This window comes from Equus caballus, chromosome 9 (genome assembly GCF_041296265.1).
Source record: "Equus caballus isolate H_3958 breed thoroughbred chromosome 9, TB-T2T, whole genome shotgun sequence".
NCBI lineage: Eukaryota > Metazoa > Chordata > Mammalia > Perissodactyla > Equidae > Equus > Equus caballus.
In genome coordinates, this window is record NC_091692.1 from 56799358 (window position 1) to 56871446 (window position 72089).

At 41.6% G+C, this 72089-nt stretch overlaps 1 protein-coding gene across 4 annotated transcripts; it reads left to right on the top strand.

The window, feature by feature from the left end:
- Nucleotides 1–2584: 2584 nt before the first annotated feature.
- Nucleotides 2585–25581, top strand: PLEKHF2 (pleckstrin homology and FYVE domain containing 2). Of its 4 annotated transcripts, none has more exons than XM_070222373.1 (2): nucleotides 2585–2653; nucleotides 23009–25581. In XM_070222373.1, the coding sequence occupies exon 2, from the start codon at nucleotides 23023–23025 to the stop codon at nucleotides 23770–23772; it is 750 nt and encodes a 249-aa protein (XP_070078474.1). In that variant the 5' UTR covers nucleotides 2585–2653; nucleotides 23009–23022; the 3' UTR covers nucleotides 23773–25581. The 4 variants fall into 4 exon arrangements, with proteins under 4 accessions (XP_070078474.1, XP_005613273.1, XP_070078472.1 ...); XM_005613216.4 differs by lacking the exon at nucleotides 2585–2653 and adding an exon at nucleotides 2701–3055; XM_070222371.1 differs by lacking the exon at nucleotides 2585–2653 and adding an exon at nucleotides 3096–3328.
- The last annotated feature ends 46508 nt before the right edge of the window (nucleotides 25582–72089 follow it).

Here is a 72089-nt window from a genome sequence, read left to right on the forward strand (position 1 = left end):
TTCCCATCTTCCCTTGAATGCTCTGTTTTCAACTAAAAGTTAACCAAACTCTTGTCTTTCCCAAAATAGATATCCTTGATAAACTTACCCATTAGAGTAAAGGACAATAACAAGACCTTTACCTTTCAGTCTTAAGAAATTGGATTAAACTCAAATTTTAACTAACATTCTCAAGTTCCTCTATGTTTTGGGCACTCTGCCATAGACTTTACACATGTTATCTTATTTCCTCCGCTCAGCAGTCCATGAGGTATTTCCTATTTTTATCTTCATTTTACTGAGCAGACATGAGTCTCAGAGAGCGATCTTATCACTTGATTTGAACAGGGTACCACAGTCACAGGTCCAAGTCAGGAGTTGATCATATTGCCTGAGTCCCTTGTTTTTTTCAGTTTTGTCAGTGCTATCCAATAGAACTTTCTGCAATGAGGGAAATATTTATCTGCTTTGTCCATGTGGCTATTAAGCACTTGAAATGTGGCTGGTGTGACTGAGGAACTGAATTTTTAATTTAAATAACTACACGTGGCTAGTGGCTATCGTATTTGTCAGTGCAGCTGTAGATCAATTATCTCCAAATCAGGGTGCACAGAGCCCAGGAAGGGTACAGAATATGCAGATTGTAGAAAGAAAATACACAAACACACGTTTTAAATCATCATTTCTGATTTTTTGTGTTTTGTAATGTACCTAATCTATTACGTATAATAGATATGTGTGTGTGTGTGTGTATATATATATATATATATATACACTATATATAAATTATATAGGGGCCATCCTTGTGGCATAGAGGTTAAGTTTGGCATGCTCCGCTTCAGTGGCCCAGGTTTGTGGGTTCAGATCCCAGGTGCAGACCTATACCACTTGTCAGCCATGCTGTGGCAGCAACCCACATATAAAGTGGAGGAAGACTGGCATACATGTTAACTCAGGGCTAATCTTCCTCAAGTAAAAAAAAAAAAACAGAAAAAGGAGGAAGATTGGCAACAGATGTTAGCTCAGGGTTAATCTTCCTCAGAAAAAGAAAATTATATACATGTACTGCATATATAAATTATATATAAAATACAATATATATAATATATAATTTTTACTTAACACTTATATGGCACTTACTAAGTGCCAGGTACTATGCTTTACAAATATTAACTCATTTAATCTTCACAGTGACTGTGGGGTAGATAATTTTATTAGTCTCATTTTACAAATGAAGAAACTAAGGCAATATTTGGATGTGTCTAAGGACACAGGCAGTTGGTGGTAAAGCCAAGATTTGAGTACAGTCACTTTGGCTTCTAACTCCAAGTGCTATAGGGTAAGCTAAACAAGTACACTAGGAGGAGAGAGAAGGCAAACATTTTCACTAATGGGTGAGTGGCCAAAAAATATTTGGTGATTAATAGTCTAGACTTTAACAACCAATAAGACATAGCAATTTCTAATCTCAAAATTTCAAGGGATTTTGGAGAATGATCAAGTCCATCCTTTTTCGCACTGAGATGATGCTCTGCATGTAGAGCAGGATGAGGCTGAATGAAGGTGGAGTAGGGCGATGGTTGAGACGAGTCCTGGGGACATTCGTACTCGTCTACAAAGACAACTATAGCCAACATATGTAAAGATTTGTGTGATTGTGATCCTGTAACTTTCCCCATTAAAAAAAAGTTCATCCTCGACAGTTTTGTTCTAGCTACTAATTTAAAGAAAAGATTTGTTTCTCAGACATTAAAATAGGGGAGGATGGGAGGCCGAAGACGTGGAGCGGGTAGAATCTCATACTGAAGAGCAGGTGGAAAGAAAGCAGGTCGGAACCAAGACTTGCTCATGGTCCCTGGGTGGATGCTAATTTACGTGCAGCTTGGTTGCTGGGGGCTCTAATTCAAGAGCAACCAAACAAAGGTAAAATATCCGTGAAATAATAGATCAACGGAGAAGGTAAAATTTACCCAAATCTAATTTCTATCTACATATTTTTTGTTTGATGCGAGTATGCCGTTCCCTCCCTACCTCATTCCTTGTCTTATCCTAGGCATCTTTGCTTTCTCTCCAGGTACCCACAGCACGCTTAGCAACCAGTTGCTGTGGTATAAACGAAAAAGGCAGATGTAATCTTACATATTATCTTACATTTTCCAGGTATGTGAAGTAGGTAGATGACGTTTTCTGTCGTCAGAGACAAGTTTTGGAAAGACCGGAGTTCTAAGGCCACTCACTTAGAAGAAATGGCTGTGCAGAGTACCTAGGGGTACGTATGTGTATTGCAGTCTCAGCACCCTCGGTTTCAAGAGGTAGAGGTTTTAGGGAAGCAAACTGAAGATGTGACGGGGAGGATCGCCATGGTAATCGGAAGCAGCAAACAAATGTCTGCCCAGACGCCTTTGGATACCTAAAGCCAAAGCCTTTCTTTCCTGGTTGCAGAAAGTTCTTGAGTGCCCTAGGGAGGCCCGTTCGGTGGTGGAGGAGAGGGTGCCCAGCCTTCCTTCCATTCTTCCAGTCTCCTGAAGAACTACGTAGAGAGATAAACAACCCTTTCCAAGAGCCTGTCCGCACCACACCGGTCAGGCAAGGCGTCCCACCTGCACCCACAGGGCTCCGAGACGCGCGCGCCCACACTGCGCGGAGGAACCAACCCCAGGCCCCGGCTGCCCAGGTGGGTGTGGCTCCACGGTGGCCCCGCCCCCTCGAGCGCGTCGCGCAGGGCGGCACGGGCGGGGCGAGGGAACCGGCAAGAAAGGGCGGGGCGCGAGCGGTGTGGGTGTGCTCGTGCCCGCGCGCTCGCGCCTGGCGTGTGGGCGGCGGCGCGCCCGTGCGCGCGCAGGGGAAAGGCCAGCCCAGGCGGCCGTTGCGGGGTTCGGCTGGAGGGGCGGGGGAGTCACCTGCGAGCGGCTGCGCCGGCCGGCCGCCCGTCCTTCGCGACCAGATCTGGCCGGCTGCGCGGTACCGCGCCGCACACACCCTGGGAGGCCGGGGCGGGGGAGCCGGCAGAGTCCGCGCCCGGCGCCCGGGACGAGGAGGAGTCGGACTTTCGTCGCCGCCGCCCGCGCCTGGCCGGGTAGGTGAAGCCCGGGTTGGTCGTCCGCCGGCCCCTGGCGGGCCGGGAGAGGAGAAGCGAAACTTTCCGGGCGCCTCCCCGCGCGGTCCCTGGGCCGTCGGCGCCGCGGGGGGGTGTCGTCGTCGCGGGCGGCGGCGGCCGACGCCATGTTGGGGTCTTTGAGAAACGGGGCGCTCTCGGGCCGCTCCCCTCGCGCTGGGCCGGCCCGCGGACGCCGGGAGCGAGCCGCGCCCGCCGCAGGACGCCGCCGCCGGCAGGCTCGGGGCCCCGAGGGTCCGTCCGCGCCGGCGCGTGGCGGGTCCGCGGGTCCGCGGGGCGGGTCCGCGGGGCGGGGCCGGGCGGGCGAGCGAGAAGTTGCGGGGCTTGAGGCCAGGGTTCCCGTCCCGGCCGGTGGCGTCTTAGGGCCTCAACACGTTTCTGTCAGGAAAGTTTGCGGAGTCAGGGCGTCAGGGACGTTGTAACTTGAATAGAATATTTTTGTGTAACTTGCGGCAAAAAAATGGCACCGTAGAATTTGCTCTGATAGGCGATGGCTCTTACACATTATTTATTTGCAGTCTTTTAAAGTTTCAGGGTCTTTTGCCGAATTCTCTCTTCCTTTTTAAAATCTTATGGAAGGCCGAGAGCTTGCTGCTCCTGGTCCTTGAACACCCTTGTGTGCTCTTAGTACATTTGACCAGTCGCTTGTGTGTGCGCGCGATGGAAATGAGCAGCAGTAAGGTTACGGAGAACTAAGCCTTCCTGTGTAATCATAGACTCACAAAGTGTGGAAGCTGATAAATGCCTTCTTTGTTGTGTTTTAGTACGTTACTGAAGAGACTCATTAAAGAAAGAGTTAGACACGGACGTTCAGTGAGAGCCTGAAAGGCATGTGTTGTTTTCTTAGGAATAAGGTGAAGTGATCTTGACATTGCGAAGTTTTTTTCCCCTCCCTTTGCTTCCTTAAAGGTGCATGCCTACCGTGTTTTGAGCTTTTACCTTTTTCTGTACTTTGGTAGCTCATGGGGTCCTCAGGTTAATTCAGTATTAACGAAGGCTTCTATTTTTAATCTCTTCGGGTCCTGACAGCACTGGAGAGGTGAATGGTATTAAGTTACTTATTTGGAAAGCACATAATCACCTCAAAAAGTAAAACTGCTGTACTGACCAAGGCATCAAAAAAAGGTTCATTCAGCTTGAATTACCCCAGTAAATGAATATATATTTCTATTTTTTGATAAAGACATCGAAGCTTTAAAATTCTGTTAAGTGAACTGGAAGGACTCTTAACCACAAATAAGGTAAACCCTAAAACGTGTTTTGGAGAATTTCTCTTCTTAATGTATAGGTAAAAATAGAGCTTATGCTCAGATTTGATTGCTAATTTCCTTAATTCTTAAAAAAATTCTTTGTGTTTTCTTCATTGTCAAGTAAACGCCATTATATGTATTTTGTTTTTCTGGGTGAAGAGTTATGGAGAAATGAGGATGACAACTAATTTCACAAATCTAGCAGCCAAGCTGGTGTTTCACTGAGGTCGTATGACTGAAGCCTTCTCGTTTTTCCTGTAGCATAACTTTCTAGGATACGTAACTCGTTTCTGTGGAGCAGTCTCTGCCATCTTGTTTCCTCTGCCTTTGCTGCTCTTTCCTTTAATTTAGTTCCTCAGTATACTTATTTCTTAGCTGCTTTTCAAAGGTTCTTGTACTGAAATTTTTCCCCTTAAAAATACTAACTTAAGCTAACTGGACTCTTTGAAGCCTTTTCTGCCCTGTTCTCCTTCCCTACCCTCTTTTTCTCCCCAAGAATGAATGAATTCACTTCTCCCATGGCATCTCCATAAATATTACATTAATCTGCCATGGCACCTCCTTGACAGCAGGCATTGCATTGGGTCTGATTTGCCTCTCCCTCCCCAGTGTGGATGAATACACATATGTTCCTTGTAAATATACTTAACGAATATCTTACTAAATTGCAATTTCCATGGGCATAGTAGTTAAATCTTCTCTAATCTTTTTTTTTTTTTCTTTTTGAGATTTTACCCAGGTAACTCAATAAATTTTGGCCTGGGGATACAGAACTTGGATGTTTATGAAATTTACAAGTAGTTAATGGACTGAAGTATAATAAACCAAGAAGCTGCAGCTGTGGTTCAACAAAAGGATAATAATCATAATTTTAAAGTGCAATTGAATTTATTTTCACTGGGTGGAAAAGGAGTTAATGCCTGAAAATTTTGAAGGTCATGTTTATACATTTAAGCTCTTTGATAGAGCAAATCTCATTTCTTTATCAATTATTGTTTTGTCAGGATTGTCTTAGAATTTTGTTTTAGAATGTCTTGCTTAATGGAAAGCATGTAAAAATTGTAGTTTATCTTTGAGAACCAGCTTTGTACACCAGCTGCAGGTTTCATAGCAATGTGCATGTTGGCTTAATCAAATAAAATATATTTCATAGACATGCTTTCAGAGTGCTATTTTGAGTTGCAAGACCTCTAGGTGAAGGTGTTCTGTCATTCTCTAATGAAGTTATTGTAGAATTTGTGGTTAATTCTCTGCCCAAGATGACTTTCTTGTCAGTCACTCCATAAGCTACAAACTGCTTGTCCTGAGAAGATAGTAGAAGGCATTCAAGTAGTTGCTGTGAGTGCTACAGAAAGCAAGTTGCATGTAGGGTGGACTGGAACAAAAAAGAACCATCCCGAATCCTAGCTCTGCTCCTTACTAGCATGTGACTGTTGAACAAGTTGCTTCACTCCTCTGAGCTTCACTGGACTTATTTGTGAAATGAACACAGAAATATTTGCCTTATAGTGTTGTGAGGATTTACTAACATGTTTGTGGAAGTGCCTGGTGCATGCTATTCAGTATATTACATTAACCAATGAAGAGAGTGTCAGTGAATTACATAGAATCATAGAATTTTAAAAGGGAGGCAGCCTTTAGAAATACCTACTTCAGTTGTCAACCTTGGCTACTCGTTATTCCCTGAGGAGCTTTTTAAAAATACTGATGCCTGAACCCCACCCTAGAACAAATAAGTCGGAATTACCGGGTTTGGGGTCAAGGCATAGGTTGTTTTGCCTGTTTTATGTTTTTTTTTAAGCACCGATGATTTTAATTTGCAGTCAGGGTTGAGAACCATTAGTTGAATCACCCATTTCCTTATTCTCTTCATTTTGTGGTTGAATAAAGTGCAGAGAGAGGTTAAGTGCCAGCTGAATTCCTGTCAGTCAGGCTAGAAAGGATGTGTTTGCAGTGCAGGAAAGTGAAGAGGTTAAAGTTACATTTGTTTCAGACCACAAAGGCGGCATTTCAAACTCTCTGACCTTCATCTCCATTCTCCATCAAAAGCTACGTGGATGACCATGTTCTTTAACCTCATTGTCATTCAGAACTACCTCAAATCTTAACTCTGTGGCCAGAGATGGTGATTCAAGGGCCTATTTTCCCTTTTCCCTGATGAACCAACTTTTTGTCCTCGTTGCCACCTCCAGTCCCTCCCAGGCTGTTAGTTTTCTTTCTTCTTTCCAATCCTGAACTCTATAGTTCATATGCTAACTATGAACTCACTAACACTACATAGTCCTCCTCTCCGTAACCTTTGCTGTATATAACTGGTTAATTTTCAACTTGTAAATATGACCATTTACTTTTTCTGCTTCTGTCCCTGCCTAGCACCCCTGAAAAGAGTCACAGCTGTGGTGACTGTTAAATATTTGTTTTCCAGCTGCCTGTGTACGAGTTGCTTCTAATCCTTTTCTCATCCCAAAGTTGACTTGTTTTCCCCTTTGCTTTTTTTTTTTTTTCTTCTTAAATGTATGCTCCCAAGAGGCCTGGGGATGCATTTTTTTTTTAAGATTTTATTTTTCCCTTTTCTCCCCAAACCTGCCTGGTACATAGTTATGTATTTTAGTTGTGGGTCCTTCTAGTTGTAGCATGTGGAATGCCGCCTCAGCGTGGCCTGGTGAGCAGTGCCGTGTCCGCGCCCAGGATCCGAACTGGTGAAACCCTGGGCTGCCGAAGTGGAGCATGTAAACTCAACCACTTGGCCAGGGGGCCAGCCCCAGAATTTTCTGTTTTCTTCTTTCAATTTTTTCATCTTTTTTTCCTTTCCATTTTCATAAGTGAAGCTGTCCTTAATTCTTTATATTTGTTTCATTTAAGCAATAGTTGGGGAAAAATCAGAAAGATTTTTATATTCTTATTTCTGTTGTATCTATAACTTTGTATTTACTTGTTACACATATTTTTCTAAACATTCTTTTTTGCATTTTATCACTGAATTAAAAAGCTTTTTTCTTTGTCTATGAGAGAATGTGTTTATTATAAAATAATAGTTTAATAGGCAGTATTAAACTATTTCACCTTAGTACTTAGAGACAACCAGTACTGAATTTTTAGTGTATATCTTTCCAGACTTAAAAAAAAAGGCTTATATTGTATGTGCTGTTTAGAAAGCTTATTTTAATAGACTACCTTAACAATTTTCCACATTAAATATTAATCTTTGTTCTCTCAAAAACTGTATAAAAAGCCATGATTTGTTTATGTCATAATTTATTGAATCAGTCTCCTATTATTGAACATTTAAGTTGTTTCTGGCTTTTCAACATTATAGACAAAGCTATAGTGAACTCCTCTATGTGAACAACTTTGTACACTGGTCTAATTATTTTTTGCGTATGTACTTGGACATAGAATTGTTGTGCAAACTTTCTGAAGCACTTGTATTGCCAAATGGCATTTAGAAAAGTTGTTCTTTTCCCTCAAGGATATTAGTGCCCATTTTCCCCACATCTTGGAGAGGTGAATGATGCATTATTTTAATTTTAATTTGTTTGATTAGCACTGAGAGCCAACATTTTTCTATTTACTGGTCATTTTCATTTGTTCTTTTGGAAATTGCCATTTGTATTTTACCAGTTTTTCTTTTAGCATATTTTCTTTTTTTCTTATTGATTTATAGGAGCCCTTATAACGTTAAAAATGTTGACCTTTTGTCATATGTTGTGTCTTTTTTAACTTTAATGCTTTTTCCCTCAGTGTTGAAGTTTAAAACTTTTATTTAGTAAAATGTTTTCTTTTACGACATTTGGCTTTTTCATTTTATATTTAGTGATTCCTCTCTATGGCTAGAAATTTAGATGCTTTTTTTCACTATTACAGTTAATGCCAGAGAGAAAACTTTTGTACAGCAGCTCCCCCACCCCCTAATAGTTTTTATTTCTCAGGATAAATTTCTGTGGTTAAAAATTCCAGAGTCAAAGGTCAATGCTTTCTGAAATATTTTATTATTTTTATATTACCATTAGTCCTCAGTTTTTCCACGTGTTTCACTGCTTATTGTGACCATTTGGCACCATAAGGTTATTGAGTCTCTGAGACCGGTGAAACATGTGAAAGCACGTTGAAAATGTGCTTTGTGCTCTCGTCTCCGTTTCTCTCTTCTCTTGCTTCTCCTTCTGCTTTCTAAACTAGGTGTTCCCTAAAGTTAAGGCCTCTGCCTTCCTCTCTCTTCACAGCATCAACCAGCACCTCTATGTGGATGACTACTCAGTCTCTTTCTATCCTGGGGCACCCTGCTCATCTTGGCATTTCTATTTGTCTAACACATGTTTGTCTTGTGGATACCCTGAAGGTACTTCACGATAAATATGTCCCAAACTGATTTCTTCTCCCTCCTGAAACAAAACTAGCATCTGCCCAGTGGCTTATGGGTAAACCTGTGAAGTCATCTTACACTCACTTTTCATCCATATATTCAGTTTGTTCCTTAGTCCTATCTGCTGTAACTCAGTAATCTCTCTGACTTCCATATTCCCCTTTTTGTTTCTGCCGTCAATTATTGTGGCTCAGGCTTTTGTTACCTTTCACTTAGAGACTGTTGTAATACCCTTCTGACTTTTTGTTTTTGCCTTCAATCTTACTTCTTCAATAGTCTTTCCAGTCCATCCTGTATACTGCTTCTCTGTACTGATTAATATTTCCTCTTTAAAAACCTTTGTTTTTCATTGCCTATACAATTAAATTCCAGACTCTTCAGTCTGATGCTTACGTCGCTTTGCAGATTTCTAGTCTACCCCCATACTTTCTCCTGGACCTACCTCCTCCAGCCTGGGCTCAGCTACTTCCTCTCTCGGGAGTATGTTTATACACCATCGTCCTCCTTCTCTCTCCCTCTTCCCCCCAAAAGTTTGACCTACTACTTTTGCTTTAAGGCCCAGCTTGAATTTCTAGTCATTTAAGGGTTGTTCCTAGATGTTCCCCTGGTAAAAATTATCTCCCAACTAAACTTTTTGGCTCTAGCCTTCATCACTCTTTTTATTTTTTTAAGTAACAAAAAAATTTGTGTTTTGTTTTTTTTTCTCCTTTGTTCCTTTAGACCTTGAGTCTACACATTTCAGTTAATCATATTCCTTAGTCCATAGCATACTACATGGGTACCAACCTTTTTGTTTTTTGCTTCCTTATCAGTTACTCCCATTGTCCTCTTTCCTGTAGAAACACTCCCTAATATATTATACATGAATTATATATACTTGTGTATATAGACTTGGGAATATAGCTGTCTTTCTCTTTCACAGAGATTGTTAGTTTTGAGTACTTCTACCTTTTAATACTACTTTGTACAGAGTAAGTGGTCAATAAATGTTTTCTACTTGAAATTCATCGGAAATTATTATTGGTTTTGCTAGCGTCCATATTGCTTAGACTGAAAACCTGGGGATTTAATTTCAGCTTTCCTCTGCTACATCTAGTTAGAGAGTCATGACAGTTCTGAATCTTTCATTTCCTGTTGCAAACTTTAAACTCTCATCAACTTTCACCCCTACTTTGCAATAATTTTTCAACAAAGTCCTGCTTTCACTCTCTCCCTTCTCCGTTTATCTTTCATTGTTTCCACAGTTATCTTAGAAAAATCTAGATCAAATCAGGCCACTTCTTCCAAAAGCTGTAGAAAGAACTTTCAGGAACCAGAAAGATCTCTTGTCTTATTTTTTCCCCTGTTTTTCTACTAAATAACTCCCTCTAGCCTCTGGTACAGCTGTACATGTCCTTTTTTCTTTTTTTTAACACATTTTTGCTTTTAGAGCTTTGTGCCTTTACTTAGCATTTTTTGCCTTTTGAAGTTCCACTTACCGTTCAGAACCTGTTTCAGGTGTTCAAATGGTGCATTCTCCAGGCTGTGCCTTCACTCTTTCCTTTTTTGCTTCCTACCACTTTGTTAGTATTTTTATTATAGTGTTTATTCCATTGTGCTTTGTATTAAAACTTTGTGGTACAGGTCTTAATTCCTAGTGTCTGGTTATTCTTTTTTCTAATAAAGCATAAAGACTTGAATGTAGTGAGCATATTTTAACTGCTTTGAAAAATACTAAAGAAAGTTTGTTAAGGATGTGATGGGATAACCAATTCCAGAGAGTATTTTAGTTGAGCTTTATCAGCTTTATTTTTCAAATATTATACAATGGTTTCTTTACAGCTGTCAGCACTGTACAGCTGCCTCTGTACAAACACTTTTTGAAATGATGCAGTTTTTTATCTGAATTTTGTTGGTGATAAATATGCACACATCATCATTTTTTAATTGCTAACTAAACAGCTGTGTTTTTTGGCAAGAGAAGAAGAAATCATTTTTGTGTATTATCATGAGATTGAAATTTTTTTAAAAGCGTGAGCTGCCATACTCAATACTTAGAATTCATAATTAGATACTATAGTTAAGTGGACCAGAATATTTGCTTGTAAATTTAAAATCTGTGGGTCTAGTGAAGCAGTTGATGTGTGGGGTGTGGTTCCTGTTTTCTGTAAAAATTAGTATAGACCTCAAAAGTGAAGTCTTTGATTTTTGTCAAACTCCAGGTCAAGAAGCTGTTGCCACTTTTAACTGCTGGTCATATTCAACTTAGTGAACATTGGTGGCGTGTATGTGCAAGCATTTTTGTAGGTGCTGTTGGTAATACAAAATTGTAGGAAATAATCTTGTTTTCAGGAACCTCCAGATCTGTTGGGAATAAGCAGGTACACAAATCTTTATAAAACATAATAGAGGGGCTGGCCTTGTGGCCAAGTGGTTAAGTTTGGTGTTCTTCTTCGGTAGCCCAGGCTTCACCGGTTCTTATCCTGGGTGTGGAGATGGCACTGCTAGTCAAACCATGCTGAGGTGGTGTCCCACATAGCAGAACCAGGACCTACAACTAGAATATGCAACAGTGTACTTACTGGGGGGCTTTGGGGAGGAGGAGAAGAAGAAGAAGAAAAGATTGGCAAGAGGTGTTAGCTCAGGTGCCAATCTTTAAAAAAACCAGAATGTAAGTACATCAAAGTGGTACAGATGAAATGGTATGAGGGTTTAAAGATGAAACACTGTCTGGCTGTGAGGCTACTGAACTGACTGCATCTTGAAGAACTGGTAAGATTTCAGAATAGCAAGGAAGGGGAGGACATATTGAGCTCAGAGATAGAGGAGGCAGCCTAGAGCTTATTCTGAGAATAGTTAGCAGTCTTACCTGACTATAACAAAGAGAACATATGGAAAGAGGTAAAACTGGAAAGATAGATGGGAACAGGCTGGGGCATGACTGTGAAGGTCTTTGAATACTAGGTTAAGGATTTTGGATTTAATTCGATTGGCCAGGGAACCTTTGGTTTTTACCACTACGCCACTGGGCTCGCACCTGGTTTTTAAATAGAGAATTATATGATCATAGCTGTAGTTAAAGAATATGGTCATGTGTTCCTTAACGATGGGGATACCTTCTGAGAAGTGCATTGTTAGGCGATTTTGTTATTGTGCGAACGTCATAGAGTGTACTTACACAAACCTAGGTAGTATAGCCTACTGTAACACGTAGGCTATATGATACTAATCTCATGGAACTACTGTCGTATGTGCGGTTCGTTGTTGAATGTATTGATCCTGTGGTTTAGTTTGAAGGCTAAAGACTGGAGAGAGGACTTGTTTAAAACTTGAGGTCCACATTCTTCCCCTTTCTCCTACCTTTCTAAAGACCTTTTCTAACTTCCTATGTGGCTGTTCCGGTTTTCCAAATTAACTTTCTAACTATGGCTTAGTTCTTATGTACCATAGTGAGTTTATCTGTCAAGCCTGACCTGTTTGAAACTGCCTGTACTGAACCCTAAATTAGTCACAGCTTTACTTTTCACTTCCTTTTAGTGTTTGAAGAATCATTTTGAGCATATTTTATACTTGCTACCATATGTTTAAAAAATTTTTTTCTTAATTTTATCAGTGGCTTTCCCTAAATACATAATAAGATCTACATGAGTGAAACATTTCTAGAATATTTATTTCTGAAGGTAGCCAAGTATAATGGAAAGAACATTTTTACAAAAACTGGCTGTGAGACCATGGGAAAATTGCTTAACTCATTCTATGACTTAATTTACTTTTTTGTAAAATGGATGTAATTATTACTTAACAAAATTGGGATTGTTAAACAAAATAGTAAAATGTGGACGTGCCTAGCACATGTGTAGGTATTGAGTAAATGTTAGTTTTTTTCTTTTTCCTTTCTTGGCTAAGACTGTAGAATAATGCATTTGAGTCTACTTGTTAGTAACAGGCATATTTGGTGCCTAGGAGAGAGTTTTTTAAAAATTACTGTGGCTTCTCTCTAAATGTGATTCAAAATTTTGAAGTTTCAATTCTTCTCAATCCAGCTTTACATGAGTTTAAAATTAAAACATAAAGGCTTCTTCGTTTTTTTTCTCCCTAAGAAATAAACCTGTTTCTTTTATCATTACTAATTTCCACAGTACAGATTGTGTAGTTGTTTTGCCGCAGTGGCAGAAATCCTGCTGGAAAGGGGAGGAAAAGACTTTGTCTCTTCTGTTGATGTTATTCCAGAGAACTTCAAATTTAATTTGCTGAATTTCCGAGTAGTTTCTCTTTGCTTTTATCATCCTAATGTTTTATTGAAAGTCTTACCTATGAATGAAATGAAGAACTGTCTTGTCCTTTGCATATGGTGGGCACTCAGAATAATTGCTCGGTGACTTAGATGCATTAGGAGAGGGGGAGGTTTCCTCTAATACTTGAGACACTTGCCCAGGGAGGATGTGCCTCTGAGAGCTTGTTGCTGTTTGCTTTTACCTCTTCTTTGCCTGCATTCCGGTTTGTCTCTGCCTTTCTTTTTATATTTTGTAAAATCTCGATTCAGCAGTAACACAGATTTTAAAATCTTGATTGATATCAACGCAGTCAAAAGTTTGATTAAAAATTAATTTATAGGCAAGTAAGGCTTGGAGTAAATCAGAAATATGGCCCATCTACTGTCAGAGTTCATTATTTTAAAGACAAAAAGGGCTTTACAGATTATTTTATACAAGGTGGTGGCTGCTGCTCCTACTTCACTTTTTTAGAGCAGATAAGTACTGTGTGTGAAATTTCTTATTCGGGGCCTGAGCTGAGATTACAATCCAGGTCTTTTGGTTCATAGTTCATCAGTTTTTCCATTTTTAAATGGAAAATACTGTTAAATACTGAAACTCACTGATATCAGATGTCATGGGTATGTGTAAGAAATTAATTAGATGATTTTTCGTTTTAAACTCACCTGCAAGGATGAGATAAGAAGTATTGATTTTCAGAAAGAAGAACTGGGCCATAGTATTCTGTGACAGTTGGGCTTTCTTCTCAATTGTAGATAGTATTATGTCTCTTTTTTAAAAGAGTTTTTCCTCTTCTAATATTACATTTTTAACAGGTGGTAGACACTCCACTGAAGAGCGTGTTGCTTTACAAACGAGATATTACCAAAAGACTGGGGTGGAGCTTGGACAGTTCAATGCACTTCTTGTCTACAGTTGTGAAGGAGATAACTTGAAACTTTTGGATTGTTTAATTTTTTTTAAATTGGTATATAATGCTGGCTTCATGAAAGTTGAGATTTTTCTTTTTTTTTTTTTTAAAGATTGGCACCTGGGCTAACGACTGTTGCCAACTTTTTTTCTTTTTTTTAAGGATTGGCACCTGGTCTAACAACTGATGCCAATCTTTTTTTTTTTCCTGCTTTATCTCCCCAAATCCCCCCTGTACACAGTTGTATATCTTAGTTGCAGGTCCTTCTAGTTGTGGGATGTGGGACGCCGCCTCAACGTAGCCTGACAAGCCGTGCCATGTCCGCGCCCAGGATCCGAACCCTGGGCCGCTGCAGCAGAGTGCGCGAACTTAACCACTCGGCCATAGAGCCGGCCCAGAGATTTTTCTTTTTGTGTGTTTCTGCTATAGTTCTTACATTTTTAACTAGGAATTAGGGCTGCCAGACACTATTTGCTGGACAAGAAGACAAAGGAAGTCAGTTGGAAACCTGTTGGGATTTATAGAGTCTTTGAAGTGGCTGGATGTGGGAGGGAAAAACAAAATATAGAAATATCAGTAGTGGTTATGAGTTAGAAAATATAATGTGGAAAAGAGACTAGATCCAAAATAGCAACAAAAAGTGTAAAATACTTTGGAACCTACTTAAGAAATATAATAATCTTGTGAGAAGAAAGCTACAAAATAACTGGGCCACTAAAGAAAATTTGAGACCTTGGAAAGAAATTCTGTCAGCCTGGCTAGGAATACTCAAAACTATAAAGATGTTAATTTATTCCAAATTTTAATTTATGGATGTAATATGAGTTTCATCAGAATTTCAGTGGATTTATCTGTTTATTCTTTCACTTATTTATTGTAATTGAAAAATGATTTTAAACCTTAGTTGCACATTGGGATTACCTGAGGAGCTTTAAAATATTTCCAGTGCACAGGCCATACCCCACATTCCCCAGGCCAGTAGAATCAGAATATCTGGGGAAGGGATCTAGGTATCGGTATTTCTTAACCCTTTATATTTATCTTCAGAGTCCATTGATCTCAATTTTGGTTTTTGAGTTTCTATTTTAAGCAGTTCTAATTATTTGTAGTGGTTGATATTTTGTAACTATTATTATTGCTCATAGAGATCTTCAAAACAAAGGAAATTATTAAAAAATAGAATAAAACTCATTCTTGTTTGCAATTACCATATGGGTTTGTTGGACGTGTATAAATCAGGGATATATTGTGAGATTTTTTTTTTTTTTTTTGAGGAAGATTAGCCCTGAGCTAACTACTGCCAATCCTCCTCTTTTTGCTGAGGAAGACTGGCCCCGAGCTAACATCCATGCTCATCTTCCTCCACTTTGTACATGGGACACCTACCACAGCATGGCTTTTGCCAAGCAGTGCCATGTCCGCACCCAGGATCCCAACTGGCGAAACCCTGGGCCGCCAAAGCAGAGTGCATGAACTTAACCACTTGGCTATGGGGCCGGCTCCTGAGATCTTAATTATCTTGCTTTTCCTATATCTTGAAGCATTTTGCTGTTTATACTAGGAATGATTTAACCAAAAAGAAGAAAATGGAAGAGTGAGATAATTGCCTAGAAGGATGATACAATGATGAAATAAATCATCACTATTGGATGATGTTTCAGTTTTATTATTGTATTGCCCAAAGTATTACATCATTTTTTGAGAATATATGAAAGCAGTTTGGAGATGGAGTAGTCCCCCGTTTTCCATGAGGAATACGTTCCAAGACCCCCAGTGGATACCTGAAACCATGGATAGTACCAAACCCTATATATACTATGTTTTTCCTATACGTACATATATATATATTTAATTTATAAATTAGGCACAATAAGAAATTAACAATAATAAAATAGAACAATTATAGCAATATACTGTAATAAAAGTTACCGTAGATCTTAGCAACCTCAGCATAGGATTTTTTTTTCTTGTTGAGAACTTTCACCTGTTCACTTAAAGTAAGCACTTTACAGCTTCTCTTTGGCATATCTGAATTGCCAGCTTAACTACTCTTGTGCTCTGAGGCCATTATTAAGTAAAATAAGGGTTACTTGGGGGCTGGCCCGGTGGCATAGTGGTTAAGTTCATGAGCTCTGCTTTGGCGGTCCAGGGTTCACAGGTTCCACTCCTGGGCGTGGACATACACACTGCTCATCATGCCATCCTGTGGTGGCATCCCACGTACAAAATAGAGGAAAATTGGCATAGATGTTAGCCCAGGGGCAGTCTTTCTTAAGCAGAAAGAGGAGGATTGACAGCAGATGTTAACTCAAGGCCAATCTTCCTCACCAAAAAAAAAGAAAAAGGAAAAGGAAAGAAAAAGAAGGGTTACTTGAAAACAAGCACTGTGATACCAGGACAGTCAGTCTGATAACTAAGATGGCTACTAAGTGACTAACAAGCCAATAGCATCTACAGCAGGGATATGCTGGACAAAGGGATGAGTCACGTCCCAGGTGGGAGGGAGTGGGACAACGCGAGATTTCATCATGCTACTCAGAACTTGTAAAATTTAAAACTTACGAATTGTTTATTTCTGGAGTTTTCCACTTAATATTTTCAGACCTCAGTTGACCAAGGGTAACTGAAACTGCAAGGGGGACTACTGCATCCTTTTTAGTCTGTTTGCTTTAAGCTTTCATTTAACATATTTGAGAATTCAGACTTTTTCATTTTCCATCTTTAATGGCAAAGGAAAAAATTGGCAAAGGTAGACATTTCAGAACTATTAGACAAGTCAGAAGATACAGGGAAAGAAACAGCAACAGTTAAACTAATAATGATGGTGAATCATTATAAGTACAGTGAAATCTCAGACTATGAGTCTTCAGATGATGGTTTTTAGATGCTTTTTCGAATTCAGAATTAATGAGTAAACAATATTCCTAAAGCCAAAAATGGAAATATTACAGACTCATGCATGATAACTTATGAGCAGTTCATTGCATTCAAAGGATGTTGCTGTTTTGGATATATACACTTTCAATAACAGAGAAATATCAGAATATGAAATTTGCTATGTTTAAATTTTTATAAAGATTCTTCTTCTTCTTTTTTTTTTGGTGAGGAAGATTGGCCCTGAGCTAACACCTCTTGCCAGTCTTCCTCTTTCTGCTTGAGGAGGCGTGGCCCTGCGCTAAAATCTGTGCCAATCTTCCTCTATTTTGTATGTGGGACACCTCCACAGCATGGCTTGATGAGCAGTGTGTAGGTCCACAAACGGGATCTGAACCCATGAACCCTAAACTGTTGCAGCAGAGAACACGAACTTAACCACTATGCCACCAGGCTGGCCCCTAAAAATTCTTTGTAAAGTTATTTTATTTTTACTATCCCCTTATTCTTACTTCTGTAAATTAGTCATAAAATGGCTTAAAATGTTAAAAACAAAAAGGTATTTTGGACCCAGATGGTAAATTGAGATGACTTTTTTTCTGGTATACTGAAGGTTAAAGCTCCCGTGTGATTCCAGTGTGCAGCTAAGGTTGAGAACCACTGTTCTAAGTAGACTCCATCTGGACAAATAAACAGGAGATTTAGGTAAAATGTTTTTGAAAGGTTAAGTAATGGGGGATAGTCTAGACTAGTTCTACCAGATCCTTGGTATTGACACAAGAATTATAAAACAGGTTAATGGATTAGATCAGACAGCCCAGAAGCAGATCTTAGAATATATAAAAATTTAATATGATAAAGAGTATTATAAATCAGTAAATTAGATAATTAATACCATTAATAAGAGCTACCACTTGCTGACTACTTGCTAAACGTTTTATATGCATTGTCTCATTTGATCCTCCCCCTGACGTAGCTGCTGTTATCATTCTCATTTACAAGTGAAGAAACCTGAGGCCACACTGTAGTTGGTGATTCTGGAGCAGATGGAATGCAAATATTTGAAAAGAAAAAAGGAATTTGTACCTATGCCAGAATAATTTCACGTGGATAGGAGAATTAAATATAAAATGCATCTCATAAAACATATATAATAGATATGTGTATCTGATATCTGGTTAAGGGAAGCTTAGGAGTAATGGAAGAAAATCTGAAAGGAAAAGATTTGTAAGTAAGATTTAAGTCTTTAAGAAATAAAAACTGCTTCTTGTCAAACACCATAAACAAAATTATAGATTAATATGCTAGGAACAGCTAAGAAATAAATGGGTTAATAGCCGTTATGTGTACAACACTCATACAGATTAATAATCCCTAAATATATGAGCTTAGAAATACAAGTGGTTAATAAACACGTTAGAAAGTGGTTGGTGTCACTAGGTAGCCATGAAATAAAACATTCAATTAAATTAAAAGTACTGCTTTTTCTGCCTTAGGGCGTTCGTCCATAGTATTAGTTCCTTTCTTGACTGCTTATCCTTTAAGACAGTGTGTAGCACCTCTTCAGTGAGGTCATTTTGAACTACTCAGTGAATGAGTTTTTCCCTGTATTTTGGCACCCTACCCATTTTCTTCTTTGTACTTCACCTTTCGGAATCACCTGATTGTTTACTTGTTGTCTTTCTCTTACACTAGATTCTAAGCTGTGAGAGGAAAAAAAATAATGTCTGGTATCCAGAAAGTGTTCAGTAAATCATTGCTGAATGAATAGAAGTGGTGAATGAAATGAATAAAATGAGATACCGTTTTTGAAATCCATCCTGTTTGTTGAAATTTTTAAAGAAAAATACTCTTTAAGACAAGGTAGGATGGGTACAGTCATTGTGCTGCTGGGTAAATTGGTGTTACCTCTCAGAATGGAAATTTTGTAAAAGGTAGCAAGAGCCTTAAACATTCATGCCTTTTGACCCAGTAATTTTACTTGTTGGAATCTGTCCTAAAGAAGTCATCTCTACCAGAGGATGGGGAAGTTTTCCTCCTAGCTCTTCCTGTATTCACTGGTATTCCTTCCTAAGAAAAGCAGACGGCAATCCACTTGGGCCACGTTTTATAGCTGTCTTCTGCTTCCTCTTTCCGTGCCCCTCAATGACTAAGATGTGCAAAGGACTCAATTCTTGGCTAGGCCTGGTAATCTTGTATTCTAATACTCTCACAAAAGTCTTCTGAGAGTTCTTACTGCTTCAGAAACCTCAGTGTGCTGCTGGTAAATTTGGCTTTGGGCTTTGGGAGAAGGCAGAGGCCTTGTTTAGGCTCTGAGCCAAAGGGTGGTGCGCTAATCCAGTTTACCCAAGAGCCTTGCTTTGGGGTATCTAGCAGTAATCCAGCTAACAGTGGTACTTTGATTTCCCTTTTCATTCTCCTCATCCCTCCTTGTCCTCTCCCCCCTACCCCCGCCACCCCACCCCAACCGTCCTTTTCTTGTGTGTGTAGGGCATTTGTGTATTCCTGGGTTCTTTAGCTCAATGCTTTCCTTCTTTTTCATGTCAGACACATACAGAAAATATTTCAGGACCAACAGGGATAATGGAAGGGGCTGCTTAAGGCCCAAGGTTTAAGTTCTTTGTACTCATTGTTTCTCAAATATTGGTCACAATCCATTAGTGAAATCAATCAAGTGGGCTGCAATTATCATTAAAATAAGTGAAGATAGTAGAATACATCATTCATAGTTGAAAGAATTATGTGTTCGTGTTTGTAACCTTGCAGTATGAGATGTATTTCTTATGTGCGTCACTGTCAAACTTTGAAAGCTATTTGTTCTAGCCAAATACCAATTAACAATGCTCCAGACTTCTGTTAGGTTGCATCATTCTTAAAACAGGGGGAAACATTTATGAACAGAGATTCAGCCTTAATATATTACAAAATTTGAACAATGAGACATTATCAAGAGACTGGCTAAATAAACCATGATGACCTATCCTGTCAGGTTATTTGCTCATGTTAGTATTCTCTTACCTTTCTTCAGAATTTTTAGGGTTTGCAGTGACGGTCCAGAGGTTAGAAATAGCTTTCTTAGTTCTTGTAGAGTCAGTGGAGCCTTCAGGAATAATTAATGTACCATAATATCCTGCTAACAGCACAGAGGAGTCGGAGTTGAGCCCCCGTTCTCTGACAGCCTTGGGCAGGGTGCTTAACTCCTTTATGTCTGTTTATTCATGTAGAAAACGGAGCTAATAATGCGGATCTGTTGTAAGTTTGCCCTAAGTAGGAAATGCAGTAATGTGTGCAAAGTGCTCAGCTCCTTGCTTGGACTTCCAGTGAGTTAATTCCAGGCTCTTTTGCCTCTTACATTATTGAATCTCTCTCTTTGTGCCTTAATTTCTCCTTCAGCTTACATTTCAGCTATATTATTAGGTGCTTCTTTGGGAGATAATAAAAACTTCTCTAGTTACTTCACAAGACTTTGAGACAGTTAAAATCGGAAGATAATAAATGTGGAAAACACTGCCCAGATTTGTGGTGGTGGTAATTCCAGTGGTAGCAGTAAGAGGAAACCTGTTTGCATTGCATATGAGCTGATTAATAACTGTGGATGTCCAAATGAGTAGAATTGGCAGTTGATTCAGATAGAATAAATAGATACTTTCACTTCTCTAAAAGTGCCAACCTCTTTCCTGCCTCAGGACCTTTGCAGTTATTCCTTTTGCCTAGAATATGCTCCCTTATCCCCACTCCTCATATCTGCATATCTAGTTCCTCCTTATCAGATGAAACAATACCACTTTAGAAAGGCCTTCTCTGACCATCCAGTCTGAGGAGCTCTGTTTGCTGTTTTCCCCCTCCCCATCTGGGATTTAAGCCTTGAAGAGCAGGGACCTTCCCTGTGATGTTTATTATTTTTTTCCTTCACCTAGATCAGTGCCTAACAAAATAAATACTTGTTGACTGTTTGAATATAATGTAGAGTATAAAAATTATCTGTAATTCTATTTCCCAGAGATAACCCTTGTTGATATTATGGTATATGGTTTTCTGGTTTTATTTTCTGTGTATGTGCTTACATATTTACAAATGTCTATGATTATGTATTTACACCATATTTCATTGGGTCTAAAGATGAACATGTTTTACCATATTTTCTGTCTCTGAAATTGGGATATCATATAACCAAGGGTATGCCATGTTAATTGGCAGCATTTTTCTTTCTCAGTGACATCTAAAATGAGTATGTGTCTTAAAATTACAGTATCTTAGATTTGATGAAATACAATATATGTTTAAAACAAAAATGAGATCATGATGTTCAACTCTTTCCTCACCTAAATATTTTGAGCATTTTCACATATAACTATATTTAGATCTATCTCATTCTTAACAGATATCTAGCATATTATTAGGGGTGTTTCGTAAATTGTTCAACCAGTTCCTTGTGATGGACATTTGGAACTTTTCCAGTTTTTGTCTATTACCAACAGTGCTGTGTTGAATATCCTTGTACACATCTTTATGCACTTGAGTCAAATCTCTTTTGATCAAATACCTAGATTAGTGGATACTTATATTTTCTGTAGTATACGAGAGTGCCTGTTTTCCTATATCCTTCGTAGTACTGCATCTTAGGAAATGTTTTAAATATTTGTTAATCTTGTAAGTGAAAACTATCCTAATTTTTTAATCATTTTTTTAAAATTATGAATGAGATTGAGCCTCTTTTCATGTTTATTGGCTGTTTTTATTTCCTCTTCTGTGATGCACTTGTGCATAGGACTGTAGACCTTTAATTGGCTGGCACATTTGCCCTAATTAGAAAGAGAAGCCATCACAGTTTGGAGCCGTGCATTATCGTATTAATTCTTAGGAATAACTTTCAGGGCACAGCCTGCCCTTTTGGAGGGCAAGAGGGCTTTAGAGGACCCAAGATCGAGGGAGAGACAGAATTCAGGAATTATCAGAATTCTATTCTTTGTAATGGAGACGAAGAAAGGTTATAGTATTATCAATTTGTGGGCTGAATACTGAAACTTAGACTATGCTGTTAGTCTTTGAATTTTAAATGCTCCTCTTCTCTTTACTATGATTTGGTTGTAGTGTAGTAATATTAGGTTAGTAGGTCTGAATTAGGGCACGACTCTGGGACTTGAGTGAAATCAATATTCAGATTTAGAGATTAAATCTATGATCATTTAAGGTTAGATTATTATGGGTTTTTTTTACATTGCCAAAATGTTCTTGTCAACGTTTTTGAGCAGCTTTGCTGTGCCACATGGTGTCAATTTAAAGATAGATATCAGGTGGTCTCTGCCTTTTAGGTTGCACTGCAGCCTATGAAGGAGACAGATTTCATCCTTTGGTAAGAGTGAAGCTAGAAGGTACGTGGAATGTGAAGAGCGCAGAGGGAGATACTTAGTCTAATAGAGTTTAAAGAAATCTTCCTGGAGTAGATATGGTAACCTAAACTGAGTCTTGAAGGATGAGTAAGGGTTAGCTGAGGGTAGTAAGTAGTAAAGGACACAACAGCATGAGAGAAGATACAGGTGGATGAAACAGACTACAAGTGGTAGGGTATTCTTAGAATATAAAGTTTGAGATGAAGAATGACTCAGGATGAGTCTAGGGAGAAAACAAGAACCAGATAATGAAGGGCCTTAAATGATACGCTAAAGGTTTTACAGATTAAGAGGAGTCATTTTGAATAATGGCATGCTCAAATTTGCATTTGAGAGATCATTCCCTGAAGACTGGTTTAGGGGGCAAGACCAATGGCAAGGAGACATGTTGGGAAACAGTTCTGGTAATCCAAGTGAGAGAATTAAGGCCATTAGCTTAGTGGTAATAGCTTACTGGAAAAATCATAGTCATTTCCCTTAGTTTATATAATATTTGATCCTCTTGTTCAGAATCCCTCTGGGATTAAATTTCATGGAAGTGGGTTTATTATTTTGCAGAGGTGACTTATATTCATTGTCGAATTGTTTATTGTTCATTGCTGTCTGTAACAAGTTTATACTTTTATAAATTACTGCTTAACTAGTATGGTGCTATATGGAGATGGTTAATAAGTGTTTTTGATGATTATAAGAATTAGGAGATGTTAGCCCTTTTGGTATGCTTAGTGATTATCTTAGAGGTAAACAGTTTTGGAGCATTTTGCCTTTGGGTAAAAGTAATGATTTATTAGGTTAAATTTAGGTTATATAATTTCTTAATTTATGTGAATTTATAATTTCTATGTGCTAATTAATTTTTCTTTTTTTTTTTTTTAAGGCTATCAGCAAACGATGGTGGATCGCTTGGCAAACAGTGAAGCAAATACCAGACGTATAAATATAGTAGAACACTGTTTTGGAGCAGCTGGTCAACCTTTAACTATACCTGGACGGGTTCTTATTGGAGAAGGAGTATTGACTAAGTTATGCAGAAAAAAGCCCAAAGCAAGGCAGTTTTTCTTATTTAATGATATTCTTGTATATGGCAATATTGTCATCCAGAAGAAAAAATATAACAAACAACATATTATTCCCCTGGAAAATGTCACTATTGATTCCATCAAAGATGAGGGAGACTTGAGGAATGGATGGCTTATCAAGACGCCAACTAAATCATTTGCAGTTTATGCTGCCACTGCCACTGAGAAATCAGAATGGATGAATCACATAAATAAATGTGTTACTGATTTACTCTCCAAAAGTGGGAAGACACCCAGTAATGAACATGCTGCTGTCTGGGTTCCTGACTCTGAGGCAACTGTATGTATGCGTTGTCAGAAAGCAAAATTCACACCTGTTAATCGTCGTCACCATTGCCGCAAATGTGGTTTTGTTGTCTGTGGGCCCTGCTCTGAAAAGAGATTTCTTCTTCCCAGCCAGTCCTCTAAGCCTGTGCGGATTTGTGACTTCTGCTATGACCTGCTTTCTACTGGGGACATGGCCGCATGCCAGCCTCCTAGATCAGACACTTACAGTCAATCATTGAAGTCTCCTTTAAATGATGTATCTGATGATGATGATGACGATGATAGCAGTGACTAAGGACATGTTTGAAATATTTAATCGGGTGTGACTATCTGAGAAATCAGCTTTGGGGGGAATGTAAAATTCTGAGCTCTCTCAGTTTTGCTCTAGCCATGAATTTGCCTGAGAAACTTTTAACCTATGTGCCTCAGTATATTCTATAGAAAATAGGTCCTGTCGTTGTCCCCTTCCCACCAGCTCCCCACTCTTCTACAGGGACAGGCTATTGAAAATATATCAGGTAAATTTTTGGTTTCTTATTCTTGTTTAATTCTAGATTATTTTCTTGGAATGTTGGGGAAAAGGTTTATTTAACAGATCATGTACTGCATTTTTGTTTATTATATGTTCTGTTATATGGAAAAACTAAAAGCAAAGAATGATGGAAAAAGGAGTATAATGTGGTTAGTTGATGATTATGTTAGCTTTTTTTAAACCTTCCTATCTAATGTTTAAGACACCAGTAACAAAAATACATGATTTGGAAATCTTTTGTTTGGCTTTTTCAATACCAAGTGGTGCCTTATCGTAATAGCACTGTTACATGAAATAGGCCCCTACCTTCTCACTTTTTAGTTTATTTTAAAAATACACTGGTGCTGTTTAAGATGACAAAATGAGTGTTTTTGAATGGATGTAATTAAAAAATACTTCTCATCCAACAGATACAAATAACTACATTTAGAGATTCTTTATTGTATATGAGTAAATATTTTCCATAAAATAGTTGTGATATTTTTATGTTTTATAGTTACCAAATTATAATTGTCAAATATGTATTTTAAATTAATAGGTTGTCATTACTAGGAATTTGGCTTGAAATTTATCAAATATAGAATGGTCATACTGCATTAGTTTGTACTTTTAGTAAGACATTAGTAGGTACAAATTCATCTGCTTTAATTTTATTTCTAAAATGAAAACTCTTATAAAACCCTTGAAATTAAATAATCTCTTTTAAAAAAATACCATGATAGAGTACAGATCTACTTAGGCTGAATTTTTGAAAGAAAGACTGTCTAAGAATGGTCAAGACAGACCAGTTAAGTTTGACTAGACTTCATATTGGTGGAAGTATTGTCTATTTGAGTGTGAAACTATCTTGAATTTACAAATATAGTGTTATATTTTATAAAATTTTGTAAAGTCCCAAACAATATTTCTATTTTTGTAAAACAGTTATATGTTTAATCTGTTTCTGAAATCATTTTACAGTCTATGGAAATAGAGTAGCAATTGATCTTTCTAAATTGTGAGGCAGTGTAGATTGCTTATGAGAAGTGGTAATTTTTCAGTCTTTGCTTTTGAGGCAGCCATTAGGTTGAAGGTATATTTATCATATAAAACTTGATGCATTTTGCACTACTCTCCATTTGTATGCTGCAAATAACTAAAGTCTTTCAAATATGAAAAATCAGTCTAAAGTTTGTTTTAAATATTCTTTTGTTTTCAAATCTTTAAATCTGGATATATTGCAAATGTCATAAGAGGTTTGACTCAGTAACTTGTGATGGAGGATTCTTTGGTTTGCTTAAGGCATTAACTTTCCTGTTGAATTGTGAAAGCACCTGAGATATATAGATCTCCCTGTAGGAAAGATGTAAGAAAGGCACAACAGGTTTTTTTATTTGTTTGTTTAATATCGGACTTTTGTTTCTAAGCAATATATACATGTAATCATTCAACATACCTGAAAAGGGCCATGAAACCTGAGAAGTGCTAATAGCAACTTTCTGGTGCATAGGAACCACGGGGGATGTTCTGAGATATTGTGTTGTCAACCTCTATTGACTCGTGTTTTTACAATAAAAAATATTTTACAATTTACCTTCTGTTTTGTGCATCGTGTGACTTGAAGATTCTTTTCCCCACTTGCCAGGGTAATGGAGATATTACACGTATTTTGCCTCATTCAACAGCTGTGAGTGCCTTCTCTGTGCTGGGCATTGTTCTGGGCACTGGGGGTGGAGCAGTGAACAAAATTCCCTCCTTTTCGTGGAGTTCACATACAAATAGAATCCAATCTTCCAGAATTTTTTTGGTAATTTTTAAAATTTTTATAAATCATCATTATATATATCCCTACGGTGATTTTGGTGCTGATTTCTCATGCCATTCCTATTGAATGAAATTTACTTGGACTGTACTGGAACACCAATATACTAACCAAATTGGTAACTATTGGTGTAAAGGAAGCAAGATTTTGTAGACGCCAAGGAAAAATAATAAATTGAATATACCTTAATAGAGGAATTCATGCCTTTGGGTCAAGTGCGTAAAATGGCCATAGTTAATATAAAGCATTTGTTTATGTCTTTATCACCTTTATGCTGAAGTTCTTATAAATAGGTAGTATAAAATTATATACCTTAAGAGAAAGGTCCCACTACTTGAACTGCAGTCTCTTTTCTCTCGGATATGCCAATTTAGTTCTCAAATACATGTTGTAGCTTTAAAAATAGAGTAGCACTTACCTACATATCCACGTGTACTATATTGCTATACATTTTACAAGACACATTTTTTTCTTTTTGGTGAGGAAGATTGGCCCTGAGCTAACATCTATGCCAGTCTTTCTCCACTTTGTATGTGGGACGCCGCCACAGCATGGCTTGATCAACCATGTGTAGGTCCACGTCCAGGATCTGAACCTGCAAACTCTGGGCTGCCGAAGCAGAGTGCACGAGCTTAACTACTATGCCATCGAGCCAGCCCCAATGAATAAAGTTTAATAGTGAAGTCTAGGATGAAAATACATGAAATTGTATTTAGTTTATGTTAAAGTCTTTCTTTAAAAGCTGAATTATTTTAGAGTCATTCAACCTTTATTAAGGATTTGTTATGTCAGGCTCCGTAGTATTGTTGTTGGATGTTTTAAACTTTTTAAAGGTACATTTCTGTAAGGGTTATTATCAATGGCATTCCCTTAAATATCAAATCAAAATAGGTTTCTTAAAAATTACTTTGTACTTGGCATCTGCAGTAATCCAACTTTTTTACAAGAATGTACTTTATGTACCAAATTTCAGTACTAGAATGCAGAATTCTAAACCCTGAAACGATCAATACTTCTCTGCATCCACTCTAAATGCAGTAGTTGGCAAACAGAAATTGGCAACAGTTGAATTGCTTGGCTTGATAATCTTGTCGTTCTAATTTATCAGGCATAGAAAAGTAGAGGAATTTGGTTGATAATATTGCTAGCATTATCTTGTCTTCACCATCCAAACCGTTGTCATATTTAATTATTCACACTAGTTAAAATGATTGCTGTAAAGCTTTGTATTATCTAACAATTTATCAAGAAAAAAGAAGTAGTATCATTTTAATCAGATTTTGTGCCTGCATGCTGCTCTCAGCTTAATGATTAGAGGCAATATATGCTTTTCTACTTTTTATTTTTTTAACAGCTCTTAAAACATTTTCATCACCCCAAAAAGAAACCCTGCACCCAATAGCAGTCATTCCCTGTTCTCTCCTCAATCCCCCAGCCCTCGGCAACCACAAATCCACTTTGTGTCTCTGTAGATTTGCCTTATCTGAACATTTTACAAATGAAATCATACATTATGGCTTCCTTCACTTTTTTTTTTCTTTAAAGATCTTATTTTTCCTTTTTCTCTCAAAGCCCCCCGGTACATAGTTGTGTATTTTTTTAGTTGTGGGTCCTTCTAGTTGTGGCATGTGGGATGCTACCTCAACGTGGCCTGATGAGTGGTGCCATGTCCTCACCCAGGATTCGAACCAGCGAAACCCTGGGCTGCCGAAGCAGAGCGTGCAAACTTAACCACTCGGACATGGGGCCAGCCCCCACTTTGTTTGTTTTTAAGGTTCATTCATGTTGTGGCATGCATGAGTACTTACTCCTTTTTATTGCCAAATAATATTCTATTTTTATGGACATCCTACACTTTATTTATTCATCAGGGCACATTTGGGTTGTTTCCACTTTTAGGCTATTATGAATAATGTTTCTATAAACATTTGCATACAAGTTTTTGTGTGGACGTGTTGTCATTTCTCTTGGGTACATACCTAGAAGTGGAAGTTGCCAAGTTAAATGTTACCTCTTTGTTTACCATTTTGAGGAACTGCCAAAGGGTTTTCCAAAGTGGCTGCACCATTTTGATTTCCCACCAGCCATGCAGAAGGGTTCCAATTTCTCCACATCTTCCCCAACACTTACTGTCTTTGATTATAACATGTGAAGTATCTCGTGGTTTTGATTTGCATTTTCCTAATGGCCAGTAATGTTGAGGATCTTTTCGTGAGCTTATCGGCCATTTGCATATCTTCTAAGAATTGTTTATTATGATCCTTCACCTACTATTAAATTAGGTTGTCTTTTTTTATCATTGAGTTATAGAAGTTTTTTATTTTTTTAATTGAGTTATTGATAGGTTACAATCTTGTGAAATTTCAGTTGTATATTAATGTTTGTCAGTCATGTTGTAGGTGCACCACTTCACCCTTTGTGCCCAACCCCCACCCCACCTTCCCCCTGGTATCCACTAAACTGCTCTTAGTCCATAATTTTAAATTCCTCATATGAGTGGAGTCATACACAGATTGTCCTTCTCTCGCTGGCTTATTTCACTTAACATAATTTCCTCAAGGTCCATCCATGTTATTGCAAATGGAATGATTTTGTTCTGTTTTGCAGCTGAGTAGTATTCCATTGTATATATGTACCACATCTTCTTTATCCATTCGTCTGTTGCTGGACACTTAGGTTGCTTCCACGTCTTGGCTATTGTAAACAGTGCTGCAATAAACATTGGGGTGCATAAGACTTTTGGGACTGCTGACTTCAAGCTCTTTGGATAAATACCCAGTAGTGGGATGGCTGGATCGTATGGTAGTTCTATTTTTAATTTTTTGAGGAATCTCCATACTGTTTTCCATAGTGGCTGCACCAGTTTGCATTCCCACCAGCAGTGTATGAAGGTTCCTTTTTCTCTGCAACCTCTCCAACATTTGTTGCTGTTAGTTTTAGATATTTTTGTCATTCTAATGGGTGTAAGGTGATATCTTAGTGTAGTTTTGATTTGCATTTCCCTGATGATCAGCGATGATGAGCATCTTTTCATGTGTCTATTGGCCATCAGTATATCTTCTTTGAAGAAATGCCTGTTCATGTCTCCAGCCCATTTTTTGATTGGGTTGTTTGATGTTTTGTTGTTGAGTTGCGAGAGTTCTTTGTATATTATGGATATTAAGCCTTTGTCAGATATATGATTTGCAAATATTTTTTCCCAGTTAGTGGGTTGTTTTTTTGTTTCAATCCTGTTTTCATTTGCCTTTGAAGAAGCTCTTTAATCTGATGAAGTCCCATTTATTTATTCTTTCTATTGTTTCCCTTCTCTGAGAAGGCATGGTGTCCGAAAAGATCCTTTTAATACTGATGTCAAAGAGAGTACTGCCTACGTTTTCTTCCAGAAGGCTTATGGTTTCAGGTCTCACCTTTAGGTCTTTGATCCATTTTGAGTTTATTTTGGTGAATGGTGAAAAAGAATGGTCAATTTTCATTCTTTTACATGTGGCTTTCCAGTTTTCCCAGCACCATTTGTTGAAAAGACTTTCTTTTCTCCATTGTATGCCCTCAGCTCTGTAGGAGTTTTTTAATATAATCTGAATACAAGATCCTCATCAGATATATGATGTGCAGATATTTTCTCCCATTCTGTGAATTGTCCTTTGACTTTCTTGATGGTATTGTTTGAGGCACAAAAGTTTAATTCTGATGAAGTCTAATTTACCAGTTTTTTCTTTTGTTGCTTGTGCTTTGGCATCCTATCTAAGAAAACCGTTGCCTAACTCAAGATCACCAAGATTTACTCCTATGTTTTCTTCTAACTCTGAGCCTGATTAGGGCTCTCAGTTATTGATAAACAGACATGTCCTTAATATTACCTCCAGAATTAGAATTGGAAACTATTTCCTAATGAATTAGATAAATTGATTAGCGAGTTTCCAGTCAAGGAAAACAATGTGTTCACATCAACCTTTTCTTTCTGGATGTCCTGCAGCCAGGCTCAGAAAACAGAAACATTCTTCCATATGCTGAAGACATGGTTTATTATTATTGGGAGCTGCATTAATATAATTTGGATTTGTAGTCCAATTTCTGTCAGGAAGAATGACTCAGATTATTCTGACATAAATTATTACAGAAGTTTTAGGGGTAAAATTTGAAGTTTAGATTTTTTGTATGGATCATGCTCTCTTACAGGAATATTCTAATAACTTTAAGAAACCAAAATCCCAGAGCTATTGAAGGCAAACTTTTTACTCCATAAACATTTATTGAGGACTTTTAATGTGTCTACCTCTGTTGGAAAGAATGACTTGGAACAGCTCCAAGGAACTCATTCTTTCCTTGATTTTCATGACCTTGATATTTTTAAAGATAATGCACCAGTGATTTTGTAGAATGATCCTCAATAGGAGTTTGTCTGAGGTATTCTCATTAAATTTGGATTATACATCTGTGTAGCAGGAATATCACAGAAGTTATGATGTTTTCTAATCACATCAAACTTTCGTTTTATTCATTTCTTTTAATATTAGTATGGACTCATGTTTTCTTAGTTCTATGGTTCTCAGATTTGAGTATTCATGAGAATCCCTTGGAAGACTTGTTAAAACAGACTGCTGGGCCCCGCCTCCAGAGTTCCTGATTCTGTAGGTCTGGAGTGGAACCCGAGACTGCATTTGTAACAAGTTTTCAGTAGCTGTTGCTACTGGTCCAGGGACTATACTTTTACTTGTTTTATCATAATTCATTTTGATGCTCAAATTGTCCCTAATTTGGCCCGGGGCAAGCTGGCTTTTCTGGTCTATTGACAAATCCCCTTCATTATTTGAGCCCTTCTTTACTTTTTTGCTACAAGATGTTCTTGATAATCATGAACTTTCCCTGCCCCAGCCCTAGAATTGACCATTTTTGCAAGGAGCCCTAGTTTCTTTTAGTGCCGAGTTGTCCTTAGAAGCCAAGATCTGGGCACAAGGTGTGCTTATTGCTTTGGGGAAAGTACCACTCCCAGGCCCTTTCCGGGACAAATCTAAAAAACGTGTATGTACGTACATACATACACGCATTTGTATCTAAACTTCTATTTCTGTCTTGAAACTCATGACTTCATAGTGATACCTCCAATTCTATATAGGAGTAGCCTTGTATAAAGCATCAGAGTCTGAGTCAGGTGAGGTGGTACCCATGTGGGATAGAGGCAGCAGTGGTGATGAGAGATAACTTACATACATTGACACTGATTAAATAATTTAAGTATATTAAAGCTAATAAGACCCACTCTTTCACTGTCAGAGAGGAACCCTACAGTTAATTTAAAAGAGATTACATTTTTTGAATACCTGTTTTTTTTTGAAAACCAGTTTACTTTTAAATTGGTATAACAAAGCCTATTTTGGAGTGTAATGACTCCCAATTTCATAGACTTCTATCTTTTTAAAGCATTTCTTGGGGATATTTTGTCTAAATCTCTGAGTGCAGAAGCTGAAACCTGTGCTAATAAAGGTTTTTTTCCTTGTTGCTTTGCATGAATGAGTGAAAAGCATATTTGATATATAAATATAAATAAATGAATTATAAAGTTTTTACTGATTTCCTGAAATTTATATTCCATTATAGGGAAGCATCAATGGTAATATCCTTAATAATTCGACTTTTTATACCTAGTGGTTTAGAAATAGCTTGTGTGACTTAGAATATTTAGTAGTAGCTTTGAAGGTCTTAAAAGCAGAAAGAATCAGTGACAAAATGTTAAAAGTAGCTTTCACATGGCCAGTTGCTAAGATGCCAAATTATCTTGATTTCAACCAAAGCAAGTTGTAGAGTCTAGGCTGAATGGTATAAATTAATATAATTCCTCATTTTCCTTGGGAGTTTCCCTTCTATGTAACGTCAGTGACTACTATCTAAGCTCATGGTGTGTATGTGTGAATAATTCAACTCGATTTCCCTTTACATTAGAAGCTGTGTTGTGTGTGTTAGGGTCAAGATTTGCCTGGACTGTTAAAATTGGCTTTCTGTCTGGTGTGGGCCCTCATTTGGAGGCCCAGTTATCTCACCACTTAGGGTAGAAATTAGAACTGGCTTTAAATCATAATTGGTAATTTGTTTTATCCTTAGGCATACTATTCTGTTCATAACAACAACAATAATAGTTATTCCATTAATAACAATAACAAAAGTAATAACAACTAACACTTCATGTCACTCTGTGTGACAGGCCCTGTTCTAAGTACTTTTACGAAGTCAATTAATTCTCACGTCAGTCCTGTGAGGTTAGGTATAATATTATTACTCTTAGCTTATAGGGGTAGCAGGGTAGGTCGTACATCTAGTAAGTGGCAGTCCCAGGATGTGAACCCAGGCAGTCTGGCTCAGAGGTCCTGCTCTGAAGTCTAACCTAAAGAGGCTATACAAAGCTAGGGCAGTCTCAATGTGTGTTTGAGGGAACTTCTGGAGTTTTTTTCAAATCAAATGGGAAATACGCAAATTCCTGCTCTTACAGTAAGCCTCAGCTCAAATGTCCTTATCTGTCTTCCTCATTTAGTTCATCTTCTGGGGCTTCCTTAACACTTTATTTATGTAAATTTGCATCCACCATGTTTATCGTAATGTGTCTGGTTATCCTGTTAAACGTGACTTCCTGACGGAAAGGATCCTGTATTGTTAGTGGCAGGAATTTAGCTGCTCTCCCGTACTCTCCATTATGCTCCCTGCCACTCACCCCAGATCAACACATAATCTAAGTAGAAGCAATGTGCTTGCTGTGCAAACCGGATTTAAGGCACATCCCCTCCTTCCAACCCTATCTGAGACCCGGCTACTCCTTTCATATGGAAATGATGTAGCTGCCCTATCTGTAATTTGATATCCACAACAGCACACACTGCCTGGCTCAGTCACTCACCTGAGTGAACAAGCAACTGTCTGATTGAGCAAGGGCTTTCCACCAGGCACTGTTTTAGGCTCTGGGATTATAGCAGTGACCAAAGCAGTCTGAAGTCCCTGCCCTCATGAAGCTTATGTTCTAGTGTATCATATAATACAACGTCAGGTAGTGTAAGTGCTGTGATGAAAACAAGGTAAGTGAGGCGAATGGAAAGTGGTGGAGGGAGCTCCGTTTTAAATCCCTACTATGTACAGAGCTGGTGCTTCGTAAATGCTGGAATGAATAAAAATTAAGCTCAAGATAGAAATTTTGTCTACTGTCCTAAACTCAAATAAACTATTATGTTATAGTTCCATTTTGACAGGTGGACATTTGTTTAACCTGTGCTTACAAACAAAATCATCCTCTAGTCCTCGATGAAGCTAGACCCTGCTCAGAAATATTTGACTTGGATCCAAGAACTTGCTCACTGACTGAATTCAAACAGAATGATAGTTTTCAGGGTCAAGTTTACATGTATCTTTTAAAAAAATTTTTTTGTTTCTTTTAAAGATTTTATTTTTTCCTTTTTCTCCCCAAAGCACCCCGGTACATAGTTGTATATTTTTAGTTGTGGGTCCTTCTAGTTGTGGCATGGGGGATGCCGCCACAGCATGGCTTGATGAGTGGTGCCATGTCTGCGCCCAGGATTTGAACTGGCAAAGCCCTCGGCTGCCGATGCGGAGCGTGGAAACTTAACCACTTGGCCTTGGGGCCAGCCCTACATGTATCTTTCAATTAATGAATTTGTTAATATTTCCCTTTCAGGACTATTGAAGAAAGATTTATTTTGCTTTGGGATGGCAAGGAGAAAAAGACATTTTTACGAGTGAATAAATTAGGCATGCCAGCAATGGTGATAATTGGGATGCTAGAAAATGTAGCTCAGCCAGGTCTTATTCTCATTTAAAGTCATTCTGTGTCCTAGTTTGTCATCAGATAAGTGGCTTTGAAGTCTGCTTGGTTTCGGAGGACAGCCACTAATTAGCACGTTGTGTATTTAAAGAGTGTAGCTCTTTTTAAGCCTTTGCCAGTTCTTAGAAGATGAACTTTGAAAGACTGAGATTTGCTTCCTGGCTTTGGAAGTTTGGAGAAAACCCAGCTCACATGTGACCACTTCTGAGCAGCTTTCCCAGCACTCTCCTCATCTTTGCCCCTTGCCTTCTCCACCCCACCACCCAAAAGAACTGTTTTCCTCCGCCCATCTAATCTGCTCCTGTAATCTTAGCGTTGCTTTATCCTGCATGTTTCTAAGGCTAGTTTGGGACCCATTAGGAGCAGGGGGCTGCCTCGTTCATCCGTTTATCCCCAGGGTCTCACAGTGCCTGACATATGGTAGGTACTCAATAATTGCTTGTTGGATTGAATGTGTTCAAAGTGTCCACTTGAGCCTACTCTCTTAGGAGAAAGAAACGTCTCTGAGTCTGCACACGTAAGTTATGTTCTTTAAGCAAGTGTCGGAAGCTTTAAATGAAGTGCTGCTGCTTACTGACAATTTCATGCATCCAGTGCAGCGTGCCAGGGAATGCCAGGCGGGCTGTCCCCGCGTCACAGGTGCCTCTGCGGGCGTGACAGCAGGGGCAGCAAGGCCGGCCTCGTGTTCCAAGTGCCAGAAGGACAAACCCACTGTGGGGATTTCCTTGTGAAAAGGCATCTGTGCCTCTTTGCTGTTCTGTGCTCTGCCTTTGCTGAGCAAGGGCCTTTTCTTGATTTTCAGGTATGTGCAAAAGAAGCTGCGGCAGATTTTTCCTTTTCAAAGTGAGCTTTGGAGATGACAGACAGAATCTGCTCCAGCAAAGGTGAAGAATGTCTCTTCTATTCATCCTCCCCTCTTGACCTACTCTCTCACTTTAGTTACTCAAATCCTTCCTCAAACCAGTCTATGAAGACTAAGCTTTAGGCAGACTTCTAATTGGATTCCACTGCCTCTCAGGAGGAAAAGCTTTTCTACTGCTTTTCTTTGGGAATAATTTGAATCTGTTTGTTTAACTTTCGAGGACTCACTACTATGTTTCCTATGAAGTGAGAAACACAAAGCTGCCTCGTTATTGAAGTTTATGGCTGGTTTTTAGGTCAGCAGAGGCCGAGACCATGATCAATCGGTGACTTCAAAAAATACGGCACGTTATAGGGATGTGTATGGAGAGAAATACAGTTTTTAATCTTTTTTCAGTGACTGCTAAAATTTAGTCAGCATTCCATTGTAGGCTTTATGGCTGAAGAAAAACTCAAGATCTTTTAGAAGTTTTTCACAGAACATTATGGTGATCAGAGTTTGAAAAATAGTAGCTTTAAAACTTGGTCTCACTATTGTTTCCAATGGCACAAAAGAAAATTGAGAACCGACTTTTTTAATAAGATTCCCTTACAGTAAAGCTTTATAAACAAAATCTGGATATAGTATATTTCAATAAAGGAAATTTCATAATATTAAAAAAATATATGGCACAGGCGTGAAGTAATCTCTTTGAGGGATGTCATCCGTAAAGTCAGTTCTGGGGAAAACCTCTCGTGCTTTAGTTGCCGATTATAACGTTGCATATTGTTTACACGTCATAAGTATTCTCAGTTAGTGTTCTTAAAAAGCCCATATCATTGAACTGGACAGGTACAGAAATTCCCACGTTGGAGAAGCAATATAGGTGGAAAGGAGACAGGCTTTAGTTTCATCAGCACCAGGATTACACTCCAGCCCTGTTATTGGCCAGCATCATGACCTTGTCAGTTACATAGGTCATATAATCTCTCTGAGTCTCAGTTTCTTCATTTGAAAGTTGGGGTCAATAATACTTATCTTGAAGAATCGTTGAGTAGGTTCAATAAGAGTTCACAAAACTCTTACACTGGTGCTTGACACACAGTAACTGGTCAAAACTATCATGAATTTTGTGGCTATCATGAATTTGAAATGATCTCCTTGTGAAAATGCTATACACGTGCATCAAGAGCAAATTTCATTTTGTTCTTTTGGCAGTATTTTAAGCCTATATTTGTGTCAAGTTAATTCTCTGGTTCCAAAAGTTAAATACAGAGATTATATAGTCTCCTTGGGAAAAGAAATTGCAAAGCAAATAACTTGGCATCTTATGTAGAGAAATAAATTAAATGCCAGAAATATCCAAGCAGAGTACATCAGATTATCAAGGGAGAGTGGGAAGAATCCAACAGAGGCACTCAAGAGCACTGATGCTTAAGGGAAAGGCAAAAGACATCTCTGAAAGGAGATTTTGAGGAGGGAAATTCAAGCGTTCCCGAAGCCAAAGGAGGAGAGCATTTGTGGACAGGAGAGTGAGCAGTCAAGAGGGGCAATGTTAGAAGTGTCTGTTGGAGTAAAGAAGGGGGTTGTGGATCACTTGGCTCAGAGCTCCTTATAGAGTGTTTGGGTCTAAAGTTTGAGGCAGCATGGAAGGAGGGGAGAGGACGGGGAGAGGGCATGGAGAGTGCAGATGTGAATAATCCTTGCATCAGGTTTGGTTAGGAAGAAAAAGTACTAGCCAGAGAGGGGCTTGGAGGTGAGAGTTCTGTTTTTGCTATAACATGGGAGCTAATCAAACCAGTTTAAGAGCTGATGGGAAGGAGCCAATGGAGAGAGAAGGGTTGAGATTGGGGATAACTGATGGATCTTTGAGCCAAGAAAGCAGGAAAGGTGGGAACATTGGAGGAGGACCGTGCTTCCATTGTGCCTGGAGGGAGGAGGCAAGCCACAGTGTAGATGCAGATGAGTTTGTAGGTGGCCTGGCCAGCTCCCTTCCAGTGGCTTTTCTTTTCTTGTGGAGTTAGGGGTGAGATATTCTTCTGAAGGGGTAGAGTGTGGGGAGAAGCAGTGGGGTAGGAGGCTTGAGAAATGGAAAAAACTTGAATTGGCTGTTGTGGAGACTGGCAGAGAACCTAGAAGGATTTCTGGACTGCCTGGAGGTCCAGTTGCAGTTGGAGACCATGAACTTGTAGTGGCCTAACCACAGGGTCGAGGGACATTTCTACAGTTTCCCTTTAAAGCCTGGATTTAGAAGCCAGAGTGGAGGCAGGGGGCAGGTGGAAGTGGCCCGGAGTTATCCAGATTTGGGGAGTTTTGCCAGGTGAGTGCAATGGAAAGACAATGAACTTAGCAGTGGAGTTGAGGATATGTGTAAGGCAGTGACTGACATCATGTGTCATGGAGTCTGGGTTTGATAGGGAAGGAAGTAAAAACATGAGGGAGTTGATAGAGAAGGAGAAAGCAGATGAGTCCAGATACTGAAGGTCTCGCTGAAAGAAAATACAGATGTGGTGACAGTAATTGGGATGAAAAATGGTAGCTTGTGATCAGAGTAAGCTATTAGATTTAAGATTTCATAGGTAGAGCAATTCTGAGTGATGAGAAGGTCCACGGGGTGTTCAAGGGAAGGGTGGCTTAAGTGGCGTTGAGGGGACACTCCTTTAAGATCAAAGAACTAAGATCTTAAAGCTACTCAGGATAATGGCAGGGCTTGGGGTGGAAAGAAAGATTGAGCAAGGTGCCAAAGGCTCCTTAAATGAGAAGGAAGAATGACTGGGGGTTCACATTTGACACCGACAGAGTACAGTATAAAGTCCAGTTTAGCATCAGCCTGAATGGGCAGAGGAATTGTCTTCTGGAACTGACATTGGGGTTCTTCTCCCACCTCCTGGGTACAGTCTGTGAGGTGAGGGAGAATGACTGGCATCTCCTTGGGAAGGCCATGGGGAAGAAGCAGCATCCTTGCAGGGATGAGCTGTGATTCATTTAACCTGAGGAGGTGGAGGGAAGGACTCATTAGTGACATGATTGTGGATGAGAGAGATTTTGCCATGGAATGTTCTAGAGGGCTCCAGCAAAGGCTACAGAGAGAAGGGAGCAGTAGGAGGTTGGTCATAGCAAGGAAGTTCAGATCCCTTTAGGGGTTAGAATGTAGGCAGAGACAACTAGAGGGGCGCCCATTTTGGCCACTGGCCGAAGATAATAGGAATCTGGTGCTTGGAGGGATTGGCTGGCTGCAAGTGTTCCAAAGGAATGAGTCCAGAAGTCCTCTAGTAGATGAGATGGGGAGGAGGGCCCAGGTCTTTCTAGAGGGGGCAGGCTTCCTTGGACTGGGAAGGGAAGATTTTCCACAGAGGGAGGGTCATGGTCAGAGGCACAGAGAAGAGGATGTCTCATGCCACCAGACACCAATAATCAAGTAGTTCAGTGTGGCTGGAATGCAGTGTTTCTGGAAGAGCGACTGAGTGTCAGGTGGGGCCAGACAGTGAGGGACCTTGCAGCACCTGCTCAAGAGTTAGGACTTTAAGTGGGGATGTGCCACCATCAGTCACGTAATACCAGTGAGGGAAGTGGGCTGAATGCAGACGAGACGGGGAGAGGGAGACTTCAGAATGTTAAGGCTCTGACCCTCGCTGCACTGTGCTCCGCCCCCCCAAAGGAACTCTAAATACTAATATAGCCACTAAAGAACAGATCTTTTTGTACATTTTGATTTTTTTTGGACCTAAAGTGAACAAATAGAGGTAGTTGCTGTTTGTGGTATCAACTCTAATAAATCTTTTGTAATTTAATCTAAAACCCTGAGCTCACTTAGAAACCAAATATATGCACATCAGTGATGCGCAGTGACCTCACCACCTGACACTCCTTAAATGAGATGTTGTTATGCTTATAAATTTATTCATGCCTTGACTTCTTTAATTAAAAATCCCAGGAATAAGTAATTCAGAAATACAAAGATAGACTAGAGAAATAAAAGGTAACTGAAATAAAAACCTAAGTAGGGACCCAAGGTAGAATTGGGGCTCTGAAGTGCTACAGAGATTGATGGATTCACACTGTGATTATTAGATGTGACATTCTCAGAGCTGTCAACAGTTGGGTTGTTTAAACATTCTGAATTTATTCTGGTTTCCCCATGACTGCTCAACAATGAACTATCAACTCATCACTCTTATTCCTTTTGCTCTTTTGCAATAACAACAACAGGCGTCTATATAGGTTGGGAAGGTCAGTCCCATTTCAGATAAAGGACAGATCATTTTGCTGATCGTCAGTCTGTCTCAAGATGTTCTCACTGAGTCGAGTCCAGTAATAGAGACTATTTTTTTATTCTGTGATACAACTCCCTTAGCCTGTGGATGGTATATGGGGTAGAGGCTGTGTATATGTGGGTATGCATGCAAGTGTGCGTGTTCTTATGCGTGAGTCTTGGGTGGCATAGTCAAGGTTCATACCTTGGTTGGAACTTGAGACGTAGAGTTCTTGTTACCTCCAGCCTCGCCTGTTGTGAGGCAGTAGGTGAACACAATAGTAGAAGTTTGAGGCTGGAGGGCCTTTCGGTCATCTAACCCTCATCTATCTGTCCACGTGAGGAATCTGAGATCCAGGGTGGTGACTTGCCTGAGGTCATGCAGAGGCAGTGAGACAAAGGCCTGCCAACAACCCAAATTTCCTCATTTTTTAGTTACTCGGCATTTGCTAATTGGCATGATTGAGGCACCGGTGTAATTTTGATACAGAACGCTGAAATAAAGGGCTGTCCTTTAAGATGAAAATTGTAATGAAGAGAACAGAGAGCAGGACGGCTTTCCCTAATGGCCCATCTCACAGTCCCAGATGGTTCTAGTGTTTGGGTACAGTTGGGTGGGGAGTGGAAAGACAGCTGCCCCACGTGTACTTCTGTACACGGGGGTTACATTCTACAATAGCACATGGGGCAAAAATCCAGCAAAGGTAAGGCCCCTTCTGAAAATCCTTCAGGAGCAGACCTGCATATGTCTTAGTGAGACAAACACGGCTCGCATTTCCTCCAGCATGGAAAGGTGGGCTTTTTCTTCATTTAAGCACCAGACGAAGCTGCTGGCTTGCGTTTGGAGCTGTGCTGTAGCCCAAACACACATCTCTAAGCACTGAGCAGTGAGAGGCTCACCCTGTGAGAGGCCCTGGGGTCCGAGACTGACTGAGGGGACAGTAGGACAGCAGCTTAAGCTCTAAGGGAAGGTGGGAGGGTGGGCAACAGCATCTACACTAAACCAAAACTAAAATCTACTTAGGTTTGTAATTTAATCATATAATTAAATTTAAGCAATTTAAAAGCATATTTGCACAGTTGATGCCACTGTAGACTATCAATTTGTTGAAACCAATTAGTTCCAGTATGAAAGTCACATAAATGAGATTGTCCCATCCCACTAACATATTTCTTTCTCTCTTCTCTTCTGTCCTCCCTTTCCCCCCATTTACCTTCTTTCTCCAAACTTAGCTTCTGTTTTTTTTTTTTTCTGGCGGAATTCTTTAATTTAACCTCCCCATCCCGCTCAGCTGTGTCTTGCTAAGAACATGATCACCAGTGTCTACATCCCTCCATTCAGTCCGTATCTCTCCTCTCCTCCGAGCTTGTCAACTACAGCTTGTTACCCTTTGGAGGGACGGGTAAGTGCTGTTTTTCTTGTTTTTAATTAAAAAAATTTTAAGTGTTTATTTTGTTCTAGGGAAAAAAATATTTGATGACTTCCCTTCTCCTTTAATTTTTCCTCTCTTGAGTTAATGCTAGTGTAGGGGAGGAAGACTTTCCCTCTACCTAATGTGGGTTCATCTGGCTGGAGAACGAATTAAATTCACGTGAGACAGAAATAGCAAGAGAAAATTAAACAAAGCTTTATGAGGACCATGGCCCGGGGCCTTTCTTCCCGAAGGAAGAAGGGGCACTGAAGAAGTGGGGTGCACATGGTGGTTATATACCCCCAAACAGGGTGTTTCACATATGATTGAAATGTCCCTCCCACAATAGTCACAAGATTGCCCTGTCGGCACAGCGCTTAATGGACACAGCAGGTAGTGGGTCTGCTATCTCGGAGGGCATAGAAGGAGGCAAGTCTGTTGTCTGGAGCTGGGCGGTCACAGGTGAGCACAGCAATCAGTTCCTAGCCTAAGGAAAGATGCTTAATCCTTAAGGAATGCCAATATTGGGAGGGGGAGGGAAGTCAGTTACAGGAGGTTAAGAGACAAGCACAATAAACAAATGCAGATTGAAGTCCTTGCCTTCCTCATTGATTAAGAGTTTCTAGAGACAAGGTCATCTCCCCTTCTTCCTGGTACAGAGGGAGATATTTCTACAGATTCAGAATTCCTTTACAATGTAAATGTCTCTTACAAAGGGTAAGTAAATTCTACTTTTCAGTTGCTTTCCTGTCTGCAAAGTAACTAGCCTCAAATAATCATCATGCCAAAGAGACATATCTTAGGGTGGCCAAATCCAGGTCCCCACAGCTAGTCTCCCAGTCGGTGGCATGTTGGCTGCGTGACTGGACTCAATTTTCTTAACCTGCTTAAGCATGTTTCCTCTTCTGTGAAATAAGGATAATAATAGCATTTTCCCGATAGAGTTGTTTTTAAGAAGTCCATGAGATAATTAAAGTGCTTAGTCCAGGGTACAGCAAGTGTCTAATTAATGGCAACTGCGAAGATTTTTAGTTTTTAATATAATACTTGTATTTTAAATTACATGCCAATAGCTGCTGCCTAAGTATAAAGAATATTTTTACTGTTAGTTTTCATTTCATCCCCAAAGTATTATGAAAACTTTTGAATAGGGAGATCTCCTCATAGCTTTTTATTTTTTTTAGTCTTTAATGGGCTTTATTTTTTAAGTGTTTTAGGGTCACAGAAACACTGAGTGGAAAGTTCAGAGAGTTCCCATACATCCCCCTGCACAGCCTCCCCACCATCAACGTTGGCACCAGAATGGTACGTTTGTTACAATCAATGAACCTAAATTGGCTTCTGATTTTTTTAACTATAAAACTTGCAAGTATAAAGTGTTCCTTAAAGAGGCCATCCCTGTGTTCCATGAGCCCTCCTGAGGGCTCCCTTTATCTGGCATGTTAAGATAAGGTAGCAGGTCAATGGGGCCCAGCTGCGCATTAGCCTGTCATTATCTATTCAAGATACAGGAACTCCTTGGAATTGGATGGACTGGTAAGAATAGTACAACCAGTGTGTCCTGTCTGACTGCCCCTTTTCTTTTCTTTTACCTTCTGAAGTTCTTTAAGGGCCTCCAAATGCAAAAATGCAGCCTGAATCCAACAATGGGGCAGGAGACAAAGCCAGTTTCAGAGATGCCAGTGTTTACCCTGAAGGGATGTGGGCAGAATCCACCACAAATAATAACACCAGAGTCCGTTCAGACCGAGTTCCAAGTGGGAGTAGTGAATGATTAACGAGATCCCCACCGGCCCTCTTCGTTCTGTGTGAGAGCACAGAATCAACGTTTGGTGCTGGGGTGGGAGCTCCCCCCTCCAGTTACTCTTCCCTCCACTGGGCTGGGTGGCCCCAGCACCACTCCTCCTGCCAGCCCACCTACAGAGTCGAGCTTGGAGAACCAGGCAGGAAGATTTGGCTAAGCATTAACTTTCATATTGTGCTCTGCCCAAATTAAAGAGGGGACAAGGTGACAACAGTACATGGCCCTGTGTCTGGATGGTTAGCATTCAATGCTAATTTCTTCTTTGCAAGGTCATGACATTTTAGTTCAGAATGATAATATAATTTCTTCTCTCCAAATGACCAGACATCTTAAAAACTAACAGAAGTAGAATTTGAACCTGTGAAAATGACTCAAGAACAAGGTCCCAGAGAGTCTCCTGATAATCTTTATCTATTGATTTACTAAAAGAGGGAGAAAAACATTTTACAAGCAAGAGGTAAAGAGGAAATCTTCATTTTTTCAAAATTTATCCATCTTAATGTCTATTGTCAAGTATTGTACTTGTCAAGAAATGCATTATCACCTCATTTTTAAAAATGATTAGAAATTAGTAAGCAATTCTCTTGGAGAGTAAGTCGAATGGTTTCTAGAGACGTTTAAAGAGACAGGCTGGCCTGTACAGTGTTCTGGAAGGTCTGGTGTTGATCTGTGTTCAGCTGGCAGAATAAAACCCTGGCGGAATACACCTCGCCCTCTCTCTTTCATTTAGGCAAATTGGACATCTGATTTACAGGACGGGGGAAAAAAAACCCCACCACTTTTGGCTGAAGTTATGGTGCCTAATCAACTGGCTCATTTAACCATGAATGTGTGGCTGTGGGAATTCTGGTTGGTTTTGGCCAATGAACTGTGAGCACTGGCATGTGCCACCCAGGGCCAGAGCATTCAATGGACAGTGTGAGACCCTCAGAGGTGCTCTTTTCCCTCTGCCGTAGTGCCTGGCAATATTCCAGGGATGGCTGCTCCATCAGCCTGGGACCTGGCAATGGGTGACAAAGAGCAGAGCTCCAGTGGACTGTGATGGCATGCAGCATTACCAGAGCATAGCCTGACCTACTCTGCTCAATAAAGTCACCAATTAGACTTCTTTGATTGCAAACAATAGAAACCAATTCTGGCCAATTAAAGCAAAAAGGGACTTGTTGGATCCTGGGGCAGCTCACAGACTTGAAGAAATAGCCAGGTCTTAGGTGGCAGGACAGCTCCAGGACTCCTGTTATTCATGTGCTGATACCAACGTAAGTCAGCTCCAACCATTTTCTGCTTCTGTGTTACTCCACCCAAGAATCAGATTTCTGGGAACCAGAGCTAGATTGGCTTAATTTGGGTCATCGGTGCCTCCCTTAGCTAGGAGGTAGGGATCTTGACAGACAGTCCCAGTGGGACTGCTCCCAAAGAAACTTGGAGATGTTTGTTTCCAAAAGCAACAGATGTCCACAGTAACACCGCACATCCCCTATTGGAGCAGCCTAAATGGTCCGGTGGAGAGGAAAGCAATGTGAAACTGATCATATCCCTGGAACACGATTTCATACGTTGGGGTCTGTAGCTTGGAGATGCTGATTTATGTTTTGTGTCTGAACATTCTAATGGCTGCTATGGGCACTCGAGTTGCTGAGGCTTCTCTCTCCCAGCCCTTAGGCCAGTGGTTCTCAACCCTCGCTGTACTCTGGGGGTAAGGGCAGGGAGGGGGTCGTTCTGTAAAAATAACCAATGCCCAGTCTTTACCCTGGAGATTCTGATTTAATTGTTTGGTGAGCTGGGCATCAGAATTTATTAGCAGCTCCTCAGTTAAGCTTAGATGTAGCCAGAGTTGAGTGGATCCTTAACCTGACTGAGTCCTGCCATAGCACTTGGTGGTTAAGTGTGGGAGGGCTGCGTGTGAAGTGTTCCTCTCCTGTAGGTTTACTGCCTGAAACAAATTCAAGCTGCTTATTCTTTTTCTAGAAGCTTGAGATGTGTTTCTGCAGCAGCTTAGGCTCCCTGTATTTACCCAGGGCAATTGTAGGCTTGTTGCTGGAGTAAATATACTGACCTACGCAGCACTCAAAGGATGAGGAGTAAAACCAGAAAGAGTCTGGGCTGGAACCCATTCTTCCTTCTGTTGTTTCTTCCTCTTCTGTTGCTGCCTTGGTGACCCCTATATAGTCCCACTTACCCCCTGATCCCTGCCTAGAGAGAAAAAGGGACAGAGGAAAATACTGCAGATGTAGATCCTCATGCCACAACCACGTGGTGAAGTCGCATCTCCTGCCCCTGGTTGCAAAGCCTTGCTGGAGTTCCATGTGCTCTTTCATGGCTTGAGCCAGCTTCCTTTTGCAAAGCAGTCACTACAGTCAGCTGGAGCATCAGACACCCTGAGAGTAGGGACTTGTTTTATTTTTGAGTTGCAGTTATCACGAGACCTGTCACTGTCGAATTGCTTCATCTCTTTCATTCTGACTTAGTGTGTTTCATGTTGGTGCCATTGTACCCCCCATCAGAGTGCTGAGGAAGAAATGCTCACTCCAGCTTTGGTGAGTCATTCCAGAACATGTGCTTCCGGGTTCCCTGCAAGTTGTAGGTGGAGGCATTTATGGACACATCCTCTTGGCAGATGGCCTCTGCTGTGGGGAGGAGGAAGTGGGAACCCTGGGCAGCTGAGCCCCCTCCGTGTGACTCAGGCCGCAACCCCGCACCAGTCAGCCAGAGGGGACAGAAGGGACCTTCCTTTGAGGGTGAAGCCAAAGCACCGCTACCCTGCTGCAGCCTTCTTTTGGGGTCACACTCCAGGGGCTTCCTAGCCCTAGCAGTGGCCTATGCTGCTCCCATGGATATGCTCAGGTCCATCCCAGTGTCTCTTTGCTTGTTTGGCCTCTTGGAGATGTTCTTAATAGATTCGCCAACCTGAGCAAGTCATGGGGTCGCATTCTGTCTCAGTTTTTCCTTTATTACAAGAGGGAGATACCCTCTGGCACTAAAATTCTTTTTTTTTAAAAATATTTTATTTTTCCTTTTTCTCCCCAAAGCCCTCCGGTACATAGTTGCATATTTTTAGTTGTGGTCCTTCTAGTTGTGGCATGTGGGATGCCGCCTCAGCATGGCTTGATGAGCGGTGCCATGTCCACACCCAGGATCAGAACTGGTGAAACCCTGGACCGCTGAATTGGAGCTCGAGAACCTAACAGCTCAGCCACAGGGCCGGTCCCCGGCACTAAAATTCTGAGTTCCTATACATTTCCTTAGAATTGTTCAACTTCCGTACTGGAAGGATATTTGATATCATCTGACTTACCCAAGGGAAACTTTTCACGGGAAGGCGTTTGAGAGCTCTACCTGAAAATCTCAGAATTGGCGGTGTAGGTTTTACTAGGGAAGCGGCATGGTGTACGAACAGAGCTTTGACTGGGAGAGTGAGGCTCCTGACTCCCATACTCACTGTCAACCTTAGGCTCTCTGTCCCAGTGTTCATTACCCAGATCTAGGGAGGTCAGTCACCGAGTGGTGAGAGACATGGACTGGCCTGGGGCTAAGACTTGGTTCCACCAACCATGTGAACTTGAAAGGCCCTTGACCTAGTTAAGGCCTTGATTCCTTCATCCAGCCACTGGGCCGGCCCCCAAAAGCTTGTTTTTGAAAGCTTGAAAGGCAAACTAGATTTCCAGGACCAGACTATGTGAATTATCTAATTCCATCCTAAATCTTTAGCCAATCTATTTCTGCTTCTCTGTCTCTCTTCCTCTCTGTCCTGACTCTCATAAACACGCCCTTAGTCATCTCCTTTCTTAAAAAATTAAGAAAAGCATCAGCAAATAAAATCCTCCCTGGCCTTCATCCCTCTCCAGCTGCTACCTCATCTCTCCTCATCCCTTCTGTGCAAACATCTGGGGAGAGAGTGGAGACTCCTTATTTCCTTATCAGTTCTATCCAAAGACATTACATCTTTTTCACATTTTACTATGTATTCTAAAATTGGCCTGTATCTTGTGTGTGTGTGTTCCAATAGAACTTTCTTTATAGATGCTGCAATTTAAGTTTCATATAATTTTTACACATCATGAGGTATTTCAAAAAAATTTTTTTCAACCATTAATGAATGTTAAAGCCATTCTTGGCTCCTGAACCATAGAGAAGCAGGCATTCAGCCCTAGTTTGCCAACCCCTGCACTGTGTCTTCTAATCCTGTCGAAAGAAACTTGCAAGCCAGGGTGAAGACCCACTGCCATGAGTGTCTCGGCCTGTGCGCACGTGAGAACTCAGCCTGAGCTTTATCTGACGTGCATTTCACAGAGTGATTTGCTTAGATGGCACCTTGCAGGAATACATTTTAACTTGAATTTAGATTCTTAATTATTACTTAATGTCTTCAGAAAAATCACCCAATGATGTGGCATTGAAATGAAAGTTCAGCAGATGGCTTGCATACTCCAGGGAATGGAATTAAAGGCAGTAGAAATGGCCAAATCCCTCAGAATAGATCCCAGAATCTTCAAAATTCAGAAAAGTTAAAGTAATGGACAATTTGTCACAAACTTCTGGTTTGACTTTCAGGAGAAGTCATCTAATTTGCATAATGTGGGATCCCATAAAGGAAATAAGGAACTTCAAGGACACCTAGAAAATGTAGGTAGTCCTGGGATTCTTCCATGGGCTTTGAACTTATACTGTTAATTTTAAAGGTATCACAGAGGTCAAGGTCACAAGTCCTGGTTACGGCAAGCAATATGGCATTGTGGATTCTTTGCATAGCTGCTGATGGCCAAAATGATTCCTAAGGCTCTTCAGATGTAGAATACAAAGCAGGCTTATACTTAAATGTTGATTATGATGCTAAAGAAGAAAGTGATGTGTTGGTATTTTGATAAATGTATGCTATTTACAGTTGGAAAAACAATTTAAGCAGGACTAAGGTGAGGGGAGTGAGGTGCCTAGGACACAAATGAAGGAGGAGGTTACTCTCAGGGTGGTCGCAGAAGCCTGAGTGGCCAGAGAGCGAGCACCTCCTTACATTTTGTGTCCTAGGAACTTCACTCACCTCACCCTAGTCCAGGCCCTGAATTTAAATATAGTTTACTTTTTCTTCCTAAAGAACTGAGAAATCCGTGACATAGCTTACAATCCACAGTGCGTTAGAATTGAGAAAATGCAATGGTTGCAGGTCTCCTAAGGAGGTGGGCCCTGGTCTCCTTATGGGATCTTCCTGGCCTGGCTGCCTTGCTGTATCTTCTCAGCTCAAGTTCCATCTCCCCTGGGGGGCCGGGAGGCACCCTTCCTCTGTGCTCTCATCGAGCCCTTGTGCTTGTCTTTCTATGGGTCCTGATCTCAATGTAATTGTTTTGTTTGTTTGTTTGTTTAATCTGTCTCTCTTCCAGACTGAGTTTTTTAGGAAGAGAAACTCCTCATCTTTTTATTTTGCCATTGCCAAGTCCCATGTCTGGCGATACTCAGTGGATGCCAGAGTGGTGGATGCTTAAAGAAAAACTGTTGAATGAATAAATATTTTTCATAATAAAGTTCAAATCACTTTTAACAATTGGAAGATGCAGAGAATGTAAAACCAGATCTCACTGCACAAGTTATTTTTGAAAATATCTTCGTTAGTCTGGCCAACTTGAAATTATATGGCGACCCTGATTTGGAAAATCTGAATTTTCAACTTTTCAGATGATGAATGTGCTTTATGATTTCCCAGCTCAATAACCAGATCCTTGGCATCCAAATGCTTATTGAGGGAGACGAGGGCAGCTTTGAGGGTCAGGATTTAAGCAATTGTGTTATATGGTCTGCACTTTGGCCGACGGCAAAGCGTGGACAAGCTAGGCCATCCTTTAGGGATGGAAAGAAAAACGAATTCCTCTGCTGACTGAATGATTTTTCTCCTTTGGTGGCCAGTGCAGCCCGTGGTGGGCTGACGCAACGTCCTCAGGAGCCAGAGGCCCTGCTGGTTCAAGCCTTGCCTTGTCATCAGTCGAGGGCTAACCTGGTAATCCGGATAAAAGAAGTATGTGACTTTTACTTAAGACTCACGACTCTAGTAGTTTTTTTCCCCAACAGCTCAAGAAAGTTAGTCAAAGTGGGTGCAGTGCTTACGAATCTTTGGAAGAAAGATGCCAATATCCATGTACTGGCCATCTTGTGAGGCTGCAGGTGCATCGTGTGAGGTTGCAAGCTGCTTAAAATCCCTCTTGTCCCTTTAAAGCTAAGATGCTAACTTTCTAAAGGAGCAGAACTTCCTAGTTTTGCTGAGATACTTAGATAAATCATCTGATTTCATATAAGCAGAGGCATAGCTTATAACTGACTCCAGTTTCCAAAATGCCATGTTCACGGATGACAGCCTTCTCCATCCTGCTCCCACTGAAGAGCCAGAGAATTTCCTCTTCATTTTATCCTGAGAATAGTTTAGATCTGTTTGCACTGGCTTATTATAAATCAAGGAGCCCTGAATTTGTAGCATTTAAAAGAGTAATTATGTAAATGTGTATATTTGTCTTTTTTGGTCAGCAGGGTGGGGGCATGGACAGAAAGAAGGAGGTGCTGATGCTGGAGAACTTGACCACAGCAGGATGGAGAAGATGAAAATCAAGTCTTACCTCCCCTTCCAGAGATAACTGCTCACGTAGTTCCAGCCAATCTCTTTCAATGCCAAATATTTAAGACATTATTTTAATAAAAATAATACTCAATTATTATTGAAAACAAAAGGAAAAACCCCTGTAATCCCACCACTTAGATAACCAGTGTTACCATTGTGATGGCCTTTGTTTTTTTGCCCTGCATTTAAAGACAAACACTAAATATACATTACGTCACATGCATTTTCCAAAAAAAAAAAACATAGCACAAACTTTAATTGCACAAGACGGAAATGATCGTGCACAGAGAGCACACACATATCCCACATTTCAATCTTAGTTATAAACATTGATGAAAATCAAATAAAATATTGGGAATAGACTCCAGCACTGTACTTTAAGAAAGGTACTGTGACCAGGTGAAGTTCATTTGGGAATGCAGAGATAATAAAATATTAGGAAATCTATTAATATAATCAATCTTATATGAAAATTCCATATGATTATTTTGATACTGAGAAGCCATATGAAAATTCATAATGTGATTAAAAAAACCCTCAAACCAACAGAATTATGCTTAATTAAACACAATGCTGTTAAAGTCAGAGAAAGACAAGTGTTGCTGTGATCTCCTTGTTAAAAAGTTCTTGTCAATACAATGAACAAGATAATTAAGCAAGATGTCTAAATATTGGAGAGAAAAAGGCAAAATTGTCTTCCTTTGAAGATGATGCGATTGCCTACTAAGAGAATCGTTTAAAAACTTTTGAAAGTAATAAAGTTCAATATAACGTACAGGTATAAAATAAATATACATAACATGCATAGTTTCTTATATAGCAGCAACAATCAGAAAATATAATGGAAAAGATATTGATGCTCACAATAGCATCAATGAAATAAAAATACCTAAGAATACATGTAAACAAAACAAAAAACAAAACAGAGTAGAATCTTTATGAAACTCTCCTGAGAGACTCTCATAACACGGTTCAAATACATGAGAACAAAAATCTTGCTACTGGGTGGTGTATTCGTTTCCCTGGCTGCCATAACAAATTACCACAAACTGAGTGCCTGAGAAATTTGCTCTCACAGTTCTGGAGGCCAGAATTCTGAAATCAAAGTGTCAGCAGAATCTCAGAAGGCTCTAGGAGAGGATCTGGCTTGTGGACACATCATCCCAAACTCTGCCTCTGTCATCACATAGTGTTTTTCTTGTGCTTCTGTCTGTAAGTCTCTGCTCCTCTTCTTATAAGGACACCAGTCACGTTGGATTACTGCCCATCCTAATGACCTCCTCTTAACTTGACTACATCTGCAAAGACATTATTTCCAAATAAGGTCATATTCACAGGTGCTGGGGGTTAGGACTTCAGCATATCTTTTGGAAGGGGACACAATTCAACCCATAAGAGATGGGAAGACTCAATGTTAAAAAGATGCACATTTTCAAACCAATCTGTAAATCCTATGCGATCTCAATAAAAATCCCAAAGGGATTCCAAGTGGATTCTGAAACTCAGAGGGGGAGGGGAGCAATATGAAAATAGCCTAAGTGTGTGTGATACTAATGGAGGAGCAGATGGATCAGTGCAACACGATAGTGCAGACCCAATTGAGCGAGTGTGTATGTGTGTGTTATGGGTTGAATTGTGTCCCTCTAAAATCCACATGTCGAAATTCTAACCCACAGTACCTCAGAATTTAACTGTATTTGGAGATGGGGTCTTTAAGGAGGTATTTAAATTAAATGAGATCGTTAGGTTTGGCTTTAATACAATATGATTGGTGTCCTTATAAGAAGAGGAGATTAGGACACAGACACGCACAGAGGTAAGCCCAAGTGAATATGCAGGGAGAAGACAGCCATCTAAAAACCAAGGAGAGAGGCCTCAGACGGAACCAACCCTGTCAACAACTTGATCTTGGACTTCTAGCTTCAGAACTGTGAGAAAACAAATGTCTGTTGTTTAAGCCAGCCAGTCGGTGGTGCATTGTTACCGCAGCCCTAGCAGACGAACACAGTGTGTGTCTATAAATATATATCAGAATTTATATATGTATATATGATAAAGGTGGAATTTCAAATCTGAGACAACTATCTAATAGGAAAATCATGAAGCTTGATCTTACCCCATTTTTTATACCAAAATAAATTGTAAATAATAAAAAATTCAAATATTAAAAATGAACCATAAAATACTAAAATATGGGTAAATATTTTTATAGCCCTGAAGTGCAGAATTTATGATACCAAAGGGAAACTATAAAGGAGTATTTTATAGATTCAAATATATACAATTAAAAAAAACCATTTTGCATGTTAAGAATAATAAAATTGAAATACAAATGACAAACTAGGAAATATATTTGCAACATATATGACACTGAATTAATATCTCTAATATACAAGAGACATTTACAAATTAATTTTAAAAAAACAAGGTTTGCTCACTTTAAAAAGTGAGCAAAAGATATAAAGAGCAGTTCACAAAAGATGAAAAGCAAATGAAAAATAAATATGTGGAAATGTGTTCATTCTCATTCATCATTAAAGGAATACCAATTAAAACAATAAAGACAGTCCATGTTTGGTGGCATTGATGGTGATTGCAAAGATGGATAGTATCAAGTGATGGTCAGGGGGTGGGGCAATGGACTCTCAGAAACTCTTGCTGGGGGTGTAATTGGTTCAGACTCTCTGGAGGTCAGCTTGACAGTATGTGCCACCATTAAAGCAGGCATATTCTTTGAACCAGGGAGTCCAGTTGCTGATTGTACCCTAAGAAGATAATAGGATGAGCGTGCAAGGATGACTGCATGAGTATGCTTCTTGTGATGATTGTAATAGCAATAATGTAGGAAAAATTTAAATGTCTGTCAGTAGGAAATTAGTCATCTAAATAGTAGGGTAGCCAGGCTCTGGAACACAATATGGCCGTTATAAATAAAAGCCAAAAAATATGTCTTTATTTATCGTTATGTAAAAATGTATATTAGAGACTCAGTGGAGTAAGCAGTTTGAAAAAAATGGATATCACGATTCCATTTCATAAAATCATATGCCCAGAAAGATGTCTGGAAGATAATTTGTTGGAATTCTGACAGTGATTGCCTCTTGATAGTGGGACTTGCGGTAATTGTCATTTTTTTTTCTCTGCACTTTTTATGTTGTTTGGAATCACAATGAACACATATTAGTTTTGTCATTATAGCAGACTCATAAAGCTATTTTCCTTTATGGAAAACTATTCATAAATATTTTTAATGATTGTAAAATAATAATGGTTCCCCTATTGCTAGGCATTTATATTTTTCTAAATTTTCAGTATTGCAAATAATGCTGTGGTGAATATTTTTGTGTCCTCTGTGTTCCACCTATTCATCACTCTCCACCTCTCTATCCCCGGCAAACACTGATCTTTTTACTATCTCCACAGTTTTGCCTTTTCCAAGATGTCATCATACAATTGGAATCATATAGCTGAAATCACATAGTATGTAGCTTTTTCACATTGGCTTCTTTCATTAGTAATATGCATTTGTTTCCTCCATATCTTTTCGTGCCTTGATAGCTTATATCTTTTAGTGTTGAATATTATTTCATTGTATTGAGGTACCAGTTTATTTATCCATTCACCTACTGAAGGACATCTTGGTTACTTCCAAGTTTTGGCAATGTGAATAAGGCTGTTATAAACATCCACGTACAGGTTTTTGTGTGGACATAGTGTTCATCTCATTTGGGTGAATACCAAGGAGAGCAATTGCTGGATCTTAAGGTAAGAGTATGTTTAGTTTTGTAAGAAACCGCCAAACTGTCTTCCAAAATGACTGTAGTCTTTTCAGTCCCATCAGCAATGAACGGGAGTTCCCATTGCTCCACATCCTCGCCAGTATTTGGTGTAGTGAGTGTTCTGGATTTTGGCCATTCTAATAGGTGTGTAGTGGTATCTCATTGTTGTTTTAATTTGCATTTCCCTAATGACATATGATGTTGAGCATCTTTCTGTATGCTTATTTGCCATTTTTGTATCTTCTTTGATGAAGGGTCTGTTCGGATATTTAGCCCATTTTTAAATTGAGGTGCTCATTTTCTTGCTGTTGAGTTTTGAGCATTCTTTGAATATTTTGGATACCAATTCTTTATCACATACATCTTTTGCAAATATTTTCTTCCACCCTGTGGCTTGTCTTTTCATTCTCTTGATAGTGTCTTCACAGGGCAGTTTTTAATTTTAGTGAAGTCCAACTTATCAATTAGATCTTTCTTGGTTTGTGCCTTTGGTGTTTGCACTAAAAAGTTATCACCATACCCACGGTCACCTAGATTTTCTTCTATGTTATCTTCTAGGAATTTTATAGTTTTGCATTCTACATTTAAGTCTATGATCCATTTTGAGTTGTGGAGGGTGTAGGGTCTATGTCTAGATTCATTTATTTTGCATGTGGACAGCCAGTTGTTCCAACACCGTTTGTTGAAAAGACTATCTTTTGTCCATTGTATTGCTCCTCATAACCTTTTGTTAAGTAACCCATCCTTTCGTGTTTTATTTGAGGTGCATCCTTTATCATATATCAAGTTCTTTGTATAAGTTACATTTCTAGATTCTTAATTCTGCTCTGTTAATGTATTTGCCTATAACTTGTATATACTTGCCATTTGAATTTAGTAATAAGTGTTAAAACAAAGAAACACCAGTCTCTAATTATTACTTTTTTTTCCCTTTAAGTTTCTTGGTTTTCCCTGGCTACTTATTTTTCCAAATTTGTGAGCTTGCACCAAAAAAGTTTTGTTAGCATTTTGAATGGAATTAATGAAGTGATAAATTAATTTGGGAATATTGACACATTGGTTTCTCATTTTTAGGAACCTGGTGGGTCTCTGGATCATATTGTTTTGCTCATTGATCGAACCAGCCCAAAGGGCATGGAGCTGGAAAGTGACCTCAACAGAAAGATGGACCTCAGACCATGACAGGCACTCCCTAAGGCTGGCTTATGTAAGGAAGTGGCCAGAAATTGTTAGGATCACAGGGGCACTCCCAGTGATAAGGTATCAGCCAGAGGCATTATGGAGCCCAGACTTTGTTCTGAAGCTTTTATTCCAGGATGGATTGGCCCCAAGGGGAAGTGAGGCTGTGTTTTGACACAGGTTCCTTTGTCTGGGTGGAGGGGTGTGGGATTGCTGGCTGGAACTGGTATCGTAGTGTTCTGCCTCCCTGGGTAAGAGGAGCTTTTTGGAGCAGTGGAAAGCACATAGGCTTTGGAATAAGGCAGATCTGGGTTTGAGTTCTGGCAGCTATGTGATCTTGGGTCTGCTTCTTAACTTTTCTGATTCTCGTCTGAAATGTAGATAATGATACTCAGCAGATAGGGTTTTTGTTGTTGTTTATGTTAAATGAGCTAATAACATAAAGTACCTATATAGGCTAGGCACGTGGTAACACTCAACAAATGGTGGCTACTGGTAATAGTAATAAAATTATCGGGTTTTTTGGTGGTGATGGAGATTTAAAGAAGCAATGGATATAAAGAGTTATCACAATGCCTGGCACATATTAGCTATTGTTTTTGTTTTCACTGTATTGTTATTATCGGGTTGTTATTATTCATGTAGCATGCAGGCATTCTACACATGACCCTAAACCACTTGGGTGCAAACATATTACTTATGAACTGTGGTGACAGGTGCCACTGGGCAGTCCCTGCCTGCCTGTGTAGTGTTGCCCACAGGAACCTGGGTGGATTTGGTCCATATGCCTGGGCTTGGTTCCAAGAGCTGAGTCTCCCCTCTAGGATCCACCTTCTCTGACCATAATGATGGGAGATCCTCCACAGCTTGGGGCTAGCCACAGCCTCTCCTAGCCCTGCAACCTCCAGCCCCTTAAAGAATAGAGTGGGTAAAGCAGCCCTCAACTGGGAGATCAGGGGCTCAAAGTTCCAGTCCCCACTGACTTTTTCTGAACTGTCGTACATTAAGCAAATGAGGTTACCTCCCAAAGTATCCTTTTTCTCATCTGTACAGTGAGGTCAATATAGCTTAATAATTGATCCCTCCCAGGGCTGTATGAGGATCGAATGAGAGAATATAGAGATGTAGGCCTCCAGTTAGGGTTAGCCAATAAAACACAGGACACCCAGTTAAAGTTGAATTTCAGATAAACAACAAAGAACTTTTTAGTATAAGTATATCCCAAATATTCACTGGCCATAATTAATATAAGTATATCCCAAATTCACAGGACATACTTATACTAAAAAAATTCTTTGCTGTTTATCTGAAATTCAAATTCAGCTGGGAATCTGTCTTTTATTTCCTAAATCTGGCACCCATACCCCTCACAAATGTCAGTTCCTTTCCCTTCTTACAGTCTGTGAGCTTGAATTTGTAACCCTGACTACCTCCCAAGTCACTCTGAGGATCTCATTAACTCCCACAAACTGATTCAACCAACAAAGACCTGTTAGGCCAGTGCAGAAGGTGTGTGAAGGCAGGGGTGAAGGCAGGGAATACAGATTAACCAAGGTTTCTGGCTTGGGTTTGTATTATAAAATGCCCTGAAAAAGGTCAAGTGCCGTTGAAACCTGAGCTGTTGGTGTTACGGTGGTCATCCAGTTTCCAGGCCTCCTTTTGGACTGGAAACTCCAGAAGAACAGCATTTGATCTCTTTCAGGAGCTTAATGTGGTGCCTGTCACCTCTCCTTGGTTCTCTAGGAAGCCTGTCAGTGTCATGGAAGAACTGGGTCACATACAGGTTAGGGGAGAAGCCGGTATTAGCACTTCCAGGTGGGCAAAGCCGCACTGCCTGTCCGTGAGTCAGCACTTCGTTCTGGCTCCCCCAAAGGCAGGAGCCCTTCTGCCTGCCCCAGCATGGAGATTCCCTTCCAGGATCTTCAGAATGAGAAAGGGAGAGGGCAGGTGACTGCTCTGGCCCACACCTTCAGTTGTCCCCTGGGTGCTGTCTCTGCCGTGTCTCCCTGCAGTGAGAGAGGCTATGTATCTCATGTCTCATGCTGTCCACCCAACTCCTCCCAGGTTCTGCCTACCTGCTGAAACCAAAAGAAGGCCTCACCCTGTGCCCAGATCCCTGCCGGGGTGGGTGAGGACAGCAGGATGGGAGCAGATCGGTGCAGCGGACTTTCCTCCTGCTTTTTTGGCGTGCTTGGGGTGGAGGTAAGCAAAGCTGTGAGTCATCTTAGGGAGGGGAGAAGTGTTCCAAGCTCCAAGATTTTTATAAACCTGTATGGGGTCAGGTGACTTGCAGTGGCTGGTTGAGCAGCTCTTGCTGGCAGGGAGGACAGAAGTCCTGTAGCACAGGCCTGGGTTGAGCTGGTGCAAACACTGTGCCCTCAGATTAGTGCTTCTTTGTGCCTCAGTTCCCTCTTTCCAAATCAGGTATAATAAACTGCCAGCCTCATGGCGTTGCTGTGAGATATGATGAAAAGAGACAACTAAAGTGCTTAGTCTAGCACTTTGTACTAACAGGAGAAGGAAAAGACGGCTCTGAAGTTGGGCTGAAATCGTTTCTCTTGAGTAGGATGAAAAGATCGCCATGACACCTTGCTTTGTGCAGATGTCCCAGGGGGTGGATGGCAGGCTTCTGCTCCCCCACCTCCTCCCTGGTCTCCAGTAAGGCACGTGTGTGTGTGTGTGTTTGTGTGTCTGTGTGTGTGTGGAGTGTGGAGGGGGTGAGATTATCTCACGGGCTCATAGCAAAACCACCTGATCTTTATAAACTGAAAAGCCGTCCCTACAAAATACCAACTATTTGGCACCCCTGGAAGACAATGCCAGAGGCATTTTGTCACACCCATCATGGACCACTGGTTAGTCTAATGTTGCCTCTGTCCTTAGTCCCAGATTGGTTTGCATCTGTATGATGTAGAGATTAAAGGGTAAATACTCCTCCCTTTTCCTATGACCACCCTTAAGGAGACACAAAGAAAAGGTACCCCAAAATGCTGACGGGAGGGTATCTTAGAGGTGGAAAGAAGGGATTATCATTTATTGGTTGCAACTAGGTCCCAGGTTTATAGAAATGGTCACCCAGAGATTAAGCAACATCCCCAGAGTCACACAACTTGTAAGTGAGGACCAACTCTGCAGCCACCTTCCCACTGTATCAGAGAGAGCTCCAAACCACCACTCTGCCCCCACGCCCATGACTGTGACCCTCTCACCAAATCTAGGGCAGCCTTAGTACTCTTCCAAATACTACCGGCCACTACAGTGATGTGTCACTTAACGACGGGGAAATGTTCTGAGAAATGTGCCCTTAGTTGATTTCGGCCTTGTGTGAACATCACAGAGTATACTTACACAAACCAAACAGTGCAGCCTGCTACACACCTAGGCTATATGGCGCTAATCTTATGGGACCACTGTCGTATAAGTGGTCCGTTGCTGACAGAGACATCGTTATGCAGTGCATAACTGCACTGACTTGCAGGGTGGGCATGCAAACCGAGCTTGTGGGCCATCCCTGGCACCATTCAAGCTGCCTTCCAGTCAGCCATTACAGGCTCTCTGGTGCCAGCTTAAGTGTGTCTCAGGGCCCAGCTCCAACTGTAGAATGCGCATGCCAGGCTCAAGTAGGCAGCGCCAGGTATAGGACTGGCTTCTGGTGAAAGTTTATCATTGATGTGGGGCAGTTTTTTCATTAGCAAAGCATACATTTGAGTCAGTCATTGCTGTCTCCTTTATTAAAACATGAGTACCTCAGGGATAGGTGACACCGTATTTTCCTGTGAATTTATTTTCTGGATCACTTTTTTCTTTGTCCAGAAGGACAGGCTAGACTTTTCCAGTTGTCTGGGGATATTGACTGAAACCCAAAGCTTAGAACAATAGGTGAAATCTCTTGCGTTCCCTACTCTCACCTCTGCCAACACGCACACATTTTAAAGAGAGACCAGACCATCCATGAGGAGCTTGCTAAGAAGTATCCAAACTGGTCCTGCAACTCCTAGTCTTGGCACATCACCCACCTCCAGCCTAGATCTAAGAAAAGGCTAAAGATTACTCAAAGAGTCAAGGATTTCTTTAATGAGAAAGAACATACAGGCCACCCCTGTGGCTCCATGAAACTGTTTCTTGGGAGTGGCATTCACTTCCAGAATTTGTTGGAGCCAGGGCTGGAATGTTTCCTTGGGGTCCAGGGTGACCTGACACCTTGGGAGGTACCCAGGCTTGTCTTGAAAGTACCCCACCCAACATTACTGCCTGCTCAGGAGAGGCGACCTCAGCAGAAAGTGCCTCTGTGGGTTGTACCTTCAAGCAGGCGCTGAGGAATTTTTGTAGAAAGTTAGCTGGAGAGGGCATCACCCATGTTGCCTGGATCAGAGAATGGGGCAGCGCTGGGGATCCCCAGCAGGGAGGTCTTCAAAGAACCCACTAACGGCTGCTTGAGGAAAAGGGAAAGAGCCCGCCTGAGACAACTGCTAAATAACAGCCCCTCAAAGATGTCTATGTCCCAATGCCTGGAACCTGTGAATGTGTTACGATAATGGTGAAAGGGACTTTGCAGATGTGATTAAGTTAAAGATTTTGAGATGAGGGATTATCCTGGATCATCCAGGTGGGTCCAATGGAATCCCCAAGGCTCTTATAAGAGAGAAGATGTGAAGATGGAAGTAGAAGTCAGAGAGGAGAGAAGATGCTATGCTCCTGGCGTTGAAGATGGAGGAGGGGCCGTGTGTCAAGGAGTGCAGGTGGCTTCTGAAAGCTGAAAAAGGCAAGGAAAGGGATTCTCCTCTAGAGGCTCCTGAAGGAATGCAGCCCTGCCAACGCATTTTAGACTTCTGACCTCCAGAACTGTAAGAAAATAAATGTGAGCTGTTTTAAACCTCTAGGTTTGTGACAGTTTGTTGCAGCAGCAATGGGAAACTAATACACTGTCCATGACTCAGAAGCAGTTGGCAGCCAGAGTATCATTACCAGATAAAATGCAGGATGCCCAAATGTGGCGAGCAGCATTCTTTTTTTTTATAGTTTTCTTTTTATTATTTTATTTTCTTCTTTTTTTGTTTTTGAGGAAGATTAGCCCTGAGCTAACATCTGCTGCTGCCAATCCTCCTCCTTTTGCTGAGGAAGACTGGCCCTGAGCTAACATCCATGCCCATCTTCCTTCACTTTATATGTGGGATGCCTACCACAGCATGGCTTGCCAAGCGGTGCCATGTCTGCACCTGGGATCGGGACCTGTAAACTCCGGGCCCCAAAGCAGAACGTGCACACTTAACCGCTGTGCCATGGGGCCGGCCCCGGTGTGCAACATTCTTACACCAAAAAATTATCCATTGTTTATCTAACATTCACATTTAACTGGGCATCCTGTTTTTTTATTTGCTAATTATGGCCAGAGAGGAGTAGAAAACTCATTAACTAATTAAAAGGACACTTTTGCCCCTTTGCTTCTCATTTCTTCTCCCTGCTCCAAACCTGGAAAGCCTGGAGCAGGTGGAGACTGTGGAAGGAGGAGTAGAAATGTGAGGAGGAAGAGGCAAAGAAGAGACCCTCCCCGAGGCGGGTTTCTGTGCCCGGGTCAGGTGTTGGGGTTGGAGATGGGGGATGGAGGGAAGATGAAGAAGAGGGAATAAACCTTGAATTGGCTGAGAGATTCAGGTTTTCATTTAGGTTGGCTGGGAGTTTTTTTGCGGCGAAAGATTTGCCCTGAGCTATCATCTGTTGCCAATCTCCCTCTTTTTCTTTCCTCCCCAAAGCCCCAGTATGTGGTTGTATATCCCAGTTGTAAGTCATTCTGCTTCTTCTGTGTGACCGCCGCCACAGCATGGCAAATGACAGCTGGGTTCTGTGGTTCTGCAATGGGGAAGCACACCCAGGCCACCGAAGCAGTGAGCACCAAACTTTAAGCACTAGACCCTCAGGGCTGGCTCAGGCCTGGAATGTTTAATATCTGAAAATAAGCATTGGCTAATATCTGCAAGTGACCAAAGAGTTTTGAGATCTTCCCAAGATGTCCCAGATGAGGAGGAGAGAACCAAGAGCAAAGGTTTGAAAGGTAGGGTAGGACGAAAAGTCAAGGCGATGCCCGATTACACAAGGTGTCCAGCCCAGCAACAAGCCAGTTCTGATCTCCACCCAATCATGGCTCTCTCCTCTGCTGATTTGCACTCATGATTTCTGGGAAGAGTGACACCCACATCTTGCCATGCCATAATTTTACTAGATTGCTTTTTTTCCTGTGCCAGGAATGAGGACCGGACACCACAGTGAGGACAGAAATTCCAGAAGGGACTTCAAGAATAAGGAGGACCATGTGAGAACCAGATGATCTTTCGGGGCCTGGCCATCTCTTGAGACTGGGCCTGAGCGGCTTTGGTGAACCAGTCCCAGATCCTACCAACAAAAGGGAAAATATGGTGAGGTTGCCGAGTAATGTGCCTGGAGTTTTCTGGACAGGCCCTGTGAAAATTTCCCAAAGCAGGGATCTTGCCAGAATTCCACATGACAACAAAGGCATTGGCTGCAGGGAACTGCTTAGAACATTCCTCTCCACCCGTTTGCTAGACCTAAGCAGATGTGAATGGCTTCTGTCTGACTCACCCTTAGCCTGACCTATTTGTGAAATACTTTCTTTACAAAAAGCTGGAGATAAGTACAGAGAATTATACATTTATAATCCTAGTATAGACAGGATTGTCTAACCCTCTCATTTTAGCTGCTCCCTGCCCCGCCAATGGTAGGTGAGTGCTGACCAAAGGTTGGCGAGTGTCTAATGGCCTAACCTATTTGCTCCACCAGTAATTGCCAGGAAGGTGGGTGGGGTAGGAGATGGGGTGTTGGGGACAGGCGTGCAAAGTGCCAGAGCAGCAGGCTGGCGGAGGCTGTGAGGACCCCAGAGATCCATTTTTTTTTTAATTTAATTTTTATTGAGTTAATGATAGGTTACAATCTTGTGAAATTTCAGTTGTACATTATTGTTTGTCAGTTGTGTTGTAGGTGCACCCCTTCACCCTTTGTGCCCACCCCCCACCCCACCTTTCTCCCAGTAGCCATTAATCTGCTCTCTTTGTCTGCATTTTAAAATTCCTCATATAAGTGGAGTCATACAGAGATTGTCCTTCTCTATCTGGCTTATTTCACTTAACATAATTCCTTCAATGTCCATCCATGCTGTTGCAAATGGGATGATTTTCTTCTTTTTTACAGCTGAGCAGTATTCCATTGTGTATATATACCACATCTTTTTTATCCAGTCATCTGTTGATGGGCACTTAGGTTGCTTCCACATCTTGGCTATTGTAAACAATGCTGCAATGAACATTGGGGTACATGGGACTTTTGGAATTGCTGACTTCAAGCTTTTTGGATAGATACCCAGTAGTGGGATAGTTGGATCATATGGTAGTTCTATTTTTAATTTTTTGAGGAATATCCAAACTGTTTTCCATAGTGGCTGCACCAGTTTGCATTCCCACCAAGAGTGTATGACGGTTCCTTTTTCTCCACAACCTCTCCAACATTTGTTACGTTTTGCTTTGGTTATTTTTGTCATTGTAATGAGTGTAAGGTGATATCTTAGTGTAGTTTTGATTTGCATTTCCCTGATGATCAGTGATGATGAACATCTTTTCATGTGCCTATTGGCCATCTGTATATCTTCTTTGGAGAAATGTCTGTTCATCTCTCCTGCCAATTTTTTGATTGGGTTGTTTGTTTTTTTGTTGTTGAGTTGTGAGAGTTCTTTATATATTATGGATATTAACCATTTGTCAGATGTATGACTTGCAAATATTTTTTCCCAGTTAGTGTGTTGTTTTTTTGTTTCAATCCTGTTTTCCTATGCCTTGAAGAAACTCTTTAGTCTGATGAAGTCCCATTTATTTATTCTTTCTATTGTTTTCCTTGTCTGTGAAGACATGGTGTCGGAAAAGATCCTTTTAATACTGATGTCAAAGAGAGTACTGCCTACATTTTCCTCTAGAAGCCTTATGGTATCAGGTCTCACCTTTAGGTCTTTCATCCATTTTGAGTTTATTTTTGTGAATGGTAAAAAAGAATGGTCAATTTTCACTCTTTTACATGTGGCTTTCCAGTTTTCCCAGCACCATTTGTTGAAAAGACTTTCTTTTCTCCATTGTATGCCCTCAGCTCCTTTGTCGAAGATTAGCTGCCCGTAGATGTGTGGTTTTATTTCTGGGCTTTCAATTCTGTTCCATTGATCTGTGCACCTGTTTTTGTACCAGTACCATGCTGTTTTGATTACTGTAGCTTTGTAGTATGTTTTGAAGTCAGGGATTGTGATGCCTCCAGCTTTGTTCTTTTTTTCTCAGGATTGCTTTAGCAATTTGGGGTCTTTTGTTGCCCCAGATGAAGTTTAGGATTCTTTGTTATATTTCTGTAAAGAATGTCATTGGGCTTCTGATTGGGATAGCGTTGAATCTGTAGATTGCTTTAGGTAGAATGGACATTTTAACTATGTTTATTCTTCCAATCCATGTACACGGAATGTCTTTCCATCTCTTCATGTCGTTATCCATTTCTTTCAGAAACGCCTTGTAGTTGTCGTCGTATAGGTCTTTCACTTCCTTAGTTAAATTCATCCCGAGGTATTTTATTCTTTTTGTTGCAATTGTGAATGGTATTGTGTTCTTGAGTTCTTTTTCTGTTAGTTCGTTATGAGAGTATAGAAATGCTACTGATTTATGTAAATTGATCCTATGCCCTGCAACTTTGCTGTAGTTGTTGATTATTTCTAATAGTTTTCCAACGGATTCTTTGGGGTTTTCTATATATAAGATCATGTCTGCAAACAGCGAGAGTTTCACTTCTTCCCTCCCTATTTGGATTCCTTTTTCTCCTTTTTCTTGCCTAATCGCTCTGGCCAAAACCTCCAATACTATGTTAAATAAGAGTGGTGATAGTGGGCATCCTTGTCTCGTTCCTGTTCTCAGGGGGATGGTGCTCAGTTTTTGCCCATTGAGTATGATGTTGGCTGTGGGTTTGTCATATTGGCCTTTATTATGTTGAGGTAGTTCCCTTCTATCCCTGTTTTGTTCAGAGTTTTTATCATAAATGGCTGTTGGATCTTGTCAAATGCTTTCTCTGCATCTATTGAGATGATCATGTGGTTTTTATTCCTCAATTTGTTGATGTGGTGTATCATGTTGATTGATCTGCGGATGTTGAACCATCCCGGTGTCCCTGGTATGAATCCCACTTGATCATGATATGTGATCCTTTTGATGTATTGCTGAATTTGGGTTGCCAAAATTTTGTTGAGAATTTTTGCATTTATCTTCATCAGCGATATTGGCCCGTAGTTCTCCTTTTTCGTGCTGTCCTTGTCAGGCTTTGGTATCAGCCCAGAGATCCATTTTAAATTCTGCTTCTGCTTCTGCTTCTGCTTCGTGGTCCACCAGGAACCTCTTAAGGGTGTGTGGGCTGCCGACGAGGCATCAGCACAGCAGACTATTAACTTGGTCTAGTGGGACGAGCTGGGACTTCGCACTCAGATCTGGGTTTGGATTTTTTTCTGCCATTTTACTTACCATGTGATTGTGGCTCTTCACTCTATCTTCCAGAACCTGTTTCCTTGCTTAACAAATGGGGATAGTGATCCACCCTTCATGCCTCTCAGACTCCATATAAGAGTGGATGAAGTGTTACTTATGAAACGGTATAATATACCACAAAGTGCTCTACAAAATTTACTGAAAGCACTTGGAGAGATTTCAATGGGGTTTCTAAAAGTTTGCCTTTTTCATGGGTAGAAGGAGGAGAGGAGACCGAGCTAATTCCGAATGACGGCTGACGCTAACGTGGTTTGGACTGGCTGAGCCAGCCTGCGACCCTTCAGTCTGCTCAGAGTCTCTCCCAACTGACTCCCTGTCAGGGTTCGGGTGTGGGAGCCCAGTGGGTCCCATGCCACTCTAGGTCATAACCAGAACCACCACTTCTAACACCGAGAGCTGCTGGTCTAGTGCCCCTGAGGGTCTCCATTTCCATCTCTGTGCCCAGAGTGCACATGTGGGACTGGGTGGAAATGGGGGTGAAGCAGACAGCACCTCGCCGAGTTCTGCCATGGCCACCACTGGCTGCCTGAGTCAGCGGTCACTGAATGTGGAAACTTGAGAGGGGTTGGTGGTAGCCTTGGGTTCAGCTCAGATGACACACTTGTTCCTGCTGCTGAGAGCAGCTACCTGCAAGGGCAGGTAAGAATCTTTTCTGTTGCAGAGGCTAGGGTTGCAGCAACCTCCTAAAGCTCCCTTCCGCTCCATCTTTGAAAAGAGATGATGCAATATGGTGGCTGAGTCATGTGCTTGGACTCTGACTTGTTGCCTTGGAGATCTGACTTGTCACCATTGGGACAGTAGGCAGGGGTGGAGCTGGCCCCCTCTGCACCTGTTCTTCTCAACTCCTGATGTTAACAGGATGACCGGATTCCAGGGAGTTCCCAGGTCGAGGTGGGCCAGTTTAGACAGTGCCAGGGATCTGTAATTAGGCCAGAAGTTGGGTCAGGGAATACACAGGCCATAAAGGGCACCAGGTGAGGAGGGAGAGTTGGGGAGCCCAGCCTCAGCCGAAGTCTCAGACTTGCTTCCTGCTGGCCTCTGCTGCCTTCCCAGGTTTGGCCAGCCTGGCCTGCAGATGAGCTTCTCTGGGAAGTGAGAAGTGGGGAAGTCAGCTGCATTGAGAAGCAGAACCAGAGCAAGGTGCATTTACTGACAAAAGCATCTCTTTGAGGACTGCAGAGAATAGTCTTTTAGGGTGTTATAAGTCACCTTTGCTGATGTCTGACATGCAAAACTGTAAAGCTGTTCCCATCTTTGTCTTTTGCCAAGATCATTGGCTGAAAACACCACTAGCACGTGGAGAGGGTCAACACAGTGTAGTGATTATTTAAATATGCAAGTTTTGGACCCAGACTGCCTCAATTCAAATCCTGACTTTATCCCTTACTAACTGGGTGACTTTGGGTAAGTAACTTAATCTATCTGTGCCTCAGGTTTTTCATACGAAAAATGGGGCTCATAATAGTATCAACTTCATAGGATTGTTGTGAAGAAGGGAACTGTGAATTAATACATGTAAAGTGCTTAGAACAGGGACTGACACAAGATACACCTTTAATAAGTGTGAGCTATTCTTGCTTCATGTCATTATTTCAAGAGTATAACATTTTCCCTTTCTTTTTGGTATGCCTAGCTCTGACGGAAAATAAGTTTCAACCTGTGCATCAAGTTGAATCAGTTGGTTGTAGCCATTTGGACAGCTGTGTTGAGAAGGATTCTGTGGCCACATCCAGTCTCAGCAAGAGAATTATAAGTGTCCCATTATCTGGGTCTGCCGTGGGTGAGGATACAGGGAGTAGTGACATGGTGCCACATAGTTTCTTGTTCTGTGACTCATTTTGCTTTAAGATTTTTTCCTACTTGTGTCCAAGCGCTGCCCCCCCCTCCCCCCGCTGACCTGCCTTTGCCTCCGCAAGGCATCTTGGTCCTTGGATAGGCTTTCCTGCCAATAGCCACTCTGTAGAATCCATTCCAAATAGGAGCGGTCCAAGATTTTTTTCTTTGGAGAAAGCAAAGCCCACATGGCCTGGTATTGAGGATGCTGCTAGCTCAGTGGCAAGCCTGCAGGTTCCTCTGTGTGCAGAGAAGGATATTCTTAGGGAAACCAGGAAGCTCTTCACTGAGCAGGTTAGTCTTCTGTGATCCCCATGGTTCTGGAATCTAAACACTAATGATTAGCACAGCATTCCTCACAGCCTCAGGGATCATTGACTTGTTAATCCATGCGGGACCTTGTGCTGAGTTATCTCTATTTCCATTCAGTGATCAGTCTTTCTGCCTGAACCCAGAAGGACCATTGTGGTCAGGTCATCTGGTGGCACCTCTGGGGCCACCTTCGCTTGCAGAATGTCTTTCTGCCAATTTTTGTGAGCTGTGCTCTGCCTTGAGTCAAAGAGATCTGGTTTGGAGTCCTTGCTCTACTCATTACTAGCATTATAATTTGAGTAAGTTGCTTAAACTCTGGAAGCCTCACTCTCCTTGTCCGTGATTTCACACAGCAGGCCGTAGTGAGGCCTAAGTGAGGAATGAGCCGAGAGCCCTGGGCACGGGCCTTGCCCACATGAAGTGTGCCAAAAGTGGTAGCTAGTATTTTCTTAACCTGAATGCTCACCTTCATTAATAATATAATATAAAAATAATGGTTCCAATTTGTATGACACTTGCACATGTATTATGCCTAGCACAGAGCAAGTGCTCAATAAATATTAGCTATTATTATTATTAATAATATTGACAGCAGCAGTTCTAACTCAGCAGCTATGAGGGGTAGTAAGATTATCATCTAAGCCCTTAACCAGGCTTCTGAATCTGGGGCCCATGAACCCTTGATGGTCTGTAGATAGAATTCATGGGGTCTGTGATCTTGGATGGGAAAAAAATTTGACCTTTTATTTTCACTAACCTCTAACTGAAATTTAGAATCTCTTTGCATTGTGAATGTATGCAGTAAAATACACTAGTGGTTACAATGCTTGTGACTTTGCCATTAACACAAGTCCACATTTCTTTATAGTTGTTGCAGATAATTTGAAATATTGGCTACACTTACAGCTACTTCAAAACTGGGTATTAAATCCACTGCTAGAACTTGTCATTTAACATGTTAATAAAGAAGTACATATTTTGACATTTACATTTCAACCTAACTGGTGTTCTTTGAATACTTTACATTTCATTTTATGCATTCAAGAACAGTATCCTGAGAAAAGGTCCACAGGCTTCACCCGACTGCCAGAGGAGTCCTGAGTCACAAAAATGTTAAGAACTTACACAGTGTGGGGGCAGTCCGCAAGAGCACCCTCACTTCTGATGCCAAGTGCAAGTCTGGGGCCCCCAACAGTACCCTCAGTTTCAATAAATTAGAAGGACTTACAGAATTTACTGAAAGCTGTTATACTTACGACTAAAGTTTATTACAATGAAAGGAATCTGCCAAGGGAAGAGACACATGGAGGAGAAAGTTCCGGGAGGGAAGCTTCTGGTTATCCTCTCCAGTGGAGTCATGGACAGCACCAACTTTTCTTGGCAACGATGTGTGACAATACATGTGGAGTACTGCCAACCGGGGAAGCTCACCCGAGCCTTGGTGTCCAGAGTTTTCATTGGGGCTCAGTCAGGTAGCTCCAGTGGACCACCCGCTTGGCTGCCCTTTAATCTCCAGCCCTTCAAGCTGATACCATGTGGCCCAAAGCCCCCACCACAAAGCATATTGTTGGGCTATCCAGTGTGGTCCAAGGCCCCCAGGTAAACTCTTATCAGACAAGACATCCCAAGGGCTTAGAGAAAACTTGTAGGAGTCTAGGGCAAAGGCCAGGCCTCTGTTCGGGCAGGGTTAATTCTTTACTACACAGTGCTCCACTTTGGAAACTGCCATGGAGCTGCAAGCCTGGAGGGGGTGAGTGTATGTGGGGGTAAGAATCAGCTAACAGACCATTGTAGCTACTGAAACACAATTTAGAGGAAGATTTTTTTGTATCCTGCAAAGACAACATAGAGTTAATTGTTTCCAGAAGCCACTGAACAATTTCAATGATTAAAAACATCACTTGGCCTTGGCTTTGTGCCTAACGCTTTTCAAAGTGTATTTCCATCTGTTGTCTCATTTAATCCTCAAAAGAGGTGGAAACAGGGGTATTGTTAAGCCTCCAAGAAGCAAGAGGCCCAGGAAGTTGAGGCAGACTGTGGACCATCCTGGCTTCCTGCCCTCACCCCACGCTGCCCTGACGCCTCCTCCTGGGTTGTTGAGACAGGGTGAGTCCTGTGGCCAAGAAGGTCAGCAGATATTTTGCAGACTCAGGTATCTGGTAATTCCAGGGTGGTGCTAGATTCTTAACCAGCTTTGGAGATGGCCCATTCTGGAGTACACCACACGGGGTGATTACATGAGGTCACTGCCTGCCTGGTGTGACCAACTTACCTGTGAGGAAGCACACCGTTTGCCAGAGCGAGGCCCAACGTGTTTTGACTCATCTAAAGTAAGCCCCGAGTCATGACCTCACTCTGAAGTTTGGTGTAAATTACATGCAGTCGATCTCTGTGGGAGCGTTGAACAGCCGCTCTTCCAGGACCCCTGCCGTGATGTAATCCCGGGGTTAGGCTGTTTCCATGAGTCTCTCTGCGGCCTGGCCCTCTGTGCAGTGGCCTGCGGGGCAGAAGTGCAACAAGCACGGGTCTCCCGCTAGCCCCCTCTGACCCACATTGTCCCCATGAGGACTGAAGCTTTCTGGGGTGTGGCTGGGATTTAGAGAGCTTTGTGTTTCCCCTGAAGAGGTCATGTGTGCTCCCAAGGATACTTGAATATAATTTGTGAATATAATAGTGGCAGGAATTGCCACTATTTTATGGAGGTCCATGCATTTTTTTAAAAGCTGTCTTTAAAAGCGATCGTTTGCAATGTTCATTCTCTCCTCCTCATCTGTGATGCTGTCTGTAATTATTGTGAGCGAGCTCTTTTGTTACTGAGCCCTAGGGGACCAGGGACCGGCTAGCGGGTCTTTGTGCCCGGAAGCGCTCCTGCCAATAGAACAAGACTGGGTTCGGAATAGCAGAGCAGAGATTGTACTCAGTGACCAACGAATGGAGGATGCAGCGCTCCTGCTCTAACACCCAAAGGAAGGGAAGGTGAGCAGGGTTCTTGTGGGATGCGAAGGGGGTGGGGGCATTTGGAGCATGCGCAGATCTTCTTTTCCCCCTCATGGCACCTTTTGTACTTGTTTCCTTTTGTGCGTGGCAGCCCGTGCCATCTTGGACTTTTCTGGTTTGCACCGGTTCTGCGGTTTGGCCACCTGGTGATGTTCTGCCTTGGTACCTATAAGCAAGCACAACTTAAAAACAAAGCATTAGATAAATGTTTTAGGGACTTCCCTGGGTGATGCTTTCTGGCCATCATCTACAGGCCCTTGGGCCCTCTACACTCAGCTGGGCTGCAACTTTATGGGGCATGGCCTGCCCTGTCCTGTTCACAGCTGCATCTCAGCACCAACAACACTGCCTGGCATACAGTCAGCAGTTGGTAGATGTTTGTTGAATGAATAATAGAAATAAATCCTGTGAGGTCACTCACTGTATTAATTTCCTGTGGCTCCTGTAACAAATTACCACAAAGTCAGTATCACTGGCCCCAAATCATGGTGCCCGCAGGGCTGCATTCCTTCTGGAGGCTCTAGGGGGGAATCTGTTCCTTGTTTCTTCAGCCTCCGGGGGCTGTGGCATTCCTTGGCTTGTAGCTGCGTCACTCCAGTCTCTGCCTCTGTGGTCACACTGCCTCCTCCTCTTCTGCATGTGTGAAATCTCCTCTGCCTCCCTCTGATAAGGATGCATGTGATTGCATTTGGGGCCCACCAGGAAATTCAGGATAAGCTTCCCTTCTCAAAATCCTTAATCATACCTGCAAAGTCCCCCACCCCTTTGTCTCTATAATAAGGTAGCATTCACAGGTTCTAGGATTAGAACATATAAATCTTTTGGGGCCATTGTTCTGCCTACCGTCGTCAGAGGATATAACGGCGAAGCAGCTGGTGTAGTCCCTCACAGAGGAGTCTGGTGGGGAGGCGGTGGACTGCTCCTAAACACTGCTAATTCAGGGAGAGTGTCAACAGAGCACTCTGGATCCTGAGGACAGCCATCACGCCCAGATTTGGGATCCCGTATTGCTATGGAGAACACAAGAACCAGGACCAACCACCTCCTTTGCCCTCAGAGCCCGAGCTCTCAGCAGACCACATACGCCCTCCCCAGAGCAGGGTGCCTGCCTGAAGCTCAGGTGGCAGGGGCACGTGTTGGGAGAATCAGGAAAGAGAGCTGCTTCCTGGGTCCATCCTTGGGAGGGCCCTGGCCCCGGGCTCCCTGGGTGTCTCTACAGGGCCCATCTCTTCCTGATCAGTGTAGATTAGTCACTCTTCTACTTGGCAACTGCTCAGTGCTCCTCATGAGGCCTGCTGAGGTAGGCGAAGGGTGGGCTGAAGAAGCAGATAAGGGAGTAGTGATAACTTGGGAAGGTCAGATGCCAGATACAGAAAGGTCAGATAAGGCAGCCTCAGCCTCTGGCTGGCTGCTGCACCCTGCAGCCAGTGTGGCCAGGTCTGCTCCGTGCTCCCTGGGACCTGCAGCTGCTCTGCCACTCTCTGTTCCCAAACAGATGGTGAAAAAGAAAGATCATAGAAAATAGAAAGGGGCTGGTGGTCTGAATTTAGCAGATTTATCTACGCTCACCCCCACTCCACATCACCCTCCTACTGGATTCCTCTGCCCTCAGTAGTTCGGAATAATTTTTTTTTTTTTTGAGGAAGATTAGCCCTGAGCTAACATCTGCTGCCAATCCTCTGCTTTTTGCTGAGGAAGCCTGGCCCTGAGCTAACATCCGTGCCCATCTTCCTCTACTTTATATGTGGGACGCCTACCACAGCATGGCGTGCCAAGTGGTGCCATGTCTGCACCTGGGATCCAAACCAGCGAATCCCGGGCCACTGAAGCAGAATGTGCACACTTAACCGCTGTGCCACTGGGCCAGCCCCTGAATAATTTTTGACCTGTTCTTCTAGGGACCTGCATAACTGAGATCTGTTATTCTCCATTCTCTAGATTTTATCTAAAATTGCCCTAAGCTTACTGCTGCTTTGGCTGGGCCTCCCAGGGTGTGTCCCCAGGTAAATGTGGGAATAAAGCAGAGTATAATTCCAGGACCTCTCTGCTCAGGCACCTGCTAACACTCAGCCAGGATGGAGCTGGGCTGAGGGGCAGGGCAGGCACACACTTACATTTTCCTTCTGCCGGGGCTCAGCTGTCCCCCTCCGGATGGGCTGCCGTCTCTGGGAGGCTGGGAGTGTTGCTTCGGATGAGCTCTAGGCAAAGTCTCCATCCACTTTTGTGTAGCTCCCTGTTATCTGATTCATCTGCTGGGAGTGCTAAGAGTGGTTGCTGGATGCCAGGCAGAGCCCTGAATGGAGAATCAGGCAGCCTCAGGTGTGCTTCTGCCCTCGATCACTGAGCCATCACAGACAGGACAGTTCTGGGCCTTTATCTTCAGCTCTGAAATGGGCTGATCAACAAGGATCTTTCCAAGGATGCCACTCTAGGCCTCTGCAGTCTTAGAATTGGCTCAAGGACTCAGTCTGGCTCTCGAAGCCCAGGTTTCATTCTGTCCGTATCTATAGTTTTCTTTAAAGAGCAGAGTTTAAAGAACTAATTTAGTGGCGTTTGGCTCTGCATCAGTCTGAATTTGGAACCACTGTGTTTTATTTGTTCCAGGACCAGTGAAGGACCGGCCCAGGCCTTGCATTTTCAGAGAGAGGAGACCAGGCTCTCTCGCAGGGAAGGGGTGGGGCAGTGGAGCTGAGGAAGCGGCGTGGTTGGAAGGCTGCCTGCATCCTGCCCTTCTGCGCCACCCTTGCTGGGTGCATCTGCACATCCTTGAGCTGGGGAGAAGAGCCTGAAGGGATATGGCAGGAAGTGGCTGCTATAACAAAATGTGCACAGACTGGGGGGCTTAAACAACAGAAATTTATTTCTCACAGTTCTGGAGGCTGGAAGTCCAAGACCAGGGCGCCGGCATGGTCAGGTTCTGGTGAGAGCTCCTCTTGGCTTGCCGAGAGTCTCCTTGCTCTGTCTCAGGTGGTGGAGAGAGAGATCATCTCCCATGTTTCTTCCTGTGAGGGCACTAATGTCGTTGATGAGGGCTCCACCCTCATGACCCCATTTGAACCTAATCATCTCCCAAAGGCCCCACCTTCAAATGCCATCACATTGAGGATTAGGTATCCATATATGAATCTGGGGGGACACAAACACAGCACTGTTCTTGAGGGGCAGTGATGGCAGCATCACTCCTCCTGCCGGCCGGGCCAGGTGCTGCTGGCAAATCTGGGTGTGGATGTGAGGGTGGGAAGGAGTGGGGCTTCCACCCCCCACCCTTCCCTGGGGATAAGCTTGTGGACAGAGGGGTCCCAGTTTACACGTGACACCTTTGTCAGATCTGTTGGGTGTCCATTCACCTGCAGCCCCTGAGCTCCTCCTGGGCCCGGCATTCTGCAGGAGTAAGAGGCAGAGGTGAGTCAGACGCGGAGCCCGCCCTCCAGGGGCTCCTCCGAGTAGGAGGAACAGCAGGTGAAGCTGGCTTGGGAAGTCCAGCGGGAGAAGCCTGTACAAAGTTTAGACTTGCCATCTTGATATTTTTGACGTGCCGTGTCCCTTCTTACCCCAAGGCTTCGATGCATGCTATTCCCTCTGTCTACACCTTTTTCCCCTTCACCTGGTGAGCTCCTGCTTAGCCTTCAGGTGCCTGTGAAAGTCTTCCCTGAGGCCTTTTCCCTCAGTATTTCAAATCCTCTTGACATCTCCTAACTTTGTTACCTTTTCCTCCCCCTCCTGCAGGGCAGGGACTGTGTCTCCTTGTTTTACCCTAGTGCCTGGTGCCTAGTAAGTGCTTAGTGAACGTTTATTGGATCATTGAAGAAAGCTGTCGCACATAGGAGGCACTGGTTAACTTTATCAGGAAGGAGTCAGGAAAGGCTTTCTGGAGGAGGTGATGACTAAGC

Excerpts from the sequence above, each read along its gene's own strand:
- PLEKHF2 (XM_070222371.1), top strand. The coding sequence starts at position 3,202 with ATGTTGGGGTCTTTGAGAAACGGGGCGCTCTCGGGCCGCTCCCCTCGC. Across the intron at positions 3,329-23,008 it reads GCAGGCTCGGGGCCCCGAGG|GCTATCAGCAAACGATGGTG; the intron begins GTCCGTCCGCGC and ends TTTTTTTTTAAG.